Here is a 71,663-nt window from a genome sequence, read left to right as displayed (position 1 = left end):
TTTTTTCCATAGGTTAAATAGAGAAGATATATCTACTCTTCAGGGGCCAAATTACGTAACGCTTTAAGTCTTACGGCAGTCATGATCGTGGTCAGCCTTGACTCCGGTCGTGGCGTGGTCAGGGCTTACCAATAGGCGCGATGCTCTCAGACTGTTTTGAGACTGTTTTCAGATCCAAAACGTCACGTAGTTTGGACCAAGATGCCTGTTTCTATTTTGAATATATTGTATACGCAAAATTCGGCATGACTGAGGGCATGCATTTTTGCCTTCGCTTTTCTTTACAGGCAAACTGTTTCCTATAAAGACGTTAGCATTAATGCTCTTGTTAGAAGCTGCAACAGAATGCGGGGAAAGCCACAAACTGTCGAGGAACGGTCGATCTATTTCCGTAGGAGACCTGGCGAAGGCGGTAGACTTGTACAATTTTATTATGCAGACTCCTATTCAATCCCAAGGATACAAGCAGGAAATTACTCATGAGAAAAGGTACGCACATATTTACTTTCAAATAACGCGATTTGTACCGGACAAAAATACATTTAGAACATGTCGAATATAAAAAGTATCTGAGAAGGTTGCACTGTGCTTTTAGCTATAGGTTGTATTTCTCCAAGCAAGACAATGCAGCTATCAATTAAATACTTAGCCGCCGCGGTGGCTCCGTGGCTATGGTGCTCGGCTGCTGGCCCGAAAGACGTGGGTTCGATCCCGGCCGCGGCGGCTGAATTTCTTTGGAGTAGAAATTCGAGGTCCGTGTACTGTGCGATGTCAGTGCACGTTAAAGAACCCCAGGTGGTCGAAATTTCCGGAGCCCTCCACTACGGCGTCTCTCATAGCCTTAGTCGCTTTGGGACGTTAAACCCCACAAACCAACCAACCAACCAATTAAATACTTACTGGAAAATCGAGTTCCTGTTACCCGTCTTGAAACACTTTTGTTTTTCGTAAACAGCTTCCATAAAATCTGTATTGCCCTGACGTCGCGGGCTACGTCGTAAATTTATAAAACAATTTGTATTTGTTGGAGCTGTTGACAGGTACGAAGAAACTGCCTTACGGCATAAAATGAAATGCTAGATATCGCGAAGCACTTGTCACAATGAAAGATATTTGCTTGGCCAGGTAGTCAAGCGCTCACTTATTTTTCGTCACCGTCAACCTTATTACGTGCGCAACAAACGTCTCTTCAGCCGGTTTCCTACCGGCTGAAGAGACGAATACTCTTCCGCGATGGCCACTGCCGTCCTACCAAAGCAACTCTCCTGGTCTCGTCTCTCTGCCTGACTTTTGATCTGCACCGGTTGCGCTTTTCTTGTCTAGGTTTCCTCACTGTAACCACAACTGGTGATTTTTTCTATGCACTGAACGCTCTGACAATACCTTGCTTTTGATATGAATATCATTAACTTGGGTTTGTTCTCTAATCCTCGCCGCTGTCTTTATTTCTACCCTTGTGTTCACTTGTTGCTCCCTTTGCTTCAATTGAGTTTTGAGGTTTCTATTTTGCATTGATGGCGAACAACTTTTCGAATACGCAAGGAGCCAACGCGAAAACACATGCTAGCTTCGGCAGTGTTTCATGCTACGTATGAAACGTAGGGGTATTGACCAAACTCACACAGGATGAAAGAGCGAGCCTCGTATAATGGGTTCTCTCTAGAGTTTGTCAAAAACTATAGTCCCAAACCTCAAAGACACAAAGAGTTAGTCACTTGTTTATAGTGTAGCTCTACTAGGTATCAAGAGCGGCTATTGGATGCGAAGCTGCGGTGCTTTTAGCAGTACTGACATCATCAAGCGCGCTTTCAGTCGCTAAATTACGGGCCACCTTTCGAGCCCTTGCTTTCCGTATTCGACAGAGTGAATTGCGGAGTTTCATCAATGATTAGCACACATTGTGCCCCCGTTTTACAATGTGTAACAAAGTTTGCAGATTATTATAGGCAAACGCAGGTTTGAACTGGCATTAAAAGCAACCGCCATAATCCGTTTAGTGAAGAATGGTTTAACGCGGTCGTTTGTAATGCGAGTTTAAAGCCACCTAACTAATCTGCATTGCTCATTAATTATCACTATGTTGTTCCTGACCCTCAGTACATGCCTCTGTATGCAACCTAGCGATGGAAGTACCAAAATTTTCTGCCCTTACAGATTATTATTTACATTCCGTTTAGTACAGTAAAATAGGCTGCCATTCTTTAGACCGGATAACATAGTCACAGTTTATGGTTGCAGCGATATTATTCTTTACAATAAAAAAAAACAACAACTTATAATCAGGACATCTGTTTCAAGAAACTTTTTTTTGTCTTATCTAGTAGGAAATGAACAAACACTGATCTAAAGGGTAAAGCGGACGCACACCAGAGCATAGGCTTCTTGTAGAGGGTTAAGTCGATCGTGCTGACGGAAACTTAGTACTGAAAAATATCTGTCCGCTCAAAAGCTATAGCTCGGAAGGAGCGTGTTTTTACACAGATGGGGTTTCTTTACACAGTGTTTTTACAACATCCCAAAACTTTAAGTCTTTGATTCTCCCAAATGAGTGAGGAAACATCTTTGCTGAAAAGAACACCTGCCAAGAAGGGTCGAGAGAGCAGCCCAACAAGCTCGTGCATTCTTTAGCTGCGTAGCAGGCCGCGCGGCATATACACGAAGTATTGTGCATACATGCATACCCCTTGTTTGCAGGTGCGTACACCGTGGAGGCGAAAACACGTGTTTGCTTCACCGGCGGGACTTAGGGCTCGGGTTGAATTAATATCCAGCGAACGAAGCCTCAGCGGTATTTAAACATGAATGTTTTAGTTTATATTTGCGGCTTTTAAACGAGAAAATATGACAACCGGCATGCGGTGCGTTTGTCTCCTCTGCAGTGCGTGAGTTTGTGGATCCATTTCTGTTTCACTAGTTTTCGTCTTTCATGAGTAAAGCTAACATACTAATGTTAAACTAGAATTATAATAAGCAATAAAGAGAGAAATATTTCAGCGAAGTGTTTTGTGTCAGCTACTCCCACTTCAAATGATCTTTGAACGCCTACGGAACAGGATAGGTAATTTTTAGTGGCGTGAATAAATGGTGAATCAGCCGCCAATAAGAATACATCACTTTCACTTATAGTTCTGCTATTGTTCCATATTAATTTTGCGTGTTTGAAGCATCCTGCATTTCGCAAAAAATATTTCGCACTGGTCTTTCTTTGAATGAAAAATACTACACGTGTGTATATACGTTTCGATTAAATACACATGTTTATTTTTGAAGTTTACAGATATTATTTTAAAATTGAGAGAAATACGGCGATGTGGACTGTGCAAGTGGATTGTAAAGCAAAGCACACATTATGTACCTGAAATATATTAATGATTAGGCGATTAACTTTGTGCTTTTATTTTAGAGGGCTTGATTATTCTGCGAAATTGAAGGCCCATGAAAAAAATAATGGAGAACCCTGTTTTTAAATTTTCTTTGCCTGCAGTTTGGTTCGAAGTATGAAAAGTGAAAATTGTGCATTTTAAAGGTTGTTGAGTTGGCTTTCTCGCGCCTTTATAAAAATCGCGTTGATGTGTGCAATATCGCCGCCGAAATAACGTTAAATACTTCTCTGCAATAAAATACACAAACTATTACTTATTTCTTGGATTAAAATGGCAAGCGACACCATTTCATAAATTTGAAACGCGAGAAAGCCAACTTAACGGGCTTGGATATGCAAATTTTTTACTTTCAATTATTCGAACCACACTGCCGATAAATAAAAATTTATAACTGGGCTCACCTTCAGTGTGGACGAGCTTAAATTTAGCAGTCCTTAAAATAAAAAATAAAACATTGGTTTAGTCAACTTCTGTTAAGTAATTGTCTAATTATTGAACTCTATCAGGTATATAGTGTACCCCTGGTTGTACAATCTACATGCACAGGCAGTCGCGACGTACATCTGAGAGTTATGAAAATGGAAATCTGTAAACGTTAAAAAAAAAATCACCCGTTGCTGAGAAACTAAATAGGACGCTTTTTGCGAGCACTTCACCATTAACAATAGGCTTTGTGACCACCAAATTGAAGCGACTTGCAATTTTTCTGACCTAGCTTCGCAGTGATTTAAGCGTACATAAACGAGAACAGCGCCTTAGAATGTGCGGCTGCATTGAGACAACGGTTCGTCAGCACCTACTACCTCGCGTTTTTGTTTGTGGTAATCCACGATTGCTTATAAAGCGTCTGAAACGAAGAGAAAGTCGCTCATCATGATGCTCCATTCCCATGAAATAAGAAAGCACATGAAAGAAGGAAGCACATTATTAAGCCTTCCTAAGACGAAGATGTCTCGTAACATACATTCAAATTGCTTGTCCTTTTTTTTTCTGGAAGGTAAAATCAATCACGAGGTACCGAGAGGCTAGAAATCATTTTTTTTTTTGCCGCTTTCTCTGCTGTGCTGTTCTTAGAGGTGATTGAACTTGTCAAACAACTGGACAATGCAGCCGTTTTTAAACCCTGCTTTTTAGGTTGACTGCAAACATTGTAGCGACGGCGAATGAACAAGGGGCTGTATACATCACATCTCAAGAAGTGAACGAGATCACCACAGCTTATCGGAATGTCACCAAGTGGTACGACACTCAGATCAAGAAAGCGTCTTCGAAGCAGAAGAGAGGACCGAGAATTATTAGAGAGATGAAGCTACTCACGACCTGCGCTTCCGTGCTTAATGTTCATTTCAAAAGTTTCACACCGCCGTTTGACTTGGACCGCCTGCTCATATTTCCAGGCAAGTGAAAGGGCTCTCTTTCGTAGGTACAAAGTGTCGTGCACAGAACAGGTATGTAATGTAGTAGATTACATTCACAAGAACGTCGCACAACGAACAAAAATTATTTTAATTACTTAACCTGCAATGAGTAAAAGTATACGCTGTTATAACTTCACAGCGATAATTTTAATATATGAAAGATTAATAAGAAGTGAGGAAGAACTTATGATGTAAACATGTTTTCCAGTTACCTCTAGTTTATATGAGAAGCGAGCTTTAGGTTCTTCCAATATTTTTAGCAACTTAACAGTCTGTCATCTGTGAGCTAGACTCGTGGAAGACATAAGGCTAGCTGGGTAGCTTCTAATTTTTTTCGGCAGCTATTTTATTGGAACTTTTTCTTAGTTTATTACTCGAAAGATTCTATAAGAATCGCTATAAGAAACATGCTTTGTAGCCAACAACGGCACACTCTGTCTCATCCTACTCGAATTAGGGGCGGTAGCTTGATGCCCGGTTCCCACACTGCGTGTTTTCAACCCTACTGAAACTACTGTGCTGAGACGCAATCAAGCGTAGAGAAACCCTCTTCGAAATCCTACGATAGAATGCGCTAAGCAATTGGTTAACTTTCGTGTTTGCTATTCGGACTATTCATACTCCCTGTCAAACCTGAGGGGCTGAAAACCTTATTCCATGGCTGACGATTCGGCGCCCCTCAAGTAGAATGGACATTTCGTGCCAGAAAAAAAAAGGTTAGTGGGGGGGGGGGGGGGGGGGGAGAGGGGAGTACCACGGCCATCGCACATAACAAAGAGCCATAGCTCGCTCACTTTCGTCTTTCTGCCGAAAAAAAAAATGCTGCTCCACAACGCATTGCTCAAACGATCGAACAGTTAACAGAATTTGGCTCCTGATTTTAAGAGCTAAAGCTGCGTGCATTTAGACGTTGAAAAAAAAAAAACAAGTTGCTTCGTTTTCAGAGGCATAATTACGTTAGTATCGCAAAAGAACGCACTGAATGTTCTAAAAAGGCGGCCAAGAAGTCCTGGGGGCCTTTAAGAGTAACCCTAAGAACAAAGAAAATTTTCTCTGACTCACAGACTATTTCGAACATTGCAGGTACAAAGTGGTGCGGCAAAGGGAACATATCTGACGACGAGAAGGACCTTGGGCGTTTCAGAGGCACTGACGCTTGTTGCCGCGAGCATGATCTGGTCGTGGACTTTATCGAGCCACTGTCCAAGAAGCACGGAATCAAGAACATGCGCTTATGGCCAATGTATGACTACAGATTGGTCTTGTTCTGGTTGTATTTTTGCATGGTGCTAATGAGGTTCTGCCTGCGAATGAGTAGTCTGGGGAGAGTTTTATGCGCTGCCTATTGTGAAGTGGTCGGGGTAACGAGACCTCTTCGGATTATGCCCAAATGCAGACGTTGCAGCAAAATGGTTTGGTTTGGTTTACGGGTGTTTAACGTCCCAAAGCGACTCAGGCTATGAGGGACGCCGTAGTGGAGGGCCCCGGAAATTTCGACCGCCTGGGGTTCTTTAATGTGCACTGACATCGTATAGTACACCGGAAAATGGTAAGTGAATGCAATGTCCAATGTGGTTTCAACTATCGATGCTGAACAGTGCTTCTAAGCCAGCCTTAGGTATGGGTGGTGCTACACTACAGCTAGAAGTGATAAAAAACCCTTAGGGGCTTGAGTATTTGCAGGCCTTCCTGGAACCGCCCCTTTCTTCTTTACTCGGCCCTGGTATATTGTTCAGTGTCTTCGTTATGGTTTGCATGATCGAAAATGTGGACGAAATGATCAAGATATGATGCCAGCAAGTACACAAAGAGTGTTGGCTAAGGCACAGCCACCAAAGGTCTTCCTTTGTTATTTTCGTTGGCGCTGTGACGTCATCACCAACTCTCCTATCTGGTTGGTCTACATTCCTGCTATGAGTCTGACCATGATGTGCTTCGTCCGGTTGTGACGAAGTGCGGTACACGAGCCGCCTGTGAGAGGAAAAAAAGGATTTAATGTGACTGATGACTTTGCGAGAAGCTCCGATCATCCGCCTCGCTCAATTTGCAGGACAAACTGCGAAGATGACCAAAGGTTCTACAACTGCCTCTTGGATGACCGCAGTGGCAGCAGCGTGATGTCAGCATGCGTCGGAACTATATACTTCAACGTACTTAGGGCACAATGCTTCAAAAAAACCTACCCTATCACGTGTGTTGAGTACAAAACGTAAGCATTAAAGAATTTTCTCAACCAATATGTCTTTACCAACTGCACAACCGCCAGCATTATCATCCTCTCCTTCGCTGTCAGTCGAAAAACAGTGATCGCTTTTCTTGTCTTTTATTAGCAGCTCTTTACAGCTTGCGTTCTAGGAACTTTCAGAGCACAATGCTCTCTGCATTCTTGAGTATTAATGTTGAAACAAGAATGCAATTTTTGCCTTGCATTATCGAGTCATGCACCAACTCGCCCAACAGTCGATTCGTCTGAGATATTTTTGTAGCCAGATTAGATGCGCGACTTGCAACTGCAGCCACATTGTTTTGAGAACAGGAGAAATTTAACCAAGTGGGCACAATATTAGTTTAAAGCATGTATCCAGAGAAGAGAGAAAGATGGTTAAATTTTGAGTGAACCATCTTTATAATGAGGTAGAGAAACAGTTCTCTCGTCATATCGAATCCTAGTATTCTCTGTCACTGTGAGTAGAAACAAAATGTCACTTTGCGCAGGTGATCTGAATGCGGTACCAGCAGCACACCAGCTTAGAGGTTAGACGGGGCAGGAGGACAGGACAGAAATATCGATTGAATGTGAGCCAAATGAACATAAGAATAATTGGGGTTAGAACAGTGAGAACGCAACTTTTCGCTTTGAAGATTCTTATCAAATTTGCATGTCGTAAGAAAACAGATTTGCAGCGGTGCGAAACTATGTCCACAATATGGCCTAATGCCTACTAAAATGATTACCGCGAATATAGAGGTTGTTTCTCTTAATGCTGAACTTGCGCATTCGAATTTCTTTCAGAACGGTTCTTCGAACGACTTGTCAAAAATTCAAGATTGACACATCGAGACCAACATGGCAAACATTTAATCAAAACAACTTTCTGAACGCTTACCTGCGGAGACACTAAGAAGAGACTCCATTTAGTGAACATCACATGCATTGTTCTTCTGTGAAGCAACGCTACTTTTTTAGAATTCTAGTTCTCTGGAAATGTTTTTCTGCACTGGCTTTAAAAATCCAGTTTAAGCGCTTTGACTTCCCAGGAATGCTGTCCTTCTCTTGCAGTTTAGTTACAGGGACCAGAAGGTCCTACAGGAAAGAAGATTGTCTGACTGCCTATATTCCTAACAAAAACCTTGCACACAGGGTCTCTCAGACCACCCGCTAATAAAAATGTCTTCTAAAAAATTACGGGACACAGCGCATGGAGCTTTGTTTATTTGTTTCCCCATTCAGCCTTCTTTTAACTGAACGAGAATTATTATTTAGTTGCAATTAATCACAGTTCTATCATCCTTCTTATGGAAACCATAATTTCTTTTCGCCGCTTGCTTAGGATAAAACTGTTGTAGAAAAACCTACTGCATAGATTTATTCCTTTCTAGCTCAGTAGCTTTCGTTTTCTCTGCAGATAACACTGAAAAAAAAAGCCTATTATCTTTCTTTCTTTTTTTACTAATATTTGGTCGTAGGTAACAAAAATGACAATTTGAAATATTTAGCGCAAGGACGAAGCACACATTTACTTCAAGCTTCTGTCAAAAGCAAAATAGACTGGGATATTTATTCAGTAGCCATCAGTCACGTAATCAATACCAAGCCGCCACGGTGGCTCAGCGGTTATTGTGCTCGGCTGCTGAGGTGAAAGACGCGGGTTCGATCCCGGCCGCGGCGGTCGCGTTTCGTTGGAGGTGAAATGTTTGAGACCCGTGGGCTGTGCGATGTCAGTGCATGTTAAAAAACCCAAAAAGGTCGAAATTCGAAAATGGTAGAAAGGTCAGAGTCCTCTACTTCTGCGTCCCTCATAGCACGAATTGCATCGCAATGTTAAACCAGAAACCGTAATCAATACCAGAGGCAAAGTTAGGCTTATTGCTTGTCAGTCTGCTTCTGTGGGCTTTTTTGTGGTCTGTTCTGCATCTCACCCAGCGAAGTGCTTTTCTGGGCGGTCCGCTTCACACCATCATGACACAGTGCGGACACCCGATGATGGCGCAGATGCCTTGGAATATCGCTCCGGAATTCACAGGATGTTCACTTTGGAATTCTTTAGTGCGCGCACCTAGACGACGTGGTTAAACGACTCAGAAAATGGGAGATCCCGTCAAGCAGGTACCCGCGGTCCTGACCGATCGACGTTATATATAAGATAGTGGCTGGAAACAGTTCCATACTAGCAGCTATAAGCTATAGTATGACATTAATGCTGGGCGCTGATCGAACGCCTCGACTTTATGTTGACAGGATTGCGTTAGCTGTAATCGAAGGAGCGTTCACTTCGCTTTTTCTTCGTATTTTGCTTACCTTTTGTGCGTTACTGAAATGCCTGTGACGTTCCCTGGATACGAAGTAGAATGTCTCGTTTCTTCCGACTGTTATTACCCGATAAAAAGTATGCAGCACCGATATGTTATAAATGGTGTCTAGCAGAAGATACCTGGGCATGACGAACGAACGGAAAATGTATTCGTCCTCCGTACTAGAAAACCCTTAACTTCAGACCACTGGTGTAATCTCAGCATGTGATAAAGACTTAGGCTAGAGCCTTTGAGTGCACCACCATTACTGTAAAGCACCCAATGAAATTCTCAGTTCAGCTCCAGTACAATAACAAGTGTGCAAAATCACCGTGGTGCTTTCTCATTTATAGAAGTCATCAGAAACTTCGTTAAACTGCGCAGACTTCTTCGAGAAGGTCATTTCATGCTTAGTAGGAATGTTCAGCTGTGCGTCAGCTCAGCAGAAAATATGTAATTTACGGTTCTTCCCCTCTGGGTACTCATCCATCTTTGAGGGTGCACGCGCTTGTAACACCCCGTTCGTGCGTAACTGCAGAGAGACATTTGGTCGCGGTTGAAGTCATTATAGCTGCATGAAGAATGACGTTCGGTTCATCGGAAAGCCGCCAAACATTTTATACGTCGTGAACCTTCTCTCAACACCCTACAGTACGTGGGTAATTTGCCTGTCAATCACTTCCTACGGCTTCTGAAGACCATCGCTGAATGCTCGCACTGCTTGCACCGAACGGCGGCTGAAGTCGCTCCAAGTGGGACTAGCCAGAGAAAAAAGGTCAGTTGAGACTCTAAATATCAATATCAATATTATGGACTATGCCACGAAAAGGATTTTGACATTTGAAGGCAGGTCATCCATTGCATTCGGTTCTGCGCTAAGATAAACCTTCAGAGTCGTGCGCAAACTCTCCGTTAGTTAAATTTTATTCTACACGGTACTATAGGTAACCCGCGGCAACAGGGACTATGTGCGCTGAGTAGTTCTAATTGGCATGTTATATCGACTGCAGTCGACATAACATACCTATCAGTTATATTATGACGTAACTAACAGCTCGACATTTTATGTCAAATGGCAGCTAACATGTTATGTCGGTTACAGTATTCCGCAGTTGCCTCTCAATTAAAATTGATGCGCAAGAATCCTATAGTTGAATCTGAAATTACAGGACCTGAAATTGTTCAGAAGGTGCAGGTTGGCTTCAAAATTGCTCCTAGATCACTTCCAGTGCCACCATGAAACAAGATGCAGCTATAACTTTTCTTACGCACTTTTCCGGTCGACCGTAGATTTACATTATACTGTTTCATGGCAAGAATATTAGTTATTATTTTCATCATCCGTTTTCATCATTGCGGCGCAAATTTAGCCGTGCACGCACTTGTATATATTTTATTTCAGAAATGCCTGGAATTTACGCTCTTCTTTGGTTCCTTATCGGCCTCCATTCTGTTCTTGGAAACGAGCATTCAAGAGATATATCTGTAGCAAACGCCCTTAGGCCCGTGAAAAATGCGTTGAAAGGAGTCTCGGCGGCGGTGGTTAATACGGCGTCTAGCATAGCCAATAGGTAAATAATCTTCATTTCCTTTAGTTTGGAGCGCGTGATATGAAAGGCATGGTTTTAATAATAAAGCGTGCACTTAAATTGACACATGCACACATTTATGTTACTAGAGCGAGTTTCACCGTCAGGCTAGCTGGAAGTGAAAATTTATCCACGCAAAAAACCACTCAGCGGACTTGAGGCAATAAGCAGTGTGTTCGCGACACCTTTATGCCGCATTCAATTGACAGGATACGCGCTCTTCATTAATCGCGCTCTTAATTTGCACTTCAGGCGTTGTAGGGTTGTGAATGTGCGGTTTAGAAAGCATACATGGCCATTTTGCAAAGAAACCGATCCAATATAAGAGTTTCAGAAAAAGAACTAAGCATTTTTGCGTTGAAAGGACCCCTATGTCGAACACTACTTTAATATATCGGGTATAACAAAAAAACTTTTGCACAGCCCGTGCTAGAGATGGTCACAATGCAAATGGCGGCATTTAAAATAACAAGTTAAAAAACAATGAATGGTAGTGTGAAATTTTCATTTAGGTTTTGTGCATCTGTAAACATTGACGAAAAATAGGCGACATTATTACATTCAGATTTTATTCCCCAAAAATTGAGCTTCCGCAAATAAGCTAGTCGTCTAACCCAGCTATGGCAATAAACAGCAAAGAGCACGTTCGAAAAAGCGGATAACCAACTTAAACATTTCTTGTGCCTTGTAATTTAAAATGTCAATTTGTCCATGCCAAACAATTTATTAGATTTACTTGACCGAAATTTGCTATCTGTTACCATCACCGTATGGTGAGGCATTAAGGTACAGTGTTGCAGCTTAAATGTTTCGCATCTGTGCGCAATATTTGTTTTCTAAAAATACTGTAAAATTTGCGACTACGCAGAGTGTAGCTGTCAGCTAATTTGAGATCTTTTCATTTCTGTGTGTTTCTTATAAATGTTTTTACTGCTCCTAATGCTTTTCTTTTGTAGTGCTTTTACCTTTTACTTATAAGGGTGTCCTTTTTAACGAAATGTTACTGACACCGCTTTAAACTTTCTTGAAAAAGCATTTCGGCAGTTCACGTAAATTGTTGTAGGGATGACAATGGTGTTGAAACTATGTTTAGTTAGAGATTCTTCTTACGTTAAGAAAATGCACCTTTGAGCATCTCAGCATTTTGTCGCTGGCATGTCACATTAGCACGTTTAGTTTAAGTGAACCCTCAGAGTACGCTCACTTATACCAAGGTCAAAACCAAAATTTGTGGTATCCTTGTTGGGTTTCACTTGAAAAGGAAATTCGAGCTGGAAATTTCCATGCTGATCGCAGCGCCGGAAAGCAGAGCTCAGTGAGCGGAAGAGGAGTGTTATGCAATCTATAAATTATATATTTCATTAAGAAGCCTGGTCACAGGGATCATAATTTGCCTTTAGTTTTAAGTTTCCCTCATTGGAAATATTATCATGAACTTGTTGATAGATGGGTATAAAAAGATAACCTTTGTACAAAGTAAACATTGGCATATCTTAGATATTGCAAGTATCCTGTAGACTTGCACATAATTCTGACATAGCTCGGCTTCCTAAGGAAAGGGTACTTCATTTTTTGTTGAGTGTTGAAGAGGTCGAGCAGTTTGGCGTAACCGAGCGCCATCGTTTCCGTCTATGATGTCGGCGACGGCCTGGCGAAGTACTGAGAATTGCTATTTCTGTAGATTCCAGTCCGCAGTAGGCCATAGCATGGTAACAGACTTAAAGTATGGAGGCCACCGATTTGCGGAGATTTTTGGGCCAGGAGGTAAGGACGCCGATCTCACATGCAACCTGCTCGGCGATAGGTAAGTCATGTTAAAACTTTGCGGAATACATGGTCGGATTTTGTATAGACGTCTTCGGAGAAATTCAAAATGTCTTCGAAGGCAGCGAAAAAAATTTCTGCATGAGAAAAAAATAGTGTCCTTATACATTGTGCTGACTGCCGATTAAGGCAATTCGGACATGACCAGGCAGAAAAGCGAACCTGCCAGCTTTGAGCTGTTTTATAACAACAGAAAATAAAGGCATTATTTCTAACACTCTCGCGCGTAAGCAAGACTTGTTTGAAGCTCACGATGAGGTTTTAGGTTTTGTTGATGACTTCACGGAACCACCACAGGGATAGATCGTAGCTTGACGTTGCTCTTCAGTGATAAGACAACCGTCTTCGTACTGACACTTCGATTGTGAAGCATTATTTCTAGCCATTGTTGCTATTTATTTCATTATTCGTTCACACTGCGAGCCATAGCTTGGGTCCAAGCAGGAGGTGAATTGTAATTTAATAAAAAAGAGGATTAAAAAAAAAACGGGACTCTGGGACATACGGCAGCAACATTAGGATCCATAACACACAACTTCCAGCTCCTTCACAAAATGCTTCGATTCGAATACATTTGAAGAAAAAGTTGCAATCGCGACAGTCAACCGCGTACGCGCACGCGGCTATGGTGGCCGCACAAACTGACGGCTGCGAACACTGGCACGTTGATTAAATAGTGGCAAGAAATTAGAAAAGAAGGGCCTTATAGAGTACAAAGAGATATAAGTTTATTTACAAAGAAAGGCAGAGTTGTCATCGCGAGCTATAATTCTCTCGCCTTCTTCTCTACAATGGTTGTGGCGAAGAAAGGAGAAATAGGGTTGTGGTGGTAGATGATGAAGACGGAAGAAGGTGAATGTGCATGCAAGCGCATCATCAATACAGCGGGTGATAGCAACGAGTGGAGGTCCGTGATCCAAAGGAAATGAAGGACAGACCGAACTGCTTGAGGCTTCGTAAGACCCTGGTCACGTGTCTAATAAGACGAGACAAAAGAGAGGTCTCCTGTCGAAGCGCATATAAAGCAACCAGAAACAAGGAAGCTGCAAGTAACTGTCCCTTATCTAAACGAATAATTGATTAACATGAAAGAATGACTAAGTGAACTGTGTACTTCAGTATGGCAGTGCTTATTGAACAAACGTGCAATTGCGCAAGACCACTACCGGCATTGTTGCCCATGCACTTCTAGTTCGTCTGAGTGCTTTGCTCGGTCAAAATACGATAGCCGTCACGATTTAGTAGGGAGTGCCCGAACTTAAAAATTGTCGCAGAAGGCCATATTCATTGGATATCGTGAAAAGAATAACGAAATGGTTTTAGTAACAATGTCATGTCCATCTATATGTGCAGCGCTTCTCAGCGCCTTATTCCTCTTTTCGCACAAATATTGTAAGTAGTTTTGGCCGTGGTATATGGAGTTGTATTGGGGACAGCGACATTTCATTGGAAGTTCGACAAAAGCATTTGTTGGGCGAGTTGGTGTTTTCGATGATCCATAACTACAGCGCAAACGACAGGACAGAGATGAAGAAGGCACACCACACAGCTCTCTCCGCGAGGGACACCACAGCGCTGTGTGGTGTCCCTTCTTCATCTCTGTCCTGTCGTTTGCGCTGTAGTTATGGATTTCATAGGAAACTACCGGCAGAATAGCGCGTCCGGTTTTAACATGTCTCTTCGTCATAAAAAGAGGACATAATAAAAATAGCATTTGCAAATTACCACCTAGCAGTCAAATGAAATTATATCAATTGAAAGTTCATAATTTACGTGTAGCGCTCACTAACGTTATAAACCACTTTTGGCATGACGTTTGCGCTTTCTAAAAATTATATCAGTTACTGCGTATATATCAGTTACTGCGTATACTGGGCACGGGAACACAGCTCAAGGCATCGTCTTGATTCAGCGCTCTTTCGACATGCAGGCTTTCCTGGCTTTACTCGCATCGCTGCTATCAGCTGCGCAGTACAACCAGCCAGTGTCCTGGGCGTCGTTTTCGGTACCAAGCCCACAACCCGCTGATCACGGCTTCACGCTCCCTTCCTACTGTGACCTTCCCCCGGTACAACTCGACGATTTTCGTCCGGCATCATCAGCAACGGCATCACTACCCGTCAGCTACTTAAGCGGCCCCCCCCCCCCCCCCCCCCCCCCCCCCGTCAACGGAAGCTTCACTGGGCACGGGAACACAGCTCAAGGCATCGTCTTGATTCAGCGCTCTTTCGACATGCAGGCTTTCCTGGCTTTACTAGCATCGCTGCTATCAGCTGCGCAGTACAACCATCCAGTGTCCTGGGCGTCGTTTTCGGTACCAAGCCCACAACCCGCTGATCACGGCTTCACGCTCCCTTCCTACTGTGACCTTCCCCCGGTACAACTCGACGATTTTCGTCCGGCATCATCGGCAACGGCATCAATACCCGTCAGCTACTTAAGCGCCCCCCCCCCCCCCCCCCCCCCCCCCCCGTCAACGGAAGCTTCACTGGGCACGGGAACACAGCTCAAGGCATCGTCTTGATTCAGCGCTCTTTCGACATGCAGCTGTGTAAAAAATTTCCACTATATGCGAAGAAATCTGATGACAGATGCCTAGTAGTGTTCCCGTGCCCCGGAACTTTGTGCGAAATATTATGTGAGTGCTTCTCGATGTTGTTTCTCCTGTTATGCTGTGGCGATGTTGAATCTAATCCTGGCCCTCCTAAACGCCAACCTGCTGTGACTGAACTTGATAGCTTACCTGATGACCCTGCTGAGCAAATGACAGTTCTGTTTCAGCTACTCAAAGATCTGCACACCCGTTCCGCGCAAAGCGCGAAGTCTCAAACTGAGTTGGCTGCTGATATAAAATCCATAAAATCCAGTCAAAAAAGTATACAATCAGACATCACCGATATTCGCAAGCGGCTAGACGACCTAGAAACCAAATCAGATTTATTCGACCACCTATCAGAAGAAATAGCCACGACTCAGACATCAGTAGAAGAACTTAAAGCTGAAAACTGCCGGTTACAATCACGTCTCAATGAGCTAGAAGATCGGTGTCGACGGGATAACCTAATATTTTACGGCATTCCTGATTCAGAAGAATCATGGCTCGAAACAGAAGAAAAACTAACAAATCAGATTAAGGCTGTTTATGAATCATTTCCCGCGGACTCATTTCAGCGTGCCCACCGCTTAGGCACTTTTTCTCCTGACAAATGTCGCCCCATTATTGCAAAATTTTCCAACTTTAAAATGAGAGATAAAGTGCTCTCACTTCGTAGTCTGCTAAAAACCGATGAAGTAACAATAAACGAAGATTTTTCGGTTGCCGCACAGGCCGCCCGCAAAAAGCTAATCGATTTTGCAAAATCTCAGCCCCAGTCTCCAAATTTCAAGCTTAAATACGATAAACTGTCCATGAATGAAAGGTTATACTCATACGACGCAATATCTAATAGCATTCAGGAACTTCGGACACGCACAGCTCGCAACGCTAGTCACTCAGGTGCTTCATCCTCCGCCTCTGTCTAGGGGCGCGTGAGGGGTGGTGGTCTGAATTCTCCGTCCAAATCGCAACTCTCTGTCTTATTTACCAACGCTAGGAGTGTACAGAATAAACATGATGCACTATCATCTATTATTGATACATGCTCTGCGCATATTATTGCCCTTACAGAAACATGGCTCTCACCGCACGTTGAAGACCACGAAATTTTTGAGAACGCAGATAAATTTTCCATATACAGATGTGATCGCCTTGCTCATCGTGGTGGTGGCGTTCTAGTCGCTATATCTAATAACATTCCGTCCTCAAGCGTCAATATTATTACTAGCCTTGAAATTATCTGGGTGTCGTTAACTCTTGACCATCGTAAATTAATATTTGGTGTATGCTATCGATCCCCATCTACCCCACCTTCCTTTATAAACGAAATGCATGACTGTCTTAACAAAATCAGCACGACATTCCCTTCGGCTCCTATCCTATAATGCTACTCGGTGACTTTAATTTTCCAAACATTTTTTGGAACACCAATTCCATGCCCACATTGTCTCCATTCTCGGTGCAAGGCGATGAGTTCATTAACTTATGCTCTCTATTTTCACTGACACAGCTAATTACTGAACCAACTAGAGTGTCATTGAATGCCTCAAACATTTTTGTCTTATCCTGTCTACTAGGCCTGATTATGTATCCGACATCACTCAGTTACCAGGTATTAGTGATCATTCATTAATTACTTTTCATCTCAACGCGGCACCCCCCAACCTTCCCAGGCAAAAAGAAAATACGCGACTATAAGAGAGCAGATTTCACAGCAATAAATAACGAACTGTGCGTTTTCATGCAATCTTTTCTTTCAAACTTCTATGATCGCTGCATTCAATCAAACTGGGATATCTTTGCAGCTGAGGTTGACCGTCTAACAAACAAATATATTCCAGTACGAAACATCGTCTCGAACTCGCATGCGCCATGGTACAACGCCGATATCAAAAGATTATCAAACAAGAAAAAACGGCTGTATCGCACCGCAAAACTTTCACCAGCTACTTCGCGCTGGGCTGCTTACAAAGCTGCCTCCAAAACATACATAACAGCCCTAAAAAATGCCAAAGACCATTTCTTATCTAACACCTTACCGGACATGCTACAAACAAATCCTAGAAAATTTTGGCGAGTTATAAATCCCACAGCCAGCAATCCTATTGCTTTGATAGACTCGCGTGGTGATCCAATTGATAATGCTATCTGTGCTACTGTATTAAACGATACTTTTGTGAACAATTTTTCATCCCACAGCCGCACCCGTCTTCCTGATGTACATCATCATGACTACTCGATGATGCCTCCCCTGACTGTTGACCCAGCCGGTGTTGCTCGGCTAATTAATACTGTGAAAGATCATTCCAGTCCAGGATATGACCTCGTTAATGCTAAATTCCTAAAAAATACTTGTGTCTATAGTTCAGTTATTTTAACACATATATTTCAACAGTCAGTGGACACAGGCACACTACCTGAACAATGGAAAATCGGGAAGATCGTTCCACTTCACAAATCGGGGAGCAAGACATCTGCTGCTAATTATCGCCCCATATCTATCACTAGCACATGTTGCAAACTGCTCGAGCATATCATATTCACTACACTTGTGAACTTTCTCGAAAGCAATTCATTTTTCTCCTCTGTACAACATGGTTTCCGAAAATCATATTCATGTGACACTCAACTAATTTCTTTCACGAACAGCTTGCAACATATACTTGACAGGTCATCAGTCGCTGATTGCATTTTTTTAGACTTTTCAAAAGCATTTGATAAGGTTTGCCATTACTTGCTTCTTCATAAATTACGTCACCTAAATATTGACAATAACTTGTTCAAATGGATTGAATGCTTTCTGACTAACCGTTCCCAATTTGTCGCTGCTAATGGTTACAACTCACCCTTTGTTAATGTACTTTCTGGTGTTCCACAGGGTTCCGTTCTTGGACCATTACTGTTCTTAATTTATATCAATGATCTTCCTTCTCATGTGTCCTCTAACTTACATTTATTCGCCGACGACTGTGTGATTTTTCGTGAGATTAAAAGCGATAACGATATCAACATCCTACAGCGCGACCTTACGGCTATAGTTAATTGGTGCAATCAGTGGCTAATGGAACTAAACTTTAACAAATGCAAGGTCTTGGGTGTATCCCGTTCTGCTAATCCGTCTCCCGTGTTCTACTTGAATGACATTCCACTTGAAAGCGTCAATTCTTATAAATACCTAGGCATTCACATTACTTCTAACCTATCTTGGAGGCTTCACATAGATTACGTAATCAATAACGCTAACAAAACTTTAGGTTATCTGCGACGTAATTTTTCTCGCGCGCCTTCTTCTTTGAAATCAGTTCTTTATAAAACATTAATACGTCCGAAGCTAGAATACTCACCAGCAGTCTGGGATCCTAGCCTTGACTACTTAATTACTTCGCTTGAACGTGTTCAAAATAACTCCGCTCGCTTTATTCTGTCTAACTATAACCGAGGAGCTAGCATAACGGAAATGAAAGCTAACCTTAGTCTTCAGTCATTGGCTTCGCGACAAAAAATTTGTCGGCTAACCCTTTTTCACAAGTTATATTATCACCCCAGCCTACACAATAATTTATTTAATAGACCTTACTACTCATCTAGCCGCATTGATCATCCCCCCAAAGTTGCCATCCCATTATGTAAAACAGTTTCTTTCTTACACTCATTTCTCCCGCGTACTTCTAAGGAATGGAACGATCTTCCTGGTGAAATTGTATCTATTACTGACGTAAATAACTTTCGCAAAGCTTTGGCTGGTATTGTGTAAACTCTGACGATTTTGTTCTGCACTAATGTATTTTGTCTAGCTAACATTGTATACACAGGACTAATCTTTGATGTACCCGTTTCCCTTTTCTCCATTGTTTTGTTCTATATTTTCTGCCCACTCCCCTCTTTAATGCCTGCAAGGCCCTGAGGGTAAAATAAATGAATAAATAAATAAATAAATAAATTATGAATTTGACGACCTTGTCCAAACATTTCAAACCTGAATGCTGAAAACTATAAAGACATGTGCTGTACGCAATAATAAATTATATCTGTCTTTCATATACGCGTGATATTCTTAGCTAAAAGTTGATTAGTCATCTCTAGTTAAACTGTTTTTTTCTCTTTTGTATATTTGTGCGGATGGTGCTGTTATTTTTGCATTTTAGAGAAAAACAGCGTTGGCGGTAGCTTTTATTTCTACCGTTTTTGACTACAGCACATGCACGCGGAGATAAATCGTTTCAGTTTGTTGGTCAGTTGATTTCCTTTTAAGGATTATGCCACGGAGTCAAATCGTTAGCAGGGGAAAACCAGTCGTGGTGAAGTTTACGGAATGAAGGGATGGTCGACTATCTGTGAAGTTAAATAGTTGACGAGAAAACTGCTGCATCTGGGCAAGACATACGCCGTTTAGGAGAACGTTGTAGGTACATCTTGAAAGATAAAGGCGCCATGACGGGGCGCACCGCGGCACTAGTTTAAATGCACCGCAAGTGGTGAACCAGGTGATTGAAGTATTTTCCGATGAGATTGTGCGCTCTCTCCGCATGCTGCGTGTTGCATAGTACAGAAACAATCGTCAAATATACAAGCCGAGATGGTAAGTAGAAAACCAGCGGAAAGGACGCGTTCACAACGAGAAGAAGTTTTGTCTACTTCTGCTCCTTGTGAACGCGTCCTTTCCGCTGATTTTCTACTTACCATGCACCAACTGGCCCAACAAGCTACGCTTCTTCAATACAAGCCGACGTAGCGAAACTCAACTAGGGAACATTTAGCCTAGATTATTGAACACCCTCACCTCATCTATGGAACTTAATTGCTATCCGCAATGCTTACTTGCAAGGTATCTAACATTACTGAAGCGATGAGTAATTGTTCATAGATTTATTTGAAACGGAAGTGGATTGGGGCGAAACCGCGACTGTCCTTCATGACACGCAAATGCTCTAAGATGCTCAGTGAGAATCCTCCACTTACTTTCACTACACCGCATTTGGACGGAGTAATGCAAATCCCTGATTGTCGTATGGTGCACACTCTCTGTACTCTTTCGTACAGACTGACGTGAGACCAAATTGAACAGAACTCCTCAAATGAATTGCGGTACCTTAAGGAGCGTTGTATTGTTTCCGCAGGGTAATCATCGAACACTTGTTGACGCTTATTCCAAAGACGTTCGTCACATACATAACCACTCAGGAAATGGACATAATTGTGGACAAGTGCACGGACCGATCTCCGGAGGCAAAAGGCTCCTCTCTGCTGCGATTTTTGGGCAAGGCTCTACAAAGCCTCGCAATATATCCTGGCAAGTGTGACTCGCTGAAGCCTGCCGTTTCCGATTCTCGCAGTTTGTAATTATTTATTTTATTCTTTTACAATGTCATTCACTGCTGGAATTCAGTGCAAGTTTTCCTCATGTTTATTCATTTTTCAATTTCGCTTCGTTTTTTCTTTTTCGCTTTCGTTTATTCGATTTAGGTGAATGTGTAAATTTTCATCTTATGTACATTGGAATACAAATGAAAAGTAGTAAAACGAAATTGAATAAGTGCGATATAGACTTTTAATCCTGTTCCTGTAGTGGATGACTGAATGGTAGGATATTTGAAGACGCAGAATAAGTTTACTTTCGCGGTGCTGAAATATATCAAGCATGGCGAAGTGGAACACGTAGAACAACTGGAGGTATTTAACTTATTTGTTGGCAGTTATCTACAGCGGTGATATCACTTCGTAAGTTTACTGCGCATTCGTGGACTAACGAAGTTGTGTAATATATGTCGCAGTACCAAGTGGTCTAATTTTTTTTGTTTCGAAAACCTTTTGAACAAGTAGTTTTCCACTCTTTCTCGAGCATCTGCAAAAGAACGATGCCTTTATTGTGCAGGAACTAAATGGTGTGGTGCTGGAGATATCGCAAAGAACTACAGCGATTTGGGGATGGCAAGAAATGTGGACATGTGCTGCCGTGAGCATGATCATTCTCAAGATAACATACCTGCTTTCGGGACAAGTCACGGAATCAAGAATTCTAGATTCTACACAATGTAAGTCGGTTTCTCGCGACAACATGAAAGATTATTAATGAGGCTTCAGCGCACACCTAAATCATGTCACTAAAATGGTCGAGACGAACTTTTAGGCCTGTGGAGCGTAAACCTGTAGGATAGAATCGCACAAGTCGAGTTGCCTGCATGCCAGACGTAGATCATAAGCTTAAGGTGTATATTTTATGTAGTATTTTTTCATAGAACTCAGCGTGCTGAAGGAAGTATATGCTCGACTGACACATGGTCATTGTCTGTGCATTGAAGGAGGGCAATGCACTAGCGTTGCAATAAACGTTTTTAGTTGCTAGTAAGCGCTTGTCGTGTGTGTTTCTTCCTTTCGTCTCCGTCTTGTCGCGCTTTGAAACCCATCATGATTGTCTGTGCAGTCGTGTGTATTGAGAGAAATGGCGAGGTAGGTTCAAGGTGAAGTCGTCTAGACAGCCGACAGTTTAAGTAACCTGGGGTTCTTCACATTTTTTTTCTGTCTTAAAGAACGTCATTTCTCTTGTTTACTTCACCTGTTGTAAGTTAAGTGCAATGAGTACAACTGATGATGCTCCTTTCTAGACTGCAAATGGATGCGTACTATATTCGTCAACAACTTTTTTTTTTTGGCAACGAAGAGAAAGCTAAAGGAGGGAAGCATCAGTAGCAGTGTCACTCCACGGCTAGTTCAGCTGCAGGACGACCACCTGGCACACCACTCACTGCGCTGCTGCTTCGTCCCATCGGTGGTATTGCTGGCGCCATCTACGAAAGATTCGTGAAACGGCGTAGCCAACAAACTTGTTGTACTTAAAGAAAGTGTATTTCGCTTGGCTTCATGGCCTTGAATGTTGACAGTTATGGCCGAAATCTGACTTAAATGACAAATATTACCAGTAGACTATGTTTTAAGAAGATGCTATGAACGGCAACTGGGGACTATATTCTACAGCGTAGAATGAAACGTCGTGTTGCGGCTGGGTAGCTTTTGCTCCATTGTCAAGAAAAGCTCCTGCGAAATATACAGCAGCGCCTTGAGATAATAAATCGATCCTTATAACATTACATCCTATTTGCGCACTGTTGGGGCGTCTTTTTTTTATTTTCTTGCACTGAATGAAGATATCTCTGTCCACAATTAACAGGACCAACTGCGCAGACGATAAAAAGTTCTTCAGTTGCCTGGTAGATGCTGGTGACGTGGTTGCCTCTTCCGTCGGCATCGCCTACTTTGATGTGCTCAGGACCAAATGCTTTAAATATGGTCACCCAACTACATGCACGAAGCTCAACCCGTAAGATTTTTGCTAAATACTCATGTACTACAGTGGAGCACGGATATGCTGAACTTGAAAGGGATCGTGCAATAGTTGATAAACACATATATACATAAAAATTAAAATAAATTAGCTGGTCTCTAACCTAGAAGCAACGATACATTGCATCCATGCTGGTGACACGCCTCTTGAGGCGACGTGATACCCGACACCATGCGGGCGGCACACGGCTCGCTCAGCGTTGCTAGGCCTAACCTGCTTCGCATCTCAACCACACGGGATGGTGCTTCAGAAGAAGCCAGGCTCTTTCATAAGATGGCTAATCCTTTTATTAGCATGCTATGAATTTCACAATCTACTTAAAATTAACTACATTTAGTTTCTGCAATGCCTACGGCAGCAGAGCAGGCCAGGCGTGGGCCGCCGCTAGGCTTAGTTAGGTACGCTTCCCATCATTATGGCACGGGCAATGAGTACGAGACCTAATGCCACCGTCAACCCTAATAAAACTTTTTTAGACAGTAAATAGACTGTCTACTGACATTTGCCTATACAGTCTATAAACTCTCCATAGACAAATACTATAGACTACTCAAGATAGAATACAAATCTCGAAGAAAGTCTATAGATAATCTTTATATTTATGGCCATACATATTTAGTAGACTGTTGTATATAGAAAGGCTATAGACTACGAATAGACCAAAAGGGCATATCTGTAGGGAGACAATAGAGTCCATTTTTATAAGAGAAGCACAGACCACGCTCACCTCTTTACGCAGTTCTGCAGAACTAGCGCAGCCAGCAGGCGCTCAAGGACACGCAACCGGTCCGTCTCCGCGTGCGAAACCTGTTTTAAGAGCGTCAGTGTGAGAAGCTGTGGTTCCAAGGACGCGGCGCACCGTTCGGTATATCCAATGTTCTGCTGAAAGCGAGTTCGATATGGAAGAGCAATAATGCTATACTTCTGCATGGGATTCTTAACGGCATGTTCCGCTTGCTGGATATAAACAATAATTAGATATATACGGGTTAAATATATTCACATTCGATTTTATATGTATCCTAAATTCTAAGTTTTCGATTACAACACTGAGCTCATATTTTTGCATTGCCTGTCTATCTGTGATCTTCGGAGCAATCATCAGATGCATTGCATGCGTTATTTCATAAAATGCTCGGCTTAAGATATGCAACGACCCTAAACAACCTTATGAGGTACAAAAGTACCGCGGTCAGCAGAAATGTTTTCCTTCATTTTAGCATTTTATCTTGAAATAAACCACTAATGTTCAGAGGGAAAACACTGCTTGCGGTGATTAATTCAATGGGGAGTGGGCGTTTTTTAAATGTCAAATAAGTTAGGTAACTTCTTCTGAAAGGATTGCAAAAAGACCCTGCTAACTAGAAAATAAAAATTTGCAATTTGATGTGGCCTGTAAAATCTGTAAAAATATTTATGAGCACGTTCAGTTTACATTTTGGCAGTCGAATTTGACACTGAATGTAATCATAAAAGAAAGTATATATACAGCATAATTTGTACACAAAATGGCTCCCATGTGCTTATATCAGAATTAATGACCCTTTTGTTCTCGAACTGTGCCGCAGGAAACACCCTATACTTGTGAAAGCCCTATAAAAGTCAATACAGATAGCGTTACAAGAACAATATAGATCTGTCTTCATTTCTGGGATGACTTGTCAGACATTCAAATTTTGTATTATTTTCCATTATGTGCGGTGCAAGAACTTTTTTATTTCTTTTGTAATGTAATGTCTTCTTATTTTATTGTTAAATTTATTTAGGCCTGTTGTCCTTAGTGGCAGCGATCTGGAACGTGACTGGTTTCATTTTTAAAAATTCACCACCATACCACAAAGTAACCGCAGGGGAGCCATTTTATGCACAAATTATGATGTATGTATACTGCTTTTAGGATCACATTCAGTGTCAAATTCGAATTCCAAAATGTAAACTGAACGTGCTCATAAATATTTTACAGATTTTAACCTTCCTTGGTCTGGTAGTTGAAAAACTGTTGATTCTTGTACCTGGCCTACAAGCACTCATAGATTTAAAATCCCGTGCTGAGATTTATTTACTTGGAATGCGTGAGGTGCATGTAAACAAATGGTAACATGGTTGGCAGGTCGTATATTTCGCGAAACGCCCACAGACCGCTATTTGATATTCTCAATTTGCTTCTAATTGTTTCCATTCTTTTTACAGTTTTCGCATGTTGCTGCTTCGCCCTCCCTGTAAAAAACTTGTGGAAGACAAATCAAAACCCAAGAAGTGGAGCGTCGTGTATCCTCCGAATTTTTTGGAGGCTTTCCTAAATAAAAAGAAAAAGACCGTATGGAGGAGAAAGTAACGTGGGAGTTTTGTACTTCGGGTGGTGCACTTAAGTAAATAAACTATGAATGTCACAAAGAAAGTTAGATGGAATGTGAGCTTTTTTATCGTGTGAAAAACATTTCATTTAAAGATACAATGCCCAGTAACATGCGCACAATCCAATATCAAATGCTTGGTCTCAAATATAAATCGCAGTACAAAATCAAGCAAGTCTTAAGGAGAAGCCTTTATAGTTAGCCTTAACTGTCCAATATTCTTGAACAAAGATTTTGAACATTGGGAAATTGTGAGGTGCTGTTATGGAAATTTCGAAGGCAATGCTTTATTCTTCTGATGAGTAACAAACACACTCTTTTAAAGTTTTTACATCCCTCAGATCGAGCAGTTGAGACTTGTATAGAAAACCAATAAAGGAGACTTTACCGTAGCAGAAACGTTAATAGCAAAAAAGAAAAGAAAATGCAAGCCTGCCGACCGGAGACCTGCGGATACATTTTTATAGGAACATCTTACCATAGACGAAAAAATGTTGGTCTGAAATCTTTCCCCTGCCAAAATGCTTTTGTCCAGAATTGTGTTGTGTGTGTAAGGTTGTGGGACCTGGCCTCCCATGGCTCGGCACAACACGTTTCGTGCGCGAAGCCCGCGTCATTCTGCCTGTTTAGGAAGTGAACGGGTGCATCCGGGTGCCCCATCGCGCATGTCCGGCAAGTTCGTTTCCACAAGCACGGTGAGCGTGCGTGCGATATAGATAAAGGCGATAAAGGCAGAGCGGGCAGCGCAGGGGGAGATCAGCGCGGGAGCGCTGTCCGTGCACTTCATGGTTGCGGCGGCGTTCGGCGAGAGCGGCCTCATTCCCGGCCGGGTCCTTCACCCCGGTCTACCGGCAGCGAGACAGCAGCACGTGGCGTGAGTGGCTGCGACGCCGGCGGCCGTGTCATTTGTGCAGCATGGAGGCTCGAATGTCGTCACGTAGTTTGTTGGGGCGTGTTTTTTATTGCGTAAGCAATACTGCGCCAGGTTTCGAGCCGTCGCGTAGCTCCCGGCGGTGGCCACTGTTGACCTTCAGCCGCAGCAAAGTCAAATAGATGGAGTGCCGTTGCCATAGCAATCGTTTCAGCCACGCTTCACCAGGCGGCAGGAGCGTCGCTGCGCCGCCGCCGCTGCTGCGCCCTTAGTCGCGCGCTCTCGACGCATATGTCGGAATGTGGAGAGAGGAGAGCAAACGGGAAGGAAACGGGGAACAAATACGCGCGTTCGCTTCGGGCAAAACAGTTGCTGCTTGCTTATGCAACTTGCCCGGTTTAACCAGAGCTAAACCTCAGCTAATTTTTTTTTTCCAGGCGTAGCTTTAGAATCGTACCTCCGTTGCGGAGCTTCGGACGATACTGAGCTGTCCTGCCAGCGTGTGTTTGTGCGGATCACGGTGTGAATATATTTGTTTTCTTTAAATTTTTTTTGTTGTTTCATTAGCCCGTAATAAACGGTGTTGTCTTCTGCTTCCGGTGTGTCACTCGTCGGGCGATACCTTGACTCGCGAAACCCCCTGGAGGGGCAGGACCACTCAGGATTGAGAATGAAAAACTTGGTGATGTTCAACAGCGCGGTACCGATTACTGTTTTAAAATTTCACTAAAAGTATATTTCGCTGCTATGCTATATTTCACTCCTTTTTTATCGGTAGTGTCTTCTTCAGAATATAACGTGCGTCAAGCATTAGTATTTACCCCGACAGCTGCATTACCATGTGTTTAAGAACGGCATAAAAATGTCATTCTATGCTGACCTGACAGGTGTTTCTCAGCTGCCTTTGATTGGTCACTCACGAGAAAGCAGAACACACGGCACTAACCGTTTGCTTGGCAAACCTTCAGTGGGCAGGTCAAGCATCCTATTTCATCGAGGCCATGCGCTTTTCTAACTCAACGGCGGCCTCCCGTATTATGTTTGGTTTGGTTTCTTGGGGTTTAACGTCCCAAGGCAACCCAGGCTATGAGGGACGCCGTAGTGAGGGGCCCGGAAATTTCGACCACCTGGGGTTCTTTAACGTGCACTGACATCGCACAGCACACGGGCCTCTAGAATTTCGCCTCCATCGAAACTCGGCCGCCGCGGCCGGGATCGAACCCGCGTCTTTCGGGTCAGCAGCCGAGCGTCGTAACCACTGAGCCACCGCGGCGGGGACCGTATTATGTTTAAAGATCTTCAATTTTTCTTTCTCGCATTCTTTTCCGCACTTATTCTCTCTATCATGCTGTTCGGTCTTGTAATATTTCCGCCCAATGCGTTAGGCTTCAGTGTTTGACTGAATAGTTTCCGGTCACATAAACATTTAACAAGCTAACAGAAGAAGCATTCATGTTGACGGTTGCACAAATTGATTTACGTTCATTTAGTCGCAACGCAGAATACCACCAGTATCAGGAAGCCTCTGAGGAAGACTTTAGCAGGCATTCTCAGTCCACTATACGGAACGGAACGCTTTGATCTGAGATCAAAAGGTTCCATTCCTCATAACGATGGTGAGTTCGGGTTATACGTATCATGTGCGACGAGTCAGAGCCCATTCATTAGTTCTGTTGCGAGTGGTACTCGTTTGTAAGGCAGACAAAGAAAGGTATTTGCATTTCTGTCCGCTATCTCGAATGCGCTGCCGTCTGGAGAACACCACTCCCGGAAGGATAGAGCATGGGTGCTAGAAGCGCAGCTCTCGTGTGGAAACCACTGCAGAATCAGTACGCCTTCGCGTAATTTTTAGTTTTCATGCAGTAAAACGACGAAAACTTATGTCGTATGGACTGTAAAAAGAACAGAGGCCTTGGTAACCAGTCTTAAGAAAGGATTCCGTGAGCAATGTGGATTTTTTTTTAAAGAGAATGGCTCTTTAGACCCTTCAACCAAATACCGTGAGACGGTATGCAGATGGCTGTAAAGATAACAAACGACGTGCATTTGTCGGAAGTACTGCAGGAAGTTTGGTGACGTAACCTCTGCCCCGATGTGCTTTTGAGTGAATACATGGTTGTGCCATCACGCGTGATCTACCGCTGGCACCCCGGTACGGCAAACAGGCATTTTCTGGTCTTTCGACGTCTTGATGGAGGGGCGTACAGTTGTTTAAAGGAGAAAAAAAAAACTAGTGATATTCCGTACTACAGGGCCGATGTTAGAGCTGTCCCACAGCTCAGAACTGTTTAGGAGGTGTAAGTGACCTCCACGTAATATTTGGAGACGAGAGCTGAACTCGTGACGTTATATCATTTCCCCTCAGTTATTGAAGAAGTTTAATGAAATAGAGGCGACGTATCTTAACAAGAGCTGAGAAAGCAATTTTCAACCCCTGTGTAGAATCGGCAGTTTTTCTTTGATTGTGCATGGTCCACACCGGCGCTTCGTTCTCACTTCCCACTTGCAGAATTTTCTTTTCTTCTTCTCATGGCCCGGCTGAAGTTTCTACTCCCACATGACATAATCTGCCGCTTTCCTTCCCTTATCACATTCTCCTGCTTTAATGTTTCGTGGTTTCTGTTTAATTCTTTAGGGAGGTAGTGGCTATGGCCTTTCGTTACTCATTCCACCTTAGTTGCTTGGTTCCGCTCGCTGAAACTTCGGGCTTTGTTCAGCTGACTTCAAACCAATCGTACTGATCCGTATTAATGTTATTTGTACGGCTATGTCTTAGGTCTTATGCTCTTCTTGCCTTCTGTGTCAGCTGGCCCCATCACAGCAGACAGAGTTCACAAAAAGTTTGCGTATTTCACACGGCATCTCAATATAGCGCCCAGGGAGCGCAGTTCTTGCAGACGCAATAAATGCGGCTATTTAAAGCGCAGATGCAGCGCTACAGGTCGCGGGTTCAGGCACGTGCCTAGGCGACAAACATGCGCTGTGCTACTACGCAGTGCTCTCGCCCTCAAGAACACCGGAAGTTTGTCACCTGAGCACCCTTGGCACAGAAAAATACGCTACTTCGCTCTGAAATGCGCGTTATTTTTAAGCCTAGGCTTAGTGCACAGCTTCCCACAAATCATGTACCCCATGCGGGACTGAAATTGCCTGCATTGTGGAAACCACAGTAGCGTCGAAAAATCTAGGACCTAATCCAAAAGTCGTGTTTAGTAGCTGTACCAATTCGCGGTTTGTGAGCGCAATGGTTTTCTGAAGTCTAGAAATGGTCACGACCGCGAAGATCATTAAGAACGTGCTATGTAGAAGTTTGACAATGCAGCTGATTATCTGCTTATACGAGTGGTTGACTGGGAAATGCTGTTAGCATTTAGTTAGATCTTCCGCGGGTTTCAACTGCCGAAGAGTGTTGTACTGTACTGCAGTCTATTGTGCTGTATTGGACAGTACTGCGTTGTACTGTACTGTTGTGTACTATTAAAGGTCGCTTTCCAGTGTCTATCTAAAGAGCACAACAAAATTGTTGTTTCTGATGCGCATGCGCTGACTGGAATCTACAAACTACTGAGATAACTACCCTCAATCGGTGTGTACCCTAAATGCGTATAACCGTGGGAAAATAGAGTTCTGTTGAAGGAACTCGGAGAACGGGAGTCTTATAGAGACAATGCAGAGTTGTTCGCCATAGGCCGACGTGGAGCGCGTTAAAACGAGATCCTGAGAGAGAGTCCCAATTCTCTGCTTTGCGCTTCAAAGCGTGACCTTCGTCTACACTTTAGTGCACCGAACTGAGCTTTGAATATTTAGTCTGAAGTCTATAATATGCTTTATGAAGATGAAAGCAACTGTTGCTCCGTTACGAAAGATCGGGTCTAACAGAAAAAACTGCGCAGAACTGATGCCGTTAAAAGAATAGACTGCGTAAAAAACGCAAGATGCGTTACATCCCCCTCAGTGTTCAGGAGTAAACTATTATTATTTTCTTTAACCTTAATGATTTAATATTACGGATTACAAAACTCGATTGTAATATCTTTTGCTGCGGTTCTAATTTTTCGTTGTCTGCTGCGGAGGTGCAGTACAAAAAACTTAATTTTCCAAGCACAGGAGAACATTAGAGCGGAAATATGCGCTACAGTAATATGTTGGTTTCACTGTTACGTGTGCTGATGTTTGCTTAAGTGCTTTTCTGCCTGATAAAAGGCACGTGAATCCGTTTGCCCTTTTCTGATCGCACTGTAACACATGCTCCTTCTGACTCGTGCTTTATTTGGTGCTCCTGAAGGGAAAGAAAATAAGAGTAGTAGTATTAGCAATATACTAATAATATTGAGAAACAATGATATGAGAAATAAAGAACGGTATTTAACATTTGTGTTCTCTATAGTGAATGCGCCGCTGTTTGAATGCCACCACTCTCAGAAGAATGCAACATGGATGGTAGAAGATTAGCACTTGTGTGTCGAATCTCCTGGTGAATTAGTACGCTCTCGCAAGGAGGTGTAATGTTTTACTTTTCATGCAGTAAAACGACCAAATTGCATATTGTATGGGGTATTAAAGGAACAGCTACCTTAGTGACCTTTACAAAAAATGGACCCTGAGAGAAATGCGGAATTCATTAGGAAATAATGGCTGTCTAGGCCGTGTTACCTAATTCAAAGAGAAGGTCTGCAGGTGGCACACCGATAAATCAGGCGCATGCAAGGTGATGCATGGCATTCGTTTGTCGGCACTGCTGCCGGATTTTTGGAGTCGTAATCTCTGCACACGATACGCATCTGAGCGGACAGAGGGATGTGCCATGACACGTTATTTACAGCTAACTCCCCGGTATGGCCAGAAGGAATTTTTCAGGGCTTTTGACATCTTGATGCATGGGCGTACGGTTCTATTAGATAGAGAGAGAAAAAAAAAGTCAGTGATACTGCCGTGCTGTACGGCCAATGCTAGAGCTGGCCCACCGCTGACGATTCTCTAGAAGTTGAGAGTAAGCTCCGCTTAAAATGACTTTTATAAAATCGGCTTAGACATGTTCAGTGTTGATTCATTTGACGTGAGTTGTGAAAAAAGATGAAAAGACGGGAGATGTACAAACGACAGCTGAAAAGTTTTGTTTACCCTGTAGGACCGTCAGTGATTCCTTGACTGTGCGTAGTCCACACCGACGCTTCCTTCTGACTTACCTATTTACCATTTCATTTACTTTTTATTATGGCCCGGTAGAAATATGCAGTCCCCCGTTACACCCCCTGCATCCTTCTATATTTTGTCGCCTTCTCGTGGTCTAAAGTTCATGATCTCCCGTTTATTCTTGAGGGAGGTAGTGGCGGGAGCTTTTTCTTACGCATAGTGCTTCTTGGTTTTGCTCATTGGAACTTGGGGGCGCATCGAGTTTCCTTTCCACATATTCTATTGACCTGTATAATCGTTCCTAGTACGGCCACGTATTCGATCTTTTGCTCTTATTTTCGTATCTGTCAGCCTGGTGCACTCAAAGCAGTTAGATTTGTTTTCAAATATTTTACGTATTCCTCAATAGACCTCATCACAGCATTGCGCGAGTGCAGACTTTGCAGGCTCAACAAATGCGGCCATTGAAAGCGCTGACGCAGCGCTGCAGGTCAGGGGTTCAGACACGTGCCTTGTGTACCCGCGTATCTAACCCTTAGCCTGCAAACGTGTACTACGCCGCTACACAGTGGTCTCGCCCTCTACAGCAGCGGATGTTTGTCACCTGAGGGGCCTTGGCGCAGCAGATTTTAGAGGAAAACATGCCATTTCGTTCTGAATTGTGCGTTAGTATTTATGCCCGGGTTTAGTGCGCAGCTTTCAACAAAACATCCACAATCTGCAAAACTAAAATATGTCAGCATTGTGGAAACCACAGGTGGCGTCGGAAAAGGGCGGACGGAATCCTGAAGTGTTGCCACGGTGGCTCAGTGGTTATGACGCTCGGCTGCTGACCCTAGAGACGCGGGTTCGACCGCGGCTGCGGCGGTGGAGTTTTGATGGAGGCGAAATTCCAGAGGCCCGTGTACTGTGCGATGTCGGTGCACGTTAAAGAACCCCAGGAGGTCAAAATTTCCGGAGCCCTTCAGTACGGCGCCCCTCATGGCCTGAGTCGCTTTGGGACGTTAAACCCCCATGAACAATGCACCATAAACATGGAGATGTGTTTCCCAGTTGCAACAACTAGTTATTTGCGAGTGAAACGGTTTTCGTAGGCCTGGAAATGATCACTGCCGCAAAGACAAATACCTGTTATGTGCGAAGAAGCTAGACAATTCAGTTCATGATTTGCTGATGCAAGGGGCTGCTTCAACAATGCTGTTAGCTTTTGATGAAATCTCCCGCGGTGTTTAAACTGTCGAAGGTCACTTTGGTGTACTGTACTGTACAGTCGGGAACAAATGTCTGTGGACCACGTGTTCATGAAACGAAGCCGATAGCTCTGCTATTAGCCGGCGACTGGAGATAACAGTAGTGGAGCTGAAAGTCAAAATTTTTTATCTTTCCTCTCCACAAGTGCGGTATCCAACTACCGAATAATAATAGAGCTATCGGCTTCGTTTGAGGAACACGTGGCCCATAGGCTTTTGTTCAAGACTGCCCTTCCCTGTACTCTGCTTCACTCTACTGTACTCTACTGCCCTTTACTGTACTGCACTGTACTGCCCTTTAATGTATTGTATTACAGAAGGCCGCTTTCCAGGATCTATCTAAAGAGTACGACAAAACCGTTGTTTCTTATGCGGATGCGATTACTGCAATCTACAAACCACTAAGGAAAACCACGACCATACGGCGTCTACCCTTCATACGCATGGCGTTCGAAAATAAAGTTCTTTTGAAGTCACTCACGGAAAGCGAATCCCATAGAGAAATGAAGCGTAGTTCCCCAGAGGCCGAGGCGGAACGTCTTAAAACCGGATCCAGGGCATTATTCCAAGCTTCCTGCTCTACATTTCAAAACGTGACCTTAGTCTACACGTTAGCGGCACCGAACTGTGCTTTGCATGTTTGGTGCAATTCTTCTGTAGTCCATAATATGCTTCATGAAAGTGAAAATAACTTTGACGCGTCAAGAACAATGAGGCCGAATAGAATAAAGTAGGCTGAACTGTTGTTAAAAGAACAGCCTGTGTAGATAAGGCATACATGACATCATCATTAGTGCAGGAGGGTAAACTATGTAGTTGATTTTTTTCGACCATTTAGAATATAAGATTACGGTTTCTAAAACATGCTTGAAATATCTTGCAGCGTTTGTAATTTTTTGCTGTCTTCTGGGAAAAAGTATGAAATTTCCGAAGCACTTAATAACTTTACAGCTGAAATATGTACTAATGTAGCAAGTTGGTTACACTGTTACTTTTGCTGATATGTGCTTAAACGTGCTTTAGCGCTAGTTAAAGTTAACTTGAGTTCGTTTGCTTTTTTCTCACCGCCACCGTGATACACGTTCGCACTGACTCCCAACTATTAATAGCTCCTGAAGAGGAAAAGAACAAGACGACTTTGTCCGCACTCACTAGATGGCAGCGCAGGTACTAAAAGCTGCTTGGAAGGTTAATTATACGGCACTAAACTGCTTTCCTTCGCTGCAAGGCCTGCGATTCCATGGTGCAATATTCTGGGCAAATCTTTCATTGCTGAGTTCGACGAGAATATATTGCTGCGGACAGAAGTCATTGGCATGTATAAGATATCTTTATTTGCATGGTACATGACGAAATATTAAAGATAGAGTCACATGCTTGTGTCACTGAGGAGTTACCCGGCTCTGATTTCACCGAGGCAGATTTCATATGTAGCGGGAAAGTTGTCGGCGTCAGTCGAAACTTAAATTTCAAAAATTAGCGAGATAAAGTTTTAACTGTCATCAACTGTGACTGGGTTCAAATGTCGGCATGCATGTTGTTAGATATTTACTGTCGATTTTGAAAATTTCATGCCGTCATCATCTTGAACAGCCTAACAACGGTTTACTGCATGATAAAAGGAGAAGGCTCTCCGATACACGCTCAATTAACCGTGCCCTGTACCGGCTGCGACCACCAAACCCCTCTAAGCTTTTAGATCATCCACCCACATGACTTCTAGCCACACCCTTCACAGCTTGCCTTCTCACAAAGTCCATTCCAGAACGCTACGTAATCATCAATTATCTTGCCTTAGCATTACATGCCTTCTCCACGCCTATGAATTCTTCTGGACTACAGCCAGCATGTCACTGACTTTTGTTTGTTCCCTAACTCCCTCTGATCTCTTCCTGTCTCAACATTTTACCCATATCTTCCCTCTCCGTAACACAATGCACAGACCTAAATTTAACTTTAACCCTTTTTTAGCTTCCATGTTTCTGCCCAAGTTGAGTACTAGTAAGATATAGATGTACAATAATTTTCTGCGAAATTCTTTCCTCGATAACCTACCTTTTGTTATTTCACTCTTGTTGCCCGGATTTTCGGTCACTAAATGCGGTAAGTAGATATAGCCGTGACCACTTCTCTCTCTCTCTCTTGCTACCTATCGTGAACTGTTCTTGCCTTCCTGGATCGTTGACCGTAAGTTTAGTTTTCGGGCTGATAATGTTTAGACCCATCGTTCTTTACTGTCTAGGTCATGGATTATGCTTTGCAGTTCGTCCTCCGAGTTAATTGGTTGGTTGGTTTATGCGGCGTAGTCTCAGCAACTCTTCCCCAGACATTAAAAAAACTGGCATATCTCACGTTTGTGAGACCAAAGCTTGAATACGCGTCAGCCATCTGAAACCCGTCACAATCATACCTCGCCGCAAACCTCGAAGCCATTCAAAATCGCGTAGCACGATTTATCACCTCGAACTATTCAAAACATTCCAGCGTCAACTTAATGAAAAGAGACCTTGACTTGCCATCCCTTGCATCACGCCGCATGATATCTCGTTTGTGCCTTCTTCACATATTTTATTATCACCCACGGCCCAGACAAGAGCTACTAACAACACCACTGAGACGATATTGAAGTTTAAACCACAGTCAGTCTCTAGCGCGAATTTCTGCCCACACCCTTGCAATGAATAGCTCATTTTTCCCTCATGCAATAATCTCATAAAATTTCTTATCCGAAAACATAGCCGAATGCACAGATATAACTCAATTCCGTAATAAAATAAAACTTCAGCCAACCTGAGTAGACTGCACCCTTTGTATTCTTTTGTTACTTCGTTTAGTTGCATTTCTGTGCCGTAGTGTAATTTTTGTTTCTCTTGCTCTTTCTTGTTCGCTGCTACTTCAGTTAGATGTATTTCAGCATTTTTTATTGTATTTTTGTTTTTCTTATTCTTGCTTGCTCTCGTTGTATTTTGTATATTTCTCTTCACCTTTTTCTATGTTCGAGAAATATACATCATGTTAATTCGCCTCCCCTTATGTAATGCCCTCAAGCCGGTCCTTAAGAAGAAAATAAATTAAAATAAACGTCCCAAAGCGACTCAGGCTATGAGAGACGCCGTCGTGAAGGACTTCGGAAATTGCGACCTCCTGGGGTTCTTTAACGTGCACTATTGACAAGACACTGTCATTCGCGAATCGCTGATTACTAAGGCATCCACCATTATTTTTAATCCCAAATATTTTCAATTCAGGTTTCTGAATACGACGGGTAAATAAATGAGCGGTCAGTAGCACTACAGATATCACGGGTATGGGGTAATAGCCTTATTTATTAATATTTCACTTTCTTTATGAAGGACTACGGTGGGTGTGCCGCTGATCAAGCTATCTTGCTGTATTTTTACATATAGCCCTTCGACACCTCGATTTTGCAATCTCTGCCTGACTGGTGAGGTTTCGACCGAGTGAAAGGCTTTCTCGTAATCTATAAGGGCTATACATAAGGTTGGTTGTACTCTGTGAACTTCTATATCCCCTGATTGATAGTGTGAATATGGAATGTTGTCAGAAGAGCTGCTTCTGGAGCCAGTTTACGTATCATCCATACGTTGATACACCGGCGCTTCATCGCATGCATGTGTCGTTTCCTTGTATGCAGCTAGTGCTTTCCAAAATGTGAGGTATATTGTCGAGTACCCTTTACGAAAACATGCCTGGTCATTTGGTTGATTGAAGTCTAAGGTTGTCCTTATTGTAACTGCTCCTGAATAACTGTCTTCTCTAGCCGTTTCGCATTTTCTTGTAGCTCCGTAGACTATATAACAAGCAGTAAGTTTGCCTTAGAGACACAGCTATATTTGGAATCAAGTCTCAAGCATGCTCTGTCTCCGTTGTCGACGAGATATGCCATGATCGAAAACTTCCTTGTTCATCTGCTGGAGTCTTCGGAACGTACCCGGCATCTTGACGATGTGAAATGGATGGTTTTTTGGGGCACGAGAGAAAGGAAGATAGACTTTTATCATTTTCAGCTCATCGCTTCAGGGAAGGTCTTGTTTCTGTTCAATTCTTTTTTTCCATTAGAAGTGGATAAGAAGGGATAAACCGCGTTCACCGTCAGAACCCATCCCCGACAAATCATGCTAGGAGATAATGCAAACACTTCATGCTACCAGGCATCAAAATCGTTATGAATGGGAGAACAGCCCCAGTATTTTCTGTGTTTTATTCTTCTCGCATTCCTTGAATAGTCAGTACACTGCCTTAGGCGATGATTGCTAGCATGCTGGTAAAGAAACAGATGCGTGGCACTCCGCTAAGCACAGTAGTGCGATGGTGTGTGACTAGACGCGCATGACAACACGTTTGCGTGCATACCCCTAGCCTGCACTAGGAATAAACTGTATAGTTTCGAGGTAATCCTGTATGTGACCTCTGTGGTTTGTGTGGGCTGCACGCTGTGGCCAACGTCGGCAGCAGCAACGCATGTTCGTCCGTACCCTCCACCGTACGTTGGCTGGCACCATCTGTACCAACCACAGCATACCCCATAAATGCGGCATTCGTTGACACACAAGCTAGTCAGAAAAAAAAAAAAATCTGGGCGAGCGTTACCAGCTGCTGGCACATCCGGCAGGCAGTGGTTCTGCTCGTATTAAAATCTGGTGGTTCGGCGGTAAACAGCTATATTCAGAGATAGTCAGGAAGAGGTGGCTTTTACTCAAGCATCGGTGAGATGAAATTTCCTTTTGGGGCTTCGAACTGTTCCTGAGTAGGTTGAGCGGTACGGACTTAGTGCTGCCTCCCTCCATTGTTTGTTTTCACTGGTAAAGCAGGTTTGTTTTGTAATGAGCATCTAGCGCTTTATAGGTATTGGAAAAAAGTTGCTTCTGAACCTATTGTCTTTACATATGCGACTCTTATATGGCTGCTCAAAATTAGGGCCACAGTGTGGTCTTGTAAAAAGTGAGAGGAATGGGCTTTATGAAAGATTTGGTTAAGAAAATTTGGGGCGTCCATGCACGACACAACTAAGCCGTTATGTGCAAAATACCAGGCTCCTCCAAACTAGCGACTGAACTGTTAGTGATGTTCCCTGTATGGACGGTATTTCTTCCGAACGAAGTAACAGTTGGTGAGATGCAAAGGAGCTAGTTTTCATGAAAATCAAAAGACATTCAGCAATTGCCTGTGCAAGGTTTATTCGTATATTTCTCTTGAATGTTTAGCCACGGCATTTTTTATTGTACAGACTAAGTCAATTACGTTTATGAAGGAAATCATAAATAGCCCTACCGCGGTTGCTTAGTGGTTACGGCGCTCGGCTGATAGCCCGAAAGACGCGGGTTCGATCCCGGACGCGGTGGCTGAATTTCGATGGAGGCAAAATTCTAGATGCCCGTGTACTGTGCGATGTCAGTGCACGTTAAAGAACCCCAGGTGGAGCCCTTCGCTACGGCGTCCCTCATAGCCTTAGTCGCTTTTGGACGTTAAACCCCAATAAACCAAACGAAACCAAATCATAAATAATTGTTTTTTTTTTCAGCCATGGGCCATGCATTCAGAACGCTTTTGTTTTTCTTCCTTGCTTGTTACTGCTCAAATAATGAGTATTTTGTGGCGGCAGGAGTCGCAAGCGGTTCCCAGCCGCCATTGGAGAACCAAACGCCAACTACGTCTAACGACACTTCTTTGAGCAGGTAGGTGAAACACGACCAATTGGAATGGACAACACAGCCTCTATCTGCTGTCATGTGTAGAAAACAACAGTTCTGTACCCGTAACTTTTTTTTTTAACAGAGAGAACACCTTGCTTATTCCTAGGACTTAAAAGAGGCGCTACGCGAACAACGTGGGTGTCACTGCCAACCCGGGCGATTATAATGTTCACTCTGATTAAGTCGTCATGCTTGTCTAAGCATCATCCGGCTGTTCCCCTGCAATGCTGAAGTTGGTAAAAACATCATGAACGGACAATGGGCTTTAGAATTTCTAACTGAACTCTCTAAATCAGCTTTCTAAATGCAACTTCAGTATGACGGCGAGTTGCGCTAGTTGGTACGTAGTGATTGTTAATAAGGGCGCAGAGACAGGGTACCGAGGGAGCAGACAGCACTGGCGCTGACTAACTGGTGTTTGTTAGAAAGAAGCACACAAATATGTAATCTTTCTTTTTTACTGCAAGGAGTGCATGCGCAGCACGAAAAACATACTGATTCCTCAATGAGATATTTCAGACATCAAACAGCAGCGCCCTCAGCAGTGGTCTATTTTCACTGATTCCAAAGCTGCCCTCCAAGGCTTACAAGCTGCTTTTCGCCGTGGAGCCTCTGAACAACTGATCGCAGAAATCTGACAACTGCATCACTCTGAAATCTATAAAGGACACAGTATTGTCTACTAATGGCTACCAGGACTCAGAGGCATAGCAGGCAATCACCGTGCGGATGAGAACGCGCGAACTGCTGACCACGACGGCGCTTGGGTGTCGATCCCGATTTCGAGATCAGACGCAGCGGGCAGGCTTCGGGCACTTGCGCGGAAGATCACGCTTGTTGCATGGAATTCAGGCTAATTTTCTAATTCGCGTTTAAAATCCGCGGACCCTAATCTGAATCTCCGGCTTTCATCCGGCCTACCGCGACGTGAAACAACTTCCCTCTCTCGCCTGTGGCTTGGTGTAGCTTTCAACAACCATTACACCTTCTTAACCGGTATTTCTGATAGTTCTAAATATGCCATCCGCGGGTTAGACAAGACTGCAGCTCACATTATTTGTGAATGTGAATGCCCTGCCTACAGTGCCGAAACGCAGTCTATTTGCCGTGCGGTGAAGCGCCTAGATCCACGCCCACTGACGGAAAGGAAGATTCTCGACCAGTGGCCGCGGCGATCGTCGGCGGTGAAGGCCTCCAAGGCACTGCTCCACTTCTTGAGAACTTCTGGCCTGCACAGTAGACTGTGACTTTACCTATAGGCTGCGGCTGCGACTTTACCAATAGGTTGTGACTTTACCGATAGGCTGTAACCTTACCCATAGGCTGTGACTTTACCTGCAGCAAAAAAAAAGGCTTCTTCCGCAGCGCTTTAATGAAATTATATTCGCTGTGGGCTCCAGTGCACATTTATTCTGAACAGGCGCTCTTAGGAAGACCAAAAATGACAAAATAACGCATAATAGTAGCTCAATAACAACCGATCTGTTTCAAAACACACATGCGTATTTATCATATTTGTAGAGCGTACAAATTTCATTAAGGAGGTCTGGTACTGTGTCGCCAGACTTCCGTTAATAGCGTTTTCATGATTACGGTTAGCTTTGAACAGCAAAAAATTAAATACTAAGTACAAAGGAAATTTTGCATAACGAATTTTGCAGGCGTCAGAATTGTGATAAATATCTGTGTGTTCTGTCAAAGCCACTAATATGCGTCATTTTTGTAATTTTTGTTTTTCTTAGGAGCGCTGGCTCTAAATACCTATCCAGTGGAGCCAGAAACCGTTCCGCACATACCGAAACTAACATTTCATAAAGGGCTGCAGAAAAAGCGTTTTTTTTTGTGCAGTAGCGTTTTCAAAAACATTTAGATGAAGGCAAAATTCTAGAGGCCCGTGTGCTGTGCGATATCAGTGCACGTTAAAAAACCCCAGGTGGTCGAAATTTTCGGAGCCCTTAACTACGGCGTCCCTCATAGCCTGAGTTGCTTCAAGACGCAAAACCCAGATCACCCCCCCCCCCCCAAAAAAAGAAACAAATCAAAAACTCAACAAAAACAGGCAAATGCAAAAAAAAATTGCTTTATGCAAAGCAGTTTTTGCTCATTTCACTCGTGCAAACAATTATTGCTATTTACAAAGCATATTGTTTAAACGTGAATACATTTATCTTTTTAATGAGTCAGAAGTTGTTGATGTATCTTAAGCGGAAGGACTACTGCAATCGCGAAAACATTCTAAAAAAATGGCTATTCGCATTGAAAGCATAAGGCCCCTGTCTTAAAGGTGTTTTGCCGCACAAGACTCTGTTTTTCCCTTTACTGAGCTGCTGGTGGTACTTGCCTTCGCCTTTTGCTCACACCTGATGCTATATTATATTATAACGAGAAAAAAATCACAAAGAAAAACAACGTAAACTTCAAACAGGACACAGAAAGGGAAGACGAAACATTAGCGACGAGTCTGAGTATGGCTGACGCTGAGTATGGAGTATATCCGTCTGGCGCCAACAGCTTCAGTGTGTCGTGTTCCATATCTGCGTCCTGTGTGAAGTTTGCTCTGTTTCCTACGTGATGAACAATCAACTGGCTTGACACGTGTTATTCGCGAGAAAAAATGACAAATTTATTGAGTAAACGTACTACTTCACATAGTTGTACAAAGCCGCCTGTAAAATCAGTTTCCGTGGAACTTGATTAAGGCGTTTCAATATTTAGAGACCCATTACATCTGCAAAGAAAAAGACCCATGGCTTAAAAATGGTTCGATATTAGTTATGCGCCAGTGTTTGCAATGCGTGAAGTTAAATTTTTCCGGCATATATGCCATCACTTAGAACTACTGCTGCATTAACTTTGTGCAGTTAAGTGCATATATTATTTTCTTACTCACTAAACGCAATGCTCTTTTGAATTGCAGTGTGCAGTCCCGCATTGTTACCGACATCAATTCCGGAGGCCATAGGCTTGCAGAGGTTTCTGAAGATAAAAACTCGAACAAAGTTGTCAGCTGCAATCTCCTCGGAGACGAGTGAGTGTAGCCACAATTGTGCGCACCTTGTCACACAATAATTACGAAATAACAAATCAATTGATCTTTGCTTCATTTCTACGGCGTGATGTCTTCATTATCTTTCAGCCGAAACAAAGCATGTCCAGACTGATTTTTTGCTTTTATTTAAGAAAACTAAGAGCCAGTCGACTTATTTCATTCATTGTGTGTACTGCGCGCATGCGATAAAGACGATTGTTAAAAAAAAAAAATTGGCGCCATAAGCCAGAAAGAGGAAAGAACAAAAGGGCATCCTCCTGTCAAAGGAAATGACGCAGTTCAGAGCTCGTTAATGCGCAGGGCGTATTAAAAAAAACCATAAAGACTGCCATGATGTACCGCAAGCTACTTTGAGCAAGCTTTGTAATATGGGCTCTAAAATAAATAGTAATACAGCGAAACCAGGCAAAAAAAATAAATAAGATTCAATGCTCGCAGGGCATTTTGAAGTTTAGGTACAACATACACATGAAAAAAACGCTAGATGCTGCACACCTGATCACTTGGCCCAGCCCACACACCGCGCGTGTTAACGGCACACCGTTGACATACGTACTACGATTCGCTCTGAAATAAAGGTGTGCCATGAAGCATACACTTGTCGTAAACGCGATGAACGTGTTTCCGAGCAAGAAATACGACCTCTTTCTTACACAAGGATAAGACAGAAATGAACACGCCGTCATGACTGAAAGAATGAGAAAATTTAGAGTTTAGTTCGCTTTTTCATTAAGACACGTTTAAAGGCGTTTCAGCGCCGATTGAAACTACAACAGTGTAAGAGCACATCAGCGGAGGTTAAAAGCAGTCATATATTTGAAAATTATCTAGACTTTGGTTACTGAGATACTGACAGGGCTTAAAGAACAAACTGATCAAACTAATGGCATAAAGGAAGACAGAACAGAAATGTTTGCATTGAATGAGCGTATACGAAGCCTATAGCATATTGGGTAATGAATCGAATGAATTCATAAGGAGGGTCTTGCATCGTTTCCGCTGTGTTCTTCGTGGGGTGTGAGCGGGAATGAGCTGCCCAGATTACAATGTGGAGATACGCGTCGCGGAGAGGAGCGCCATACGGTCCATTTTGAGACATTAAATGCCCCCGCAAAAACCTGTCGTATAGGAAGAAGGCTTACCGCCTGCTAAAATTCCTTCAGGACTCCGACCTATACTGCGGATGGTGACAGCAACAGTTATCTATTGTGGGTCATTTTGCGCGTGGCGACGTAGATCTGCCAGACACAAAGGATACAAGCATAAAACGCCTAGTTGATTTGTTTCACATTATGCGTTATAAAATCAAGGCACATCATAGCTCCACGTCAATTTGTAAAGAATAATTAGTTTGCCAAAGTGACATACGTGCTGCTATGTAGCAAGAAAGACATCTGCGATGTAGGACGAGCGAAGTCGGTCATTCAAAACCTCGCTATTGCGCTCTTCGACTATTCTGCGGAAGAAAAAGATATCCCTTATTTCTGTATTGTCACTTTCGTGGTATGTACCTACTGAGGTGCAGCAGTAGCTAAAAAGAATCACATTTCCGTAGAGTAAGAAATGGAAAGATTACGCCCCTGCAGCTCCTATGTAAACAGTGCGAGCTCATGGGAGATATCAAACTGATACGCCATTGGAGCTTGCTTTTACTAAAGGATAGATTACAAAAAGAAAGCACCACCGGTATCTTACTGGCATCGCTATTTTAAGCATGCAGTTACTGAACATTTAAGAAATTTACACATGCTATATGTGAATTTGCTAAGCGGAACAGAACAATGCAGAGTGACATGTATTTTTTAATAAACAAGATTTCTTCTTCTGACAGGTACCTTATTAAAATGATCTTAAAGGTCATTCCGGCGGCGCAAGTGACAAACGTGTCAACCGAAGAAATGAGCCAGTTGGTCAACACATGCATGACCCTGCAGCCAATGACAAGCGGATCTTCTTTCTTCGGCACGTTAGGCGACACATTACACAGCCTTGTTATATTCCCAGGTGAATAAGGCTGCCCTAAAAGAATATCAAGGCAGTTGGCATTCGTAGATTCAAGATGCTCTGATTTCTTTTACATAAGGTGCGCTCAGAGTTTATTTTAAAAAGCAAATACTGGGGGCCGATAACTCAATTCTAGCATTATAAAATGTATGCTTTTCGAAAGTATAAACAGTGTGCATGCACAACAAAAATATTTTTTTATCAAAAACGCTGTAGCTATATGCCATATTCGATTTTCTTAATTTCAAATGTGGCATAAGAAGCAAGAAGTCGTAAAGTCTCAGTTCACTGCTACAGCGCACGAAAGCATGGTAGATGTTCATGCATTCTGAGGTTCCGGAAAATATCATAATTAATCATCGAGAACGAATTGCTGAGGAGTGCTCATAGTGGCGCTACTACTATCTCTAAAGGCTTCAAAATGATTTAACTGAGATTTAGTTGTATGTGAAATGAAGTGTTTTTTTCATTATTGTTTCAAGAGCGAAATTACTGCAAACTGTTAGAAGGATAACGTTATTCAAAGCAAATAGGTAGGTCACAGATGATGTGGCTAGCAATTAGGCGAAGTTCGGGCAAACAACTGCTTGAAATGCACTGGAAACCGATCCGTACTTGACCACTAAGATATTAATGCAAACACAGTCCTACAAAAATGGTGGCTCCTCAAGCTTGTTTATTAAAGCTGGGATTTGAAACTGAAGTCGCAGAATGCATAATAAGTAGGAAAGGGTAGCAGATTTGTTGATCCTTTTATTGCTTCTTCTGCGAGACTCATCTGACTACAGTCCACTTTTTGGCGTTCTCCTAGATGTATGATCACTACGGAGAGCTTTAGTTTTCAGGTGCCTGAGTGTTTTCAGACACTTAAGCTTACGGCTCACTGTACCATGAAACTGGCCGGGAGCGTTGTTGAATACGTGACTTCTGACATACTTTTGATGAATTATTTGACTAATTTTGTGAGACCAAAAGTAGCAGCTCGACTTAATACTTGTTCTGAAGTAAATTCACCTTCCTGTGAATGACTTATTTCTGCAATTCCGGCTTAACCTGACATGGAGTTGTCAACGCAGCTCTCGGCCGATCTGCTTGTGGTAGCATTTGAAAATCTTGCGCACAAAGACTCCGGATTGCAGGGACAAAATGGTGCGGAGCTGGCGATGTGGCTGAGAATGACGATGATTTGGGACCGGCTGCTGGCACGGACAGATGCTGCCGCGACCACGACGATTCCGAAGGCAACATAGGACCCTTCCAGACCGAGCACAATATCACGAACTACAGATTGTACAGAATGTGAGCTCACTGCGCACACCTTGTGTAGAAATTAGCAATTAACTTTCGAGCATATGTCATAATGCACTATCAACCAGGCTTAGCTCTAAAATGGCTCTCTGAAAGTTTCCACTTGTTCAGTGCATAATTTTTTAACAGCTATCTTTTAAACGAATAATAACAGGTATTAGGTTCGAAAGGCCTTCAGACTAGATCTCAGTGTACAATACGGACAACGAAAGCCACAATAATTTTTAGTATACAGTGTCTCTTTTGAGTTCAGGCTACCAGGTGCTTGAAGAAAGCCGTAAGGTTTGTATATTTCGATATTTATAAATTTGCAGCTAATATTTATGTGTCTGTGTATTATAGACAAGAGAGGGTAAGAATTAATGTCATTTTCTACTGACATTCTGTCGGTTAGCTTAGTTTGAGTTTGATTTAGCTGGACCTACTTTCTAAAGTAGTTTGCTACGAATCCATTCAACAGCAGGCGTGTAAGATGCAAATTAATCTGATAAAATATTTTCAGTGGCCGCTATTGTTCAACGCTTTGTATATCTTGCACATTCCACTCATTTTTCAACATAATGCTTTGTTTGTTCCGGTGAGATTATATGAGAGCACCAGATAAAGTAATCTAAACTATTATATTGCACTGAGAAACTCGTCGCCTCAGAAGAAAAATAACAGAAAGCCACAAGAATTTCTGTTTAATACAAATAAGTTTCTGTCTGGTATTTCAGGACGAACTGCCCTGATGAAATGAAGTTCTACAACTGCCTCCTGAACGACAGCAGCGTTACATCCGTGGCCGTTGGAACAATATATTTCGATGTTCTGAGATCACAGTGCTTCGAATACGGTTACCCGAGAAAATGCACGAAGTACAACTTGTAAGGCTGCTATTTCTTTACGTTGTAGAGGTGGAGCTTTCTTTGACATCATTGCGTGGCAATGTGCAGCACAGTCATCAACATGTAGTAGGGGAGAGGTATATGCTTCTTGCGGGAAATTATGCAGGAAAATTATGGAGCACATAATCTTTATCTCATAAGATGTGTCATTTGCTGTGGCCGAAAGAATAAAACATAAGTACATAACCTTTAAAAGTATATCCGACTAAATAGGCCATCACCAAGTTTTACTTAATACAAAAGTTGCTCTTACGTTTGCAGCACTGTTTTGCTACTTTTAAAGGGTCCATTGATCATGTAGACAAGTTTTTGCAGTTGCCCCTGAACAGACTCATGGAGTAACCTATGATCCGTTATTAAATTCTGAGCTGATGCGAGGACAAAATGGTTGCTTCTTCATCACAGTGTTCATGGCAGAAATACCGTTTAAATGGACTCAAAAGTCCACTTTAGAAAAGTGTTTTCAAGCCTTATCGAAAAAATTATTTGGCTCGTAATGCAAAGAATATATGATAGAAAGTCGACGGTGAGGATTCAACAAGCTCAAGCCTGAGATTACACAGCCATGTTCAACGATGAGAAGAACTGGGCCTAACAGCAGTCCGAATTCGCTATTTTGCCTGATGCGCGCACTTTTGGCACCACCGAGCAGAATCTGGTAGCTTTTCAGATATAGGGGCAGAAAGACTAGTTTATTTTACGAATTTGAAAAGCTCACCGCATGAAAAAAAAAAACAGTGCCGAATTGCAAAACAACAAACAAAAAAAAACATTGCGACATGCCGAATATTTAAAGCCAAAAAATTATCGGCTAAACAACGCCAAGCTTAGTTAAAAGGTTCGGTGGGAGCCGTCATGTGTCGCAAATTTCACGCGGAAGCGGCGCCTCTCTATACTGCTGATGCTTCCTACATTCTCATCGTTGGTCAAGGCTTCCTAGCATGAGACTCGCCCGAGATGGCAGCTCAAGGTCCAACCACTTCGGTGAAACAGACGTGGTATATGCTTTAATGCGAAGTCTACAACCGCCAGCACCCCTAGCGGATCGCAGCGGATCGGAACTTCAGTCACGCGAAGGCCAGGGTGGGCTCCGTATAGTAGTTCTTGCCGTAAAAAAAAAAACAGAATAGGTAAGCTGCAGCACTGATACACAGTGTTATTACTTCTGAAGTAAAATTTTTGCTCATGCAAGGACGTGCAGTCGTGACACACTACCACACTTGTGCATATACAGCGCAGAAAACACAGAATACTCTTTAAAATTTAGTGTCGCGTACATGCCTTCCATGGCGTCAAAAAGCATACCGACCGGAACGCCGTAGCATGCCTTGTTCTGGCTGCACGAGTAGACGTGTGCCTGCCCTTACCGCGGATTACTTAAACCGACCTTATATAGCATTCGAATAACTACCATCCCTTGCTGAAAATCTGTCCGTGTGACATCCTACGACGTCACCACCATCCAGAAGGCCTGCAGCCACTGCCCGCTCACCCTTACCCTCCACCCATCTCCATCCTGAAAAAAATTGATTAAGCACCAAACAACCGATCTTCTCCGTCCTGAACCCCCCACCCACCACGAACCAGCTGACCTCCACCCTACTGAAGCTTCACCCACTCCACATTGCCCGAACATCCGCCTCCACCTTTCAAAAGGCCCCTCACTCCGCACATCCCTTCACTTTTAAACTCCAGATGTCTCCAAGCACGAAAAGCGCAGGCAGCACTGAAACACAAAAGCGATGGCGGTTTACAGTTCAAATCCCCCACGTAAAGGCGATGGTTGTGGCAGCGATATATGCAGCCAATAGTGCCGACGAAGATTTGTCGCATCACCTCGGTTGACCACCTCTGCATTTTTATGATTTTGGCTAAAGTAGGAGGCGCTATGTTATTCACGCAGGCTGAGCACGCAGAACTTATCCACGGATACAAACCTGTCTCGGTCTCGTTCAAGAGCTCTACAGGTGCCTGTACCATTACCTCGGACTGGTTAGGATAATGCTCCTAATTTCAGAGATCACAACTATCGCTACTTCAAGAATTGTTTAACTCATGCCATTTTAAACTAAGTCAGACTGTAATCCCATTGAAAATCTGTTGCATTCAGCGATTCCGGACCTTTCCTGCAGTGATTACAAGCAGCCTTTCGCAACAAAAGTAAAAAAAAAAAGATTGCTTTTTGACTCGAGAGAGATTTATCAACGTACAGCGGGAGAATAAAACGGCAGCAGCTCAAAACATCTGGCCCTTGGTGGATCACATCGGCATTGCCAGCAATAGCCTGACTTAACACAGCTGTTCGATAGGTTCACGAGGAAGCGCAGTCCGTGCATTCCATTATCAACGGCAAAACGCTTCTAAGCTGTTTCGCGTGCATGCCCGCAGCAAAACATTGGCTCCTTAAGAAATTCTTGGAAATCTGGCCCGCTGCTTCTACAGACTGGAACCTTCCCTGTGAGCGCAATTATCGGCCTTCGTTCGATGCTGCTTTGAAACAGTTCTGTGTGGCCTGCGTTCGAGGGAATTCTTTAGACATAACAGGTGTTTTGTGAGCTACTTTAAACTGATGAGTCTGTTATGTGCTCACCGTTCAGATTCAATGGAAAAGTTGAGCGCTTTGAAACTCATACTTTGAAACTCTCCCCAATTCCAAAAAACAACGTTGGTCTCTCGGGACAGCTCTGTGCCCATTAGCCTCTTGTCTGCTTACTAGGGGCCAAGGTTATGGATGCTTTGATTTTTTTGTCTTTAAATAACACAGAAATGCCACAAAAACATTACTGTATAATTCGAAAGGTGCAGGCGTGATTGAAGGCATAGAGAGGACGATCAAGTCGTGTCACCAGGCTTTTTCGAGCTGGTTTGAACTGTACTGTTACCGTCGCGGCAGCGCGCCTCGTCCGTCTTCTCAGCAATCGCTGCAGCGCTTGTCCCTCAGTGCTAGCACTAGAGGGGTTTCGCCCGCGCACACGTCAAGGTATAGCGCTGTTTTCGTGAGGGAGAATCGACGTAGATAGGGATGTGGTCATACGGACACTTTCGAGAGCGAGCGGCATTACCGCACCGCTTCCCATGCAGCAAAGGTGGGCATAGTACCTTCTCTGTTCGGATCGGACATCCATAGGTTCTACCCTTCTACAGCTTGCTTGAACTCATGAAACCTGACTTCAAGTTTTCGCGGCACCTACTACCGTTAACTGAAGCTTGCTGCTGGATTGAAGCGGGGTTGATGATGCAGAAAGGTTACATTTAAGCCTGCTAATGTGTTCTCTTCCTTTTTTCGAAACCTTCTGGTATATCCACCGGTGGCACACAGGAACATGTTTGTTGAAACCGTACGCTGAGCCCCTGCAACATCGTTTTTCCGAAAATATTCTTGCCAGGCACGACGGCGCAATAAAATGGCAAGTGCTGAGACAAGCGGAGGTCCCATTGGGCGCGGAATGGACTTTTACGTCGAAAGGTGTTGCAGCGATACGCCCTTGAATTGGCGCAGTCGTGAGGCCAATGCTCCGGAGGCCATGGTTACCGATGTGAACGGTGCCAGCGCCACTAAGCTGTCGAGTACATGTCACACCACGTGACAAGCGGAATTAGCCGTATTGTAGGAAATCAGCAGTTACCTGTATCTTGCCCTTCTTTTCTCCGATTGATAACCATTGTTATGATAGATTGCAGGCAGAACATGAGCTGAGGAGAACCGAAATTATTTGAATGACAAAAGGTTTGAGTAGACCTTTTGTCTCATTAACTTGCTATAGTTCATTTACCATAGTGATCTCGGACCACCACGGTTTCCTGTGCAATCTAATCGTGTTTCTAATGAATTAATTTTTTTACACGGAACGGAGTATTTTTTGGCTAACTGTCTAAATTTCTTTCCAGATTGCTTCTTCTTTTGCTGCAGTCGGCGTGCGAACGCTACGAGCCTGATACGTCAAAGCCGAAGGAATGGCATGTTGTGGATGATCCCAGTTTCCTTGGAGGTTTACTGCAGAAGGAGGCAAATAAAACGGCTTCAGGTTAATCCATATCAGAGAAATGGCGAGGGGACCTGACGCTAGCCGTTTGGAACACTAAAAGTGACAAGTGATTATTTGCCACAAAGAAATGTGTATGTTAAGGCGGAAGCCTTTAATGCCTCATCGTTGTAAGCAGGAGCTGTCGACAAGAAATGTCACGCTTTTCAGTTGGTCGAAACGGTCGTAACGTCACAGCGCGCGAATTTCAAACGGGGCCAATTGTACTTTGGCTACTAACCATGCAACCAATTAAAGGGATCGTATAGTGATGCTCCAAGTAAGTTTGAGTTTGGTTAATTGCTTACTTCACCAAATAGTCCAATTAACCTTTCTAGTCAGACCAGATAAATAAATAAAACCGCGTAAGAAATTGGCCGAGCTTGGGAATCGAACCCCGGTCTCCGGAGTGCGAGTCGAGCACGCTACCACTCGGCCATGCCAGCTCGATGGTTTGGAATGAACAAAGGTGCGTCTAGTGAATAGAGTGTCTTCGTTCACTCCCATCTTCCTCCCTTCCCGTTACGGCGAGGTTCAGGAGTGCACCGAGATATGCGAGACAGATACATTTCCTTTCCTCAAAAACTAATTTACTGACGAGCAAGGCGTATTTGTCCGCGTTTCAGATTGGTCCAAATTGTCGTGATGTCACCACGCGCGAATTTTGACGGGTGTCCACCGAAATATGTGAGACAGTTACTGCGCAACTTTCTTTCGTCAAATACAATTTTCGACTAGTGTCTAATGAGATATGCGAGACAGTTAATGCGTAATTTCCTTTCCTCAAATACAATTTTCATTTTCTTTACTACGGCCCCTCTTTCTTCTTTCACTCCACTTCCTCCCTTCCTGTGCAGTGCGGCTCAGGTGTCACCGAGACGACAGAGAATTACAGCGCCATTTACTTTCCTTAAAAAGCGTAGCGTTCAAAGGGCAAGGCGTCGCGCCGAACGGGTGGTGGCGTTCAATGGACTCAGTGGTAGCGCTACAACACGCTGTCGCGTTCCACTCCTAAAGGCGAAGCTTAAGCGTCATTAATTGGCAGTTAATTAATGCACCAACAAAATGTGAAGTGAACAATCGCGTAGCAGAATGCAGCACTCAGGCTTTCGCCTTTCAGCACTTTAGCCGCTAAAGTTCCTCGTAATTTTTTTACATTTAGTGAAGGCCCGGTGAGAACGCTGCACCGTCTAAACTTAAGAACCAATGCACACATTACCAGAGCATAATAAAAAACATTATACATATGCGTGCATGTTCACTTCTGTGTCATCTGTGCTTGTCACGAAAGTAAAATGCTAGGCTCTTATGTAGATGAGTGGTTAGATGTAGATGAGTGCTGGCCGCACGCTTTGATGGTTTCTGTCCGATCTGCCTTAGCTGCTCCCTGTGCTCGTGGTCTTTTCATCATCAGCAAATTGCCTCTTGAAATAGAAAAAAATAGCCGGGGTTTAACTCTGCTTAAACCGATGTGTGACGTGCAAAGGAGCGGTGACGAAAATGGCAAAGCCGCAAGTGACACCATAGCACCTAGACGGTGGAAATCTCAAAGCTGTGAAGTACTTTTTCGGAGATGGCCTGGAAAAAATTTTTGAAAATGATTCAGAAAAAATTTGGACGTCGCAGTCATTTTGTTCATGCTCCCTTAAGCTTGGGCATAAGTTCTGGTACAAATCGTCCAAGGTAAACTTCGCTGGTGGCACGGGCCAAACTATACAAATGACGTGGGCGAAATGTGGAGGTCGCCATTGTGTCGGGCATGGTAAATTATGGTTGGACATCGATTTTGGTCGAATTCGATCAAGGTCAAATTTCGGAAGTGGGCGGGCCAAATTTTATCAATGGTCCGAGCCAAACTTTAGCTCGGAATGGTGTCGGGCACACAGTTATGGCTGGACATCGACTTTGGTCCAAATCGTCCAAGGTCAAATTTCGTGGGTCACCCAGGCCAAATTTTTGGAAATGACCCGGGCCATATCTGTAGATTGCTACCATGTCGGGCTTGGTCAGTGATGGCTGGACACCGATTTTGGTCTAAATCGTCTGAAGTCAAATTTGAGGTGTCGCCTGGGCCGAACATTTGGAATTGTTACGGGCCAAATTTGGCGGTTGGAATCGTGTGGACCACGCCCATTTATTGTTTCTTTTGGGTAGAGGGGGAAAGGAAATGGCGCGGTATCTTTCATATATCTTGGTGCACGCCTGAACTGCGCCATAAGGGAAGGGATAAAAGAGGGAATGAGAGAACAAAGGAAGGAAGAGGTGCTGTAGTTCAGGGCTGCGGAATAATTTCGACCACCTGGAGATCTTTAACGTGGACTGACATCGCGAAGCACACTGGCTCCTTTTGCGTATTGCCTTCATCGAAACACTGCCGCCGCGGTCGGGTTCGAACCCAGGTACTCCGGCTCAGTAGCCGAGCGCCCTAGCTACTGAGCCACCGCGGCGGGTGCCCATTTATGGTTAGACATCAATTTTGGTACAAATCATTCAATGAAATATTTCGGTGCTCACCCGGGCCAAATTTGTAGGTCGGTATAGTTTCGGGCAGGGTCAGTTATTGTTACCTTCTATTTTGGTCCAAATCGGCCAATGTCAAATTTCGAGGTCGCCATAGCGTCGGGCATGTTCGGTTATGTGTGAAATCTATTTTGGCCCAGAGCGGCCGAGGTCTAATTTTGGGGATGACCCGGGCCTAATTCTTGCCGCGTGGCTTCACAGTTGCTGCGGCAACGAGTTATGCACAAGCAAGACGCGCAAGTGAGTCAAGATGCACAAACAACGTGCAAGATGCACGAGCAAGATTTTTGTCAGGCTCTGAAGATCATATGAGTACTTTCTCACAAATAACGTGTTGTGACGACCCCACATAATGCGCAGGTCCACACGGGACGGAGAGGCAAGAAGACACCGTATGGCTCAGTTTAAACAAAATGATGTATTCAATAATTACACATTGTACATCAGAGGCTGGGGCGTCCGAGCTTACGTGGCGACGCCTTCATGGGGGCGATGGAGGGGCTCCGGAGTTGCGATCCGTCGGTTGCTGGCAGAAGCTGCGTGCCGTCCGGCTTCGGCGCTGAAGGACCCTTTTTTTGTGTACGATGTCGTCCTGAGCGTCCTTTTCGTCCGCACTGGCCAGCTATATGTGCCCCGCCGGCCACGCCCGATCTCCTCTCTTCCAGGCTGGATTGTTTCCTTCTTCCTCCTTTCCACGGCGGCGCCTGCGGCACCCCCGACCTCCCTCGATGGGATGTCGTTTGTCTCCCGCCGGCAGCTTTCTTCTCTTGTCGGGTTGTCAGCCTCCCCTGCCGACCTGCCTCGTTGGTATGTCGTTTGTCTCCCGTCGGCAGCTTTCTTCTCTTGTCGGGTTGTCAGCCTCTCCTGTGTCCTTGTACGGCCAGGCAGTCTAATTGGGCTGGCTTTCCCTCCCGCCGGCGTCTTTGTACCATTGTACCCCTTCAGTGGCTTTGCCGCCGCTGGGGGCTCCGTCAACGCGGCGCCGTCGAACGCGGACCGTTTAAGGGGAGACAAGGGAGTAGGACGGAACGAGCTGCGTCCTTTGCCGGGGTGCCTCCGGGGTTCAGCACAGGGAAGATTCCGCCGAAGATATGGGCCGTCGTAGCGCACGCTCGGAACGTCACAGTGTTCTGTGCTTGGCAGCGCGCTAGGATGCGATAAAAAAGCCGGCGAAACTGCGGAAGGACCATAGTGCTCAAGGCAATGCCTGTTCGAGTATATCCACTGGTTTGGCCCTCCAATTGGCCCTCGATTTACTTTGTTAAGCTAAATTTGACTACGGCGCGCTAGCTCGTTTTTGTTTTGTTTACGGGCGATCAGTCGGACTGATGCCAAGAAAATATATTGCATTGACTTTAGCGTATACTGCCGCACGTCACTGTCTCTCTTCAGGATTTTCAGCCGCCTGTTTCAGATGCATTGTCTCTGTATTACATTCCCCAACGCGTTGCATGGTGGGATAGCCGGATGGTAGTTGACACTCTCTTCGGAGATGTTCTCCTCACCGAGTCCGACGGGCTGCTTCTGAGCCTCTGGTAGACGGTCCTTTCTCCATCGTCACGCCATCGTCACGTTCATAACGCCTATATTTAAATCGTGGTTACAGCATCAACGTTTCAGGTACACACAAGCTCCGGTTTCGGCAACTTCATGTTTTGCTTAGGCGTTCTTTGAATATTTAATTGCCAATTACATTCTTCGTTACGTTTATTTACACTTAATTTCAATTTTGCTGAGTCATTCTTAGTCCATCCTCAGCGGCCTCTCCCTTACAAGGCGATCAGCCTCTCTGTACTTTTGTAGGTGCAGAGAGGGAAACTCCCCAAACAACACCTGCAGCGGTTGACAGGTGGAGACCTCATACGGCCTATATTGACTTTCTCGCTAGAGACCCATCTAGATCTAGCGCACTATAAATATTTTGATCTCACGCCAGAGCTACAGCTAAAACATTTACTTTACGCACACGTTACCGTCCTCCAAGTTCTTTGTTCTTGCCTCAAAACCAGCTTCCCCAGTATACTCATTTGTTGGCTGGAGTAACCTGCGTGACGACCGCACTTCTGACCATCACCTCTTGACCGCACTCCTAACCGTCGTGTGGGTGTCCGTTTCTTGCATGCGGCTAACGATTTTCAATACGTGAGGTATAATGTCGAGCACCCCTTACAAAAGCCTGCCTGGTCATTTTGTTGACTGAAGTCTAAGGTTGTCCTTATTCTAACGGCTCCTGAATCCGTTCCTTTTCTAGCCATCTGGCATTTATCTGCACCTCCGTATGCGTTATAAGCAATACTACTTTGTTTACAGCCACCGCCGTACGTGGAAATTAGTCTCATGCACGTCATGCCTAGGTCGCTGTCGGCGTGGTGTGCCATGATCCAAAACTTCCTCGTTCATCTGTTGGCGCCAACGGAATGTATTTTGGATGTTGACTTTGCGGGTATCGGAATGGGCGATTTTATGGGGCACAAGACGAAAGGAGAATGACTGGTATCATTGTCAGTTCATTGCTTCGCAGAGCGTCTCATACCTATCCGATTCTTTTTTTTTCCGTTAGAAGTGGAACAGTAATGGTAAGCTGTCTTCATTGTCTAAACCCATCCCGGGCATATTATGTTAGGAGATAACGCAAACACTATATGCTACCAGGCAGTAAAATCTGTTTGAGGGTGAGAAAACGCCGAGCAGTTGCTGCGTTTGGTTCTCCTAGCCCTCCTTGTATGGTCAGTACCATGTCTCAGGCGGTGCTCGCTAGAGTGCAGGTAAACACGCGGCACTGCAATGAGCACAGTTACGGCGATGGTGTGTGGCGAGATGCGCATGACGGCACGTTTGCTTGCATGCCTCTACCCTTACTAGGTAACGTGTACAAATTCGCGGAAAACCTTTACGTGACCTCGGCGGGTTGTGTGGCCCATACGCTCCGACAAACATCAAAAGCACGTGCACATGGTCGTCTGTGCGGGCGTTCACCTCCGATATACGACATCCGTTGACGAACATTCTTCATAAGAACAAAACAGCAATCACTACCAGTTGTCGGCGCATCCGGTAGATGATGGTCCTGAACCTATTAATATCTTGCGCTTTGGTGGCAAACGGCTACATTCATTGGCAGTCGTGCCAGGTAGAAGTAGCCTTTACTCAAGCACCGGTGAGTTAAAATTTTCTTTTGAGGCTGTGAACTGTTCCTGAGTAAGTTGAACGGTACGCACTTTTCCTGCCGTCTTCCATTATTCGTTTTCCCGACAAAACTTCGATTGCTTTGAAACGAACATATCGCGCTAGGTTGGAACAATGTGCCTTCGTGAAGTATTGTCTTTTCATACACTGCTGTTATATGGCTGCTCAAGAAAAGAGGCACAGCGTAGCCTTCTACGGAATAGGACGAGAGGGCGTTTATGCTAAGTATATGCTTGTAATATTTTTGTGAGCCCAAAAGTTTAGATAAAAGATTTAGTTAAGAACAAATGGGGCCTCCGCGTACCAGAATACTTCGCCAGTTTGTTCAAAGTACCACCCTCCTCTAAAATAGTGAATGAGCTACTTATGTTGTGTCCTGTATTCATGGTAGACAGTATTTCACGCCAACGAAGTAAAAATTTACCTCATGCATATCAGCTAGTTATCTTGGCCATCAAGAGACGTTCAACTACTGCCTGTGGTAGTTTTATTCGTAGATTTCTCTGGAAAGGTTGGCCACGACATTCTTTATTGTACACCGTATGTCTTTTACATCTGAGAAGGAAATCTTAAATAATTGGCGTTTTCTTTTTCAGCCATGGATCATGCCTCCAGACAGCTTTTGTTTTTCTTCATTGCTTTTTTCTGCTCAAACAATAAGTATTTTGCGGCGGCAGCAGTCGCAAGAGCTTCCGAGCAGCCGCAGGATTTGCAGAATCAACCGTCAACAACGTCCAACGATTTAAACTCCGCTTCTTTGAGCAGGTAGGTGAAACAGAACCAAGTGAAAAGGACAACGCAGTCGCTGTATGGTGTCATGTGTAGCAACGAACAGACTTCCGTGCGTAACTTTATTACAGCGAAAACTTTGTGTTTATTCCTAGGACTTATAGCAGCAGTTACGCGAACTGCGTAGATGCTGGCTGCAAAACCAGACGATTATAATGTTCACTCTTCCAAAGTTGTCATGCTTGTCTAAGCGTCGCCCGTTTGTTGCTGTTTTCTGCTCGAGCTTGTTTATGTAATCGCAAAAACACCATTCACGGCTGTATGCACTCTGTCAACAGACCTCCATGGGTAGAGTTTCGCGATTAGGATTAACTTTGAACAACGAAAGCTAAAGATTACTAAGTGCAGAACAATGATATTTTGCACAGTAACAAAATTTGCATCTGCCAGAAGTGTGATAAACATGCACATGTTTTGTCAATTAGACGGGAAGCTACTGAGCCGCTAATATGCGTTATTTCTGTCATTTTTGGTCTTTATTTACTGCACCGGTTCTAAATATCTGTCTACTGCAGCCAGAAACCTCTGGACACATACCCAGACAAACATTTCATCAAAACGCTGCAGAACCAGCCATAGTTTTTTTGCATTAGTTTTTCAAAGAAGTTTACGCAAGCAGAATAGCCAAAAAAACGTATAGTCATATGCGCCGCGTATTTTACTCACTGCACACTTACCAGCAACTGTTGTTATTAACAACACATATAACGTAGTTACATTTTTCTTTCGAAATAGCTAGAACTCGTTTCTCTATAATAAGCGGAAGGACTAGAGCGATCGCGCAAACATTCAGAGAAATTACCAGTGGCCGCGAAAGCTTAGGACCCTGCCTTAAGTCCCTGCCTTCACCTTTACTGCGCTTCCGGACTTACCTGTTTTCGCCTTTTTCCCACACCTGATGCTAAATAATAATATAACCCGAAAAAAAAATAATTTATCAGGTAAACGTATTTCTTAACATAGCTGCGCAAAGAAGAGTTTAAAATAAATTTGCGTGGAACTTGACTAAAGCGTTTTAATGTTTAGAGACCCGGTTAATTTTTAGGGTTGGGATATTCGCTATGCGCTATTGTATGCAATAAGTAAAGTTAAATTTTACCAGCATATATATTATGACTTTGAGCAGCTCTTGCACTAGCTCTGTGAAATGCAATACATTGTTCTCTTAGTAACTAAATGTTATGTGCTTCTTCACTGCAGTGCGCAGACACGTATTGTGACCGACATCAATTCTGGAGGCCATCGACTTGCGGAGATTGCTCAAGACGAAAACACTAATGAAGTTGTCAGCTGCAATCTCCTGGGAGACGAGTAAGTGGAGCCACGATCACGGGCTCTTTTATTTCGAAATAACGAATCAAGTGATCTTGGTTTCATTTGCACAGCGTGGCGTCTTCATTTTCTTTCAGAAGTAAGAAAGCGTGCGTTTATTTTAAAATTTAAATAGAAGCCTGCAATTTTTCTGATTTTATGTGCTTCGTGTGTGCGATAACGGCTATTGCTTTAAAAAAAGGAAAATAACGTCAGAGGCCAAAAAGACGAAATAAGAAAAAGAAATCTTCCTGTTACAGGCAATCACCGTAGCTCAAAGCGCATCAAAAACGTTGGCGTTCTGACAAAAGCTATAAAGTCTGCCAAGCTGCATTACAAGCTACTTTTAGCATACTTTAGATAATGGGCTCTAGAACCAGTTTAATTTACCGGAACCGGATGCAAAATAAAGCGATAAAAATGCTTGCACGAGATTCGGACGTTCAGGTAGAGTTGATGTAAGAAAAACCACTACATGACGCACACGTGATGACTGTACGTAGCACCGACTCCACGTGTGTTAAAGCCAGACCGTTCCAACGCGTGCGACGAGTCTTAATCTCTCTGCAATAAAAATGCGACACAAAGCAGACATTACTTGTTAACGCCACGAACGTGTTTCTGAGCATGAAATAGGTATTGTGTCTAACACGAGGGAAGACAAGAATGAACATGACTTCATGACTGTAAGAATGATATTAAGTCTGCTTCTTCATTAAGACAATTAAAAACGCTTACGCACTGATTGCAACTACTCTGTACGAACATATCATCAAAGGTTAAAAGCAGTCACATATGAACATTTTTTTAGGTTTCGTTACTTACACGCTGACAGGGCTGCAAGAATTGATTAATTAATAGAATGCAACGAATGAAAACGAGAACAGGTTTTCATTGAATGAGTGCATACGAGGCACCTTTAGCATATTGGATAATGAATCGCATGGATGCCTAAGAAGGGCCTGGCATCGTCTCCGTTGTACTCTTCATGCGGTGTGAGCGGGGATGTGCTACACATATAACAACGCGGAGATGTGTGCCGCGGAGAGGAGCGCCTTACGGTCCGTTAGAGACATTGATTAGTCACGCAGAAACCGGTATTATAGAAAAGAGGCTTACTGCCTTCTTTCATTCCTTCAACACTGATATGAACTCCAGATGGTGACAGCAACAGCTGGCTTTTGTAGGTGATTGTGTGCGTGGCGACGTAGATCTGCCAAGCTCCGAGGCCGCATGAAAAAAAAAAAAGGCAGGGTTTTAACGCAGTTAAAACGTGCGAAAGCATGTGCTTAGCCTGATGTACTCGTGGTTTTGCTTTCTTGGGTCATAGGCACGTCAGATGACGATATTAGTCTCAGGCTCAGCTCTGATCGATGTCAATCTTATGTGATCTGTTCGCGCCACGGATGAAATTTGTTGGAGACGACGATGTGCAATGCACAGCGCTAGAGTGGTTAAGCTTTGATCAAGGTTAAGCTGGTCTGATCTGTTTGCGCCGCAGATGGAAGTTGATGAAGACAGCGATGTGAAATGTACAGCGCGAGAGGGCGTTGCAGTTTTACACGACGCGCGATCGGCTGCGGCGATAGCACCATGCTCTCGTGCAGTGGCCTGCGAAGCTGATCTGTTCGCGCCTTTGCGGGTTCAACACCCAGTCGCGGCATGATTTATTTATTTAATCAAGGTCAAGTTCGAGGCCTGAGCGATGGCCCGGCTTTTGCAGCTTTGGTCATGAAGTAGAGCTTACGCTGTAGTAAAAGTCTAGTTAATTCATTTTCAGTGGTGTGTTAAGAAATACAGTCAAAGCACTGCAGCCTATCAATTTATAATGAATAACTATTTCACCAAACCATATGTGTGCTGCTATAAAGGAAGAGAAACCTCTGTGCGAAAAGAAGCCTGGCGATGGTGCTGTCCATGTATTCCGCGAACGAAAAACATATTCCTTATTTCATTATTGTCTCTTCAGTGGTGCGTGTATATACTGGCGTGTAGCTGTGTCGAAAAAGAAGCATTTTTCTATAGAAAAAAAAGGAAGGATCACGCCCCTGACGCATCTAGTTAGATAGTGCGAGCTCATGGCAGATATCAGATTGATATGCCATTGGTGCTTGCTATTACTAAAGGATAGGTGGAAACAAAAGCATCACCGGTATTGTACTGTCATCGCTACTGTAAGTAGGTTCTGAACATGCCTGAAATTTAGAAACGCTATATATGAATATGTTAAACGCAATACAATTCAGGGTGCCATGTATTTTACGTTAACCATTTTTTTTCCTACAGGACCCTCATTAAAATGGTCTTAACGTCTATTCCGGCTGCGCAAGTCACAAATGTGTCAACGGAAGAAATGAGCCAGTTGGTCAACACCTGCATGACCCTGCAACCAATGTCAAGCGGATCTTCTATCTTCGACACTTTGGGCGACACATTGCACAGTCTCGTTATAGTCCCAGGTGAATAATGCTGCGGGGCACAATTGGCACATCACTTGGCTTTTGCAAATTATAACTACTGGGACTTCGTCGAAGTTTTATCTGTGAAGACGACACAGGAAAGATACAGAACAGGTACAAAACAGATACAGAAAAGCACATACCAGGGGCCGATAACTTAATCCTGGCTTAATAGAATGCGAGCTTTTCGAAAGCGCAACCACTGCACGTATACAACACAGCTAATTTTGCCAGAAACGGTGTAGCTGCAGGCTATTCAGTTTCATTATTATTAAAGACGGCTTGCGAAGCAAGAAGTCGCAAAATATCAGTTTACTGCTACAGTGCTTCTAGATGTTCTCTGGAATTCCACAAAACAGCATAATTAATGATCTTGAACGCATTGCCAATGAGTGATGATTGTAGCCCTACAACGATCTCCGCTCGATTTAAAATGCATTAACTGAGATTTAGTTCTTATATCGAAAGAAGTATTCTGCTACAGAGGACACCAACTTCCTTTGTTATTGTTTCGAGAGACAAGTTACTGGAAATTATTGGAAGACTAACACTGTTAAAAGCGAATACGTAGGTCCCCGACGCTGTGTGTAGCATTTTGTCTACAGTCTGGGTAAACATTTCCATGAGTACTTGTGCATACAGATTATATGGCAGACAGCACACTCTTGCACAAAAAATGGCTCCTCGAACTTATTTAGTTATTGCTGGCATTGCCTAAGCAGTAGAGGCTGGCAGGTTCATTCATCTTTTTATTGTTATTTTTGTGAGATTACTCTGACTACAAGGGACTGTTTGGCGCTGTTCTAGGTGTATGATCACGATGCAGAGTTTTAATTTTCTGAAGCATGAAGGTTTTCCAGACATATTTAAACTTGCGGCTCATTGTACCAAGAAATTCGCCCTGAGTCTTTCCAGAGGATTTTAAGTTTGACATATAAATAAAATTAAATATTACGCCAAAATCAAAGCCCAAAAGTAGTACATCACCCTCATCCATGTACTTCCACTTCGCAGGAAATTAACCTTCATGTAAATTACTTTTTTTTTGCAAGGCCGGGCCTATCCTGGCGTGGTTCTCCCAACGCAGCAGTCGGTAGACCTGCCTGTGATAGTTCTTGATATTATTGCGCATAAAACTTCGGATTGCAGGGACAAAATGGTGCGGAGCTGGCAACGTGGCTGAGAATGACGATGATTTGGGACCGGCTGCTGGCACTGACAGATGTTGCCGTCAACACGACATGTCTAATGACAGCATTGGAGCCTTCCAGACCGAGCATAATATAACAAATTACAGGCCGTACACAATGTAAGCTCATCACGCCGTACCTAGTGACGAATTCAGGAGTTAACTTTCGACACAAACGTATTACTCACCATCAACCTGGCTTTTATTTATTTATTTATTTATGTCATATACCCTCAGGGCCATTGGCATTGGAGAGGGGAGTGGTTACAGGTGAAAAAAAAACATAACAATACAATAAACGATATGGGGGTATTATCAAAAAAGTTACAGATGTGTCTAATCATACAATGTTAGCTAAGGCGTTCTTGAAAAGCTGGTAATCTTTGATGGTTGCTGTTGGTGCGGGAAGGTGATTCCACTCTGCTGCTGTTCGAGGTAAAAATGACTGAAAGAAAGCGTTAGTTCTGCAAAATGGGACGCCGACTTTGTAGGCATGATCTAATCTTGATGATAGGTGATGCGGGGAAGAGAGTAATTCACTGCGCAGGTGTGGATGATGAAAGATCTTATGGAATAGGCAGATACGAAACATTTTGCGACGTGAAGCTAAGGATGGCAGATTAAGGCTTGATTTCATTGCAGATATGCTAGCGGTCCTGTTATAGTTGGAGAGAATGAAGCGGGCTGCGTTATGTTGGACCATTTCGAGTGAATGAATAATGTTTTCATGATGAGGGTCCCAGGGAGCCTCATCATCAGGGAGCATTGCTCTAACAATGCTCCCTGAAAGAAAGAAATTGTTGTGCTCATAGTTTTATAACGTATATCTTTTAATGCCGCAGATCCACACATAAATTTTGCCCTTATTCAGTTGCACTTTCTTGTGCGCAGAGGAGAAAGGCAAATCAGAGCACAAACCATATAATTATAACATTCGAGAAAATCTCTTTGCCAGCTTTCGATAAACATAGATATCGCTATAGGCGTTGTGCACGAATTTTAGGTTTTTGTATGGAGTGCAAAGAGAGCACAAACTAAGCTAGCATGGTCATTTGTTTGGTAGGCTTTGAGCGCAATGAAATAGAATCCATCTAATGCGTTCTGCGCTGATTACCTTTGTTAGCTGGCAGTATCAAGTCACCACATTTATACTGCATTTATTGAGGCTTGTTAGAAAGCAGACAAGTCTAGAATAAGTCCTAGCCAAGGGGCCTCCTGAAAACAAGTGACACAAATAAAGGCGCAGGTCCTTTGTGCGCCGTAGCCGCCGCGGTGGCTCAGCAGTTATGGTGCTCGGCTGCTGACCCAAAAGACGCGGGTTCGATCCCGGCCGCGGCGGCTAGAATTTCTTTGGAGGAGAAATTCTAGAGGCCCGTGTGCTGTGCGATGTCAGTGCACGTTAAAGAACCCCAGGTGGTCGAAATTTCCGGAGCCCTCCACTACGGCGTCTCTCATAGCCTCAGTCGCTTTGGGACGTTAAACCCCATAAACCAACCAACCAACCTTTGTGCGCCGCGTATAATTAGCAACAGCACCTTTCCCTTCCCTTAAAACCGAGCTGGAACCACCCGGTCAGACACTCGTTGGTCGCTTTTGTTTTTGTTTATTGGGCTCTTAACAATTCACAAGAAATTTCAAGGGGCAGACAAAAAAAGGCGAAAACAATAGCTGCCTCACTAAGCTCTTGTCCGAGCAAAAACTTGCACCACAAGCAGGGCAGCAGCTCGCACAGATGAGAGTAAAAGTAAACATTTAACGAAATCAAAAAAGCAAGAAAAGAATGTTTACGATTACCATTCACTTAAAATAGCAGATTTGTACACTGAACAGCGTACATATTCAAAGTTTATTGCAGATACCAAAATAAGGAACATTGCATTTAACGCAAAATTTCGGATGAAAGAGAAATCTGTATCGTTTACAGAAAAAAAACTGTTGCGTCGTAAGCAGCCCGAGTTAATCAAATTATATTATTATGTAACAACCTGTAGTGAGTAGGTATTAACCATATGACCTTGAAAAAAGCAAATAAAACCCATCATTGTGAAAATTCCACGGAGCCGAAAGGAAAAATGCATAAATATATGAGACGACACTTCCTCCTAAATACCCTATATAATTTGTGTGCCTGCGAACAAAACATGTAGCAAGAGTTACAAGTTATGCAGAAAATAAGGCTCACATTTTTTTTTCCTGAAAGAAAGCAGGGAGAGAGAACAAAAGTTGATTTCAATTAAAGTAGAAAGTTGCGTACCATAATTCGTTCTAATCAAAGGTTTCATGAAGGAGTGATGTCTGAATTTAAAATACATTATATTTCTAGTATAGATAAGAAAAATAACTCATGGTTCGTGCTGACCTCCAAATAGTTAGTTTCGGAAAGTTGTTCGTAATACAATTCTCAGTATTCAGTATACCATCGTTTTCAAAGTAGCCGCACATATGTTCATAACTGGATAAGACATGAATTAATCTGAAGCCTTTCTTTTACATCACGTGTAAGTGAAGCGAGAATCCACGATTTTCCAGTTTAAATGCGGATAATTACGCCCTGACGAGACAAGTGTGAAAAGAATCGGTGCAGTACTCGAACCATCCTCAGCTGCAAATTGAGCACCCTGATTCGGCATAGGCACGGATGACCCTTCAAACCGTACACCATGTTCCCCTATAGACAGTGACTACGATGTGCGGAAGGAGTCACGTATAGCACACGAATAATACCAGATATTTTAGTTGAAGCTTCCTAAGCCCAGTTCTTGAACGTACAATCCGCACTGAGAAAGCCACAGTGACTTTAGTACAGAGTGTTCCTTTTTAGTCGAGGTTACTATATGTGAGAAAAGCACCAGGATATTAATTTATACCTAATTGCTATGAGAGTGGATATTAGGTATGAAGGTGCAGGAACAACTACCAACTACTATTTACTCTCTCTCAACTACCTTTCTTTGCGTTTGCTTTACCTGATTTTTCTTTCTCAACTCTTGTGATATGAATCCATGCAGCGGCTGGCTCGTAAGCCACCAAAACGATCACATTAGGTACAGTCTTTGTCAAAAGTAACCAGGCTGCATGGTTTGTTTTCTCCTTTGCATAGTAGAGCCTTTACGGCTTTCCCTAAGGTCGAAAAGTTCTTTGAAGGTGAGGACAGGGGTTCTCCTTACCATACAGAGATTTAGAGCTTGTGGGCTGGCATAGCAGTTTAAATATACGACTGAGAAGCAAAACCATGCAGCCTGGTTACTTTTGACAAAGACTGTACATTCAGTGGAAGCTGCTGCTGCTGTACGCTTCTGTTCTTTTTTTACATATCCCACTTGTTCACTTGATATAATGCTTTATTTGTTCTAGTGAGCATAAATCAGAGTAGTTGGTAAAATAATCTTAACTCACATATTACGGGAGTGAAGCCCAGAGACCCAGATAAAAAATAAAATCTACACAAGTGTCTTTTTAATATAATTTAGTTTCTTCCTCTTCTTTTAGGACGAACTGTGCTGATGACATGAAGTTCTACAACTGCCTCATGAATGACAGCAGCCTCACATCCGTGACCGTTGGAATAATCTATTTCGATGTTCTGAGAGCTCAGTGCTTCGAATACGGTTACCCGACAAAATGCACCGAGTACAGCTTGTAAGACTGCTCTTTCTTTAACTTGTGGTGGTGGCGTTTTTGTGACCCTTCTATGCGACCTTTTGCAGCAAAGTCATTGCTACGCAGTAGTGCAGAGGTAACTCCTTCTTGCGGGTAATTCTGCAGCACATGGTACTGATCGGATAAGACGTACCAATTTACGCGGCGGGCAAAATAAGACACATTTAACATTTAAAGTCATCATCATCAGCCTGGTTACTGAAGGGCAAAAGCATCTACCCTATCTTTGCAACTGACCCTGTCTTGTGTCTGCTGCCGCCACCTTATCCCCGAAAACTTTTAATCTCATCCGCCCCCTTAACTTCTTGCTACCCCCTGCTCCACTTGGCTTCTCTTGGAATCCAGACCGTTACCCTTGACGACCATCAGTTGTCTTGTCCTCGCATTACATTCAATTCAATTCACTTTATTCACCAGACATTTCGGGATGGTCTCCTGGATAAAAGCTGCTAACGCAGCTTGACGAAGTCCAGGAAACCAATACAAGGCAAAGCGCACAGCATGTGACAACTAGTTTTAAGCCATCTGTAACTATAAATGATATTATAACAATAAATGGTAAGAACACAAAGCATAGAACAGAGGCAGTAATATAAAAATGGCATGAAACTCCTACCTGTACAGAGAAAAAAAACGTGAGAACAAAGAGAAAACTGAAGATGGCACATATTCAATCAACGAAGGAAACACAAGTAGCACACCGAGCTAAACAACACAGCAAATAATAACAATGATACTAATAGTACACACGTATTTAGAACATTACAAAGTAGTTACGTAGTTCCTTTCTTCTATAGCCAGTGGTGTTTTGAAATGCGTTTAAGGTACGTGGAAGGTTATGAGCTAAAGACTAATTTATAGTTGCTACGAAAAAATGGTATGACCCATACATCTTGATTTCGAGTGTGCATTAAAGCCTGCGGGTGCATTAAGTCCTGTCCAAGCCCATTTCTACTTGATTTCGACTAGGTTGGCCTTAACCCGTGTTTGTTCCCTCACCCACTCCGCCCGCTTCCGATCTATTAAAGTTACAGCTATCATTTTTCTTTTAGTAAGCTAGTTGCGTTGCCCTAAGTTGAAACTGAAACCTTTTCGTTATCCTCCACGTTTCTGCCCCATAGGTGACGACCGGTAGGATACTGCTGTTGTATATTTTTCTCTTGAAGGATATTGGCAAACTGCCGTTTATAATTAGGCGTACCTGTCAAATGCGCTCCATCCGTTCTTATTATTCCAGTTATTTCACTCTAGTGATCCGGATTTATGGTCCCTACCTGTTTCCAGCACTGTTTTTTTAGCACTGTCTACCTCCCCGTTCTTCATCAGATCTGCTTTTACCTTATCCTCACCAGCTGCTTCCACCTGTTTGCATTGCTCTCAAGGCTATGTGCAGCACATTGAATGACAAAAAGAAACATAATGACCAAACTGCGGTACTAATATGTGGCAGCATTAACGCTGGAGAAAAGTTTTGCTCTTATAAGGGCGTGCGATCAGGATAGGCACACACATAAGCATGCACAGAACAGACACGACAGGGTACCTTTCAAATATTCGTGCCGCCTGCCTGTCATCCATGCTATCATATATCATGCTAAGGACTACGTGGTTGCAGGCTTTGTGCTTACTGGATTTGGAAGAAGGCCGACCTTTTTATAATTTTTTCTAAAGCAGATGGCGCTACGTTATTTACACACGCCGAATACGCAGATGGTACCTACGGATACGAAGATGGCTCGATCTCGAAGGAGAGTTCTACAGATGCCTTTGGAATCCCGGCCAGACGGGTCAGGGTTTCGCTCCTGCTTGAAGAGATCGCAACTTTCGCTACGTCAAAATTCCTTCACTTCATGCCATTGTTAATTAAGCCCGGCTGTAATATACTAAAAATCTGCCGCATTATGCTCTGCCGAACCTTCCCAGGATTGACTGCAGGCAGCCCTTAGCAACTGAGGTAAAAAAAACGATTGGTCTTTGACATAAGAAATATTTATCAACGTACAGTTTAAATATAAAATGGCACCACTTCAAAACATCTCGCCCTGGCCGGATCACATCGGAAGTGCCGCAACGACATGGCACAGCTGTTCGGTAGATTTATGATGAAGAGCAGTGCCTGAATTCTATTGTCAACGACCGATGCTGCTAGGCAGTTTCGCTGTATGTGTCTTGCCAAACACTGGCTCCTTGGGAAATTGTGGAAAGCCTGGCTCGCCGCCTGTACAATCTAAATCCTTTCCTGTGAGGGCTGTTATCGGTCGTTCTTTCGCGCTTCGAAGCAACAGTGTTTTGCCGTCCGTGTCCAGAAGTAGCCTTTCTGCATAGCATGTGTCTTGTGGGATACATTAAATTTGCGAGTAAATGACGAGAAATCACGAAGGAAGAGTTGAGCGCCAATTCTCATACATCCCTAGTTACCACAACTAATATTCGCCTTTCGGAACAGCACCGTACCCACTGGGCTCTTGTCGGCTTGCGAGGGGCCAAGATTATGGATGCATGGCTTCGCCTTTCAATGGTACAGAAAGGCCAGCAAATGATTACTGCATTACCAGAAAGATGCATGCATTATTGAATGCGCACTGAGGAAATTCACGTCGGGTTACCAGCCTTCGTCGAGCTGGCTTCAACTCCGGTGGTTTTCCCGGGGTGGCGCGCCTGGTAATGTTTCCACAGCAGTCGCTGGAGCACTTGTCTCACAGTGCTCGCACTAGCAGCATTTCTGCAGCGGATTACGTCAAGGATGCATCGCGCTTTTTATGAGGGATAGTTTAATTGGCGAGTGGCGCAGTCGTGTGGACCCTTTCGTGAGCGCGCGGCGACACCTAAGCGCTTCAAGTGCAGCAAAAGGGTCGGTTAGTTACAAAGTTTCCCTTCGAAACGGACAACCACAGAGCGCCAGTCTCCTGGGATTTGTTTCGACTCCCGGGCTTGTTTCAAACTTCCCTTTAAGCCGTTCCTGGCACTTTTTTACGCTAATTTAAGTCCCGGCAGGGGAGGACATGGTCTGAAAGGTGACAGTTTTGCTTGTTTCTTAATGTTTTCTTCCTCTACCTGATTATTTCTGGCGTATCAAAGGATAGCACAGTGGAAGATGTTTGTGGAAACTAACTTCAGCCAGTGCCACCGCGTCCTTCCGGACTTATCCTGGCCACGCACTGTCATCGCAATAAAACGGCCTGTGATAACACAGGCGAATGTCCTTGTAGGCGCACAATGGATATTTTATGGCGGCAGTTATTTATGGGGGCATGCACTGCATTTTGTGCAGCTGTCAGGCCAAAGCTCCCGACGCCAGGTTGGCCGTGCGAACGATTCAAGCGCACTAAAGATATCGCATGCATACCGCTCCCCATGACCCCTCGATAGTCACTGCCAAACACTCTTATCTTTTGTCAGGGTTCAAAAACCGATGCAAAAAAGAACGTTGAGTTCTTATCATTATAGCCAAATAGATGACAATGGTGCCTAGTAGTGGCCTTGGCGGAGCGTTCTGAACTTTCTGTTCTGAATTTTATTTTCAAAAGCAGACAAAAGAAGAAAACCCCACGCTGAAGAAAAAAGCATCCTGTTCATTGAAAGCTGTTTTTGTTATCGCGTGGGGCCTACTTGGTAACAGCCGGCGGATGCAAGAGCTGCTATGTTGAACTAGCAGGTCCGGTCACTCGCTGGCGTTCTGAAAATTGCCTTTAAAAAGGGGAGGGGGCGCTTGTACAAGTCGAGTGGCTTTATTTGGAGTTCACAGAAAGCTCGACAGCCGCTGCAACCACCCCCTGTTATAGCGGTCCCACATCTGCGCTCGGCCAGCGCCGTCGCAGGACATGACATGCACTGCGGTAGAACTGGTCATCATCTAGTGAATGCGACTACAGTGTTTGTTATTCGTTTGGCTGTCTGTTACACCTGAAGGCTTGCTCAGACTTTGAAAGAGAGACAGCTTCTTATCGTAGCAGCTTGGAATATATTACCATAAAGTGATTTGATGCCTCGTGACTGACAGGTCGCTGTGTTCATTGAGAAGGAACTGCGAAATAAGCTTCTGTAGAAGAGTGTTTCGGTAGCGCTCATCGACGCACCACCTCACCCAGGCTCAAACAGGCTGCAAAATTTGATACGAGAGCTCAAATATCTCTAATTCCCATCCAATGATAGCCACGACAGACTGCAGTTTTGTAATTTATTCAAGAAATCTGCTGCATCCTTGGGCACGATGAGACAAGGAGTAACACTGCTACGGAATAACTCAATCCACCTTCGTCGGTACATGTACCTTATGTGGAAAGCCTGGTAATATCGAATGAAATCGCAGTATATCTGTTTATGCATCTTTTAGTTAAGAAAAATCAATGCGAGTCAAATGGCTTCCCGTGTAAAAGTGGACATCACATCTGCTGTTGGTTTTTCATCCCTGAATTGTCGACGTCGGTGTATACACCATGCCTGTCAGGAGGAAACTGCGCCAGTAAGGAATGCAGAAGCCAAGAACCGATGGAGATGAAGAAACGAAGTGGAAATGATGACGAAACAAAAAAAAAACAATGGTTCACATTGATTTCCTTCTCAGCGAGTTTAAGAGGAGCTAACGGAAAACAACAAGAGCAGGAGCCTGCCGAGGATCTTTGCTTTAATATAGCCTACACGACTTTCTATAGAATGCCACCAGCGCAAATTATGCCTTACGACAAGTGTGCGACTAAAAAATATCAGGGAAGACACTCACTGCCGTTAGCTTTTGCTAAACTTTGCTAATATGCAACAAGGGTCTAAGGTTCTCAAAAGTATTTCATATTCTAACTGCATGAATTCTAGAGTGGCGATAGTATATATTCAAGATTGCGTTACAAAGACGTTTTGGACGCTTTGAACGTGTTTTGGATGGCATTTCATAGAATATTTTCAAAGGAAGCGAGTGATGAAATTGTCCTAATTTCTTTCCAGATTGCTTCTTCTTTTGCTGCGGCAGCCGTGCGAGCACTTCGAGCCTGATACGTCAAAGCCAAAGGAATGGCATGTTGTGGATGATCCCAGCTTCCTTGTTGGCTTTTTGGAGAAGGGAGCAAGTAATACGGCTACAGGTTCGTCAGTGTCACAAAGAAATGGCGTGGAGGCCTGACGCTAGTGGTCGAATCACTGAAAACGACCAGTGATTATTTGCTTGAAAAAGTTTGTAGGTCTACACTTAGTTAAGACCTGGGAGAACGCTGCACCTCCTGCACTTAAGAACCATGAGCACAATACCAGAGCGTAATAAAAAATATTACAAATTTCCGTGCGTATTCATTTCTTAGTCATTTGTGCTTGCGCTGTGTCACGAAAGCAAAATGCCATGCGATTGTGTTGTTGAGTGCTTACTATTATTGTAAATGTAGTGTTTCTCTAACCTAAAAAATTAGACGAAGATTTTGATGGTACTCAGTAAAATAAGATTTGGTGTACCACGACATAGGATAGAGGTAAAGAAAAACTGCGCCTTATATGAAGATGAAGCGAAGATGCTGCAGTGCTCACGGCGCCCTCAGGAAAACTAAGGCATGATTGTGCATTCCCCAAAACGTGACAGCCATGAAATGAAAGCACTGGAAAGACTACGCGACCATTCCTGCGCGTAACCTTCACAAAACGCCCGTTGGCCCCCTAAAAAAAACATATTGATTGTAGATTGTGGCGCCGCATAGCGAAGTGTGCACTCTTCCTCTTCCGCATTTGTCTTCCCCCAGCCCGTCCCCCCTCCAATGCAGAATAGCAGGCCTGCGATGGTTCAACGCCTATTAAATTATCTGCCTTTCATTAAATGCCTCTCTCCCCTTCTCCCTCTCTCTAGAGAGCAGTAATGCGGCTTTTCAACAGAATGAATACTTGCGTGTACATCAGAAGTATTAAGTTCTACGGATACTAAGATGTCTCGATCTCGCAGAACAGCTGCTGGCCAGACTGGTCAGGATATAGCTCCAGATTTCAGGCATCATAATTTCACGCTATTGTTAATTCATCATCGTCATCATCATCAGCTTGACTACACCCGCTGCAGGGAAAAGGCCTCTCCCATGTCTCTTCAATAAACCCTGTCCTTTACCAGTTGCGGGCAACCTATCCCGCAAACTTCTGCCGCCACCTGCTAAGCTCGCCTTCTCTTGGAATCTGCTCCGTCAGCCTTAAGGACCAGTGGTTGATTATGCCGTGCTATATAATCACCTAAAACATCTGCCGTATTCTGCAATTCCGAGCCTTCCCTGTATTGATTGGAAATAACCTCGCGCTAGAGAAGTAAAAAGCGTTTGGTATTTGACACTGGAGAGATTTGTCAATGTAGAGTTGAAGATTAAAGCGGTAACGCTGTAAACATCTGGCCCTTGTCGGATACCCTCTACATTTTCGCAATGACCTGTGTGACACGTTTTTTGAGAAATTCTGGGAAACATGGGCGCTGCCTGTACAGTGTGGTCCCTTTCCTGTGAGCGCTGTTGTCAGCCGTCCTTTCATGCTGCTTCGCAACACTCTTGTGCCGTCGGTTTTAGGGAGCAATCTTTATAGATAGCACGTGTTTTGGGACATAAGTTAGATTGGTGAGTAGGTTATGTGTTGCCAATCCAGATACGAAGGAAGATTTGAGCGCCTACTTTGAAACTATCCTCATTTCCGCAGTCAACTCTTGCTTCTCGGACCAGCACTGTGCCCATTAGCCTCTCGTCCTCCTCTTAATTGGGGCCAAGATTCTAGATGCTTGGCTTTCTTCGTCTGTTAATGGCACAGAAAGGTCATTAAAGCATTACTATATTATTCGGAAGGTACAGACGTGACGACGGCGTATAGAGAATAATCATGTCGTGTTACCAGCCGTTTGGTTTGAATTACGGTGTTTCGGGGTTCGGCCGAGGTGCGCATCAAGGATATAGCACGGTTTCTGTGTGGTACTGATTGCTTGGAGAGTGGTGCTGCTGTGTGGACAGTTTAGTGAGCGGGCGTCGAGGCCGCACCGCTTCAAGTGCAGCAAAAGTGTGGCTAGTGACAACTTTTTCCTTCCGAACGGATGCCCAGAGAGTTCGACTCTTCTACGACTTGTTCCGACCCCTCAAACCTGCCTGCAAGGTTTTTCCGGCACATTCAAGCTGTAACTAAAGCTTTCTGCGGAGAGAGGGGGGGGGGGGGGGGAGAGGGTAGAAAAAGTGACATTTAGGCTAATTTCTTAATGTTATTTTTCATTTTTTTTCTGAGAATTCAGGGCATATTGAGAAATTGAAATACAAATGTTTGCGAAATCTGTACGTTCAGCCATTGCCACAGCGTCCTTCCGGTCAT

At 43.7% G+C, this 71,663-nt stretch overlaps 3 protein-coding genes across 7 annotated transcripts; all 3 read left to right on the top strand.

The window, feature by feature from the left end:
* Positions 1–10,717: 10,717 nt before the first annotated feature.
* On the top strand, positions 10,718–24,996 carry LOC149340403 (uncharacterized). Its single transcript, XM_089551242.1, has 6 exons — positions 10,718–10,884; positions 12,584–12,706; positions 20,440–20,612; positions 21,195–21,354; positions 22,488–22,637; positions 24,852–24,996. Exons 1-6 carry the CDS (start codon positions 10,718–10,720, stop codon positions 24,994–24,996), a joined length of 918 nt encoding a protein of 305 aa, XP_089407368.1.
* Positions 24,997–36,917: 11,921 nt separating this feature from the next.
* LOC149340402 (phospholipase A2 LaPLA2-1-like) lies at positions 36,918–49,349 on the top strand. 5 transcript variants are annotated; one of them, XM_089551237.1, is made up of 7 exons: positions 36,918–36,996; positions 37,812–37,965; positions 40,901–41,011; positions 42,864–43,036; positions 44,176–44,335; positions 45,061–45,210; positions 49,120–49,349. In XM_089551237.1, the coding sequence occupies exons 2-7, from the start codon at positions 37,814–37,816 to the stop codon at positions 49,259–49,261; spliced, it is 888 nt and encodes a 295-aa protein (XP_089407363.1). In that variant the 5' UTR covers positions 36,918–36,996; positions 37,812–37,813; the 3' UTR covers positions 49,262–49,349. The 5 variants fall into 5 exon arrangements, with proteins under 5 accessions (XP_089407363.1, XP_089407365.1, XP_089407364.1 ...); XM_089551239.1 differs by having other exon boundaries at positions 36,970–37,092; XM_089551238.1 differs by having other exon boundaries at positions 36,973–37,101.
* A 6,208-nt stretch (positions 49,350–55,557) lies between these two features.
* Positions 55,558–69,480, top strand: LOC149340401 (uncharacterized). The gene is made up of 6 exons (XM_089551121.1): positions 55,558–55,724; positions 56,949–57,059; positions 59,346–59,518; positions 60,668–60,827; positions 64,197–64,346; positions 69,306–69,480. The coding sequence occupies exons 1-6, from the start codon at positions 55,558–55,560 to the stop codon at positions 69,478–69,480; spliced, it is 936 nt and encodes a 311-aa protein (XP_089407247.1).
* The last annotated feature ends 2,183 nt before the right edge of the window (positions 69,481–71,663 follow it).

The sequence above is a fragment of the Amblyomma mixtum genome, chromosome 6, assembly GCF_055824585.1.
Source record: "Amblyomma mixtum isolate Tamu chromosome 6, ASM5582458v1, whole genome shotgun sequence".
NCBI classification, from domain to species: domain Eukaryota; kingdom Metazoa; phylum Arthropoda; class Arachnida; order Ixodida; family Ixodidae; genus Amblyomma; species Amblyomma mixtum.
This window is presented reverse-complemented; position numbering and strand designations above follow the sequence as displayed.

What these genes read in the sequence shown, in the direction of transcription:
- LOC149340403 (XM_089551242.1), top strand. Translation starts at nt 10,718, where the DNA reads ATGCCTGGAATTTACGCTCTTCTTTGGTTCCTTATCGGCCTCCATTCT. An exon ending in GCGTCTAGCATAGCCAATAG is followed by an intron (nt 10,885 to 12,583) that starts GTAAATAATCTT and finishes CTATTTCTGTAG; the next exon opens with ATTCCAGTCCGCAGTAGGCC. An exon ending in AAGCCTCGCAATATATCCTG is followed by an intron (nt 20,613 to 21,194) that starts GCAAGTGTGACT and finishes TTTATTGTGCAG; the next exon opens with GAACTAAATGGTGTGGTGCT.
- LOC149340402 (XM_089551237.1), top strand. Translation starts at nt 37,814, where the DNA reads ATGGGCCATGCATTCAGAACGCTTTTGTTTTTCTTCCTTGCTTGTTAC. An exon ending in AACGACACTTCTTTGAGCAG is followed by an intron (nt 37,966 to 40,900) that starts GTAGGTGAAACA and finishes TTTGAATTGCAG; the next exon opens with TGTGCAGTCCCGCATTGTTA. An exon ending in CAGCCTTGTTATATTCCCAG is followed by an intron (nt 43,037 to 44,175) that starts GTGAATAAGGCT and finishes TCCGGATTGCAG; the next exon opens with GGACAAAATGGTGCGGAGCT.
- LOC149340401 (XM_089551121.1), top strand. Translation starts at nt 55,558, where the DNA reads ATGGATCATGCCTCCAGACAGCTTTTGTTTTTCTTCATTGCTTTTTTC. An exon ending in AACTCCGCTTCTTTGAGCAG is followed by an intron (nt 55,725 to 56,948) that starts GTAGGTGAAACA and finishes TCTTCACTGCAG; the next exon opens with TGCGCAGACACGTATTGTGA. An exon ending in AATTACAGGCCGTACACAAT is followed by an intron (nt 60,828 to 64,196) that starts GTAAGCTCATCA and finishes CTCTTCTTTTAG; the next exon opens with GACGAACTGTGCTGATGACA.